The following is a 72,089-nucleotide window of genomic DNA, read 5'->3' as shown; positions in this document are numbered from 1 at the left end:
ATTGCAGAAAGAGGTTAAAAACCTCCTCGAATCTTCCAAATTCAAGGTAATCCAGAATGTTCTGGTATTGTTCACGCCTGCTGAACTATCCTTCTACCAGCAAAATTAAAGCCATCCTTTCATGCTTAGGCTGACATTATAAATTGAATGTATTAAGCCAACAGATTATTCATATGACCGGTTCATCTTTTATCCATTTTTGACATTCAGCTGCTAAAAAAGTAAAAACAAGATGGGTGGACACAGGGATGTATTCTACAAAGCAATACCTGTTGATTCTGTCATGTTCATAAAAAAAGAACCTTGCATGTTATAGTGACTTGACCCTGTTGGGGGAGCATCAAGACCCACCCAACGCGTAATACGTTTCATTCTATTGGCAGCCAGTATAACGATCGCAAGATCTTGGAAAACCCTGGTGCTATCCTTTGACCTCAAAGCACAATATGCCCTGGATTATGTTTGTTAAACAATGAATGACTATGCCGCTCTGCAGGACAGGCTTCCGATTCAAAAAAAAAAACTGGGACCCCCTGGATCGCCTGATGGGGACGGCTTCATTAGATCTGAGGCTAGCTTCATAGTGCCTTGGGAGAGGCTCGTGGCACCCCCCCCCATCCCTCCCCCCTCCCTTTCTTCACCCCTCTTCTCTTACTACCCCTTCGGATAGTTTGGAGAGTTGGGTTGGGTTGCTGGTTGGCCGCCATCGGTCACACTCCCAGTTTGAGGGCTGTGTATACAAAACACAAAGACCAGCTACCGTGATTGGCTCATGGCTGTGACAACCCCTCGTCTATGATGGGGGCGTCATGCAGCCCCTCGGTCATGCAGCTCCGGTTTGGAGGAGGTCGTCTCTGCTCTTAAGAATCCTGGTCATAGCCAAAAAATAGCATATTTCCGGTTCCTTAGCGACCACTGGTATATATTACTAGTGTCATTAGGTACCGATACTTTCTATTTTGTATTGTACAGTTTTTTATATTTATTCGGCTTAAAAAAAAATTGTTAGAAAAGAAGCTGATTGGCTACCATGCAGAGGTGCACTCTCCAATTTTTTATAAAGCAACCCCACATGGTGCATCCATTGTGTTAACAGTCAACACCAATAAGGCGCTGGTAGCTAAATGGTTGACTATTGAAAGTGCTGATATGGACCTTATTGTAATGGCATTTCTTACACTGTGTATACAAGAATTGTATAGAAATCTGTAAATATTTTGTATGGAATTAACTATTTATAGCACAATTATACTTTAATTTGTTCTCAAGGTGCAATATTCTTAACCACTTAACCTCTGGAAGGTTAATGGACCTTCATGACCAGGCCATTTTTTTGCCATTTGTCACTGCGCTACTTTAACTGGCAATCTCGCAGTCATGCAAAAAAAAAAAAAAAAAAATTATTGTACACTAATGAAATTTATATATATATATATATATATATATTTTTTTTTACACACAAAGAGAGCTTTCTTTTTGTGGTATTTGATTACCACGGGGGTTTATTTTTTTATTATATAAACAAAAAAACCAACATTTTTGAAAAAAAAAAAAATTCTACTTTGTTATAAAACATATCCATTAAAAAAAAAATTTAAAAAATGTATTATATATATATATATATATATATATATATATATTTAATATATATATATATATATATATATATATATATATATATATATATATATATATATATATATATATATATATATATATTTATATATATATTTAATATATATTATATATTTATTTTATATATATATATATATATATATATATATATATATATATATATATATATATATATATATATATATATTATATATTATATATATATAATTCAATTCAACATTTTTGAAAAAAAAAATTCTACTTTGTTATAAAACATATCCATTAAAAAAAAAATTAAAAAATGTATTATATATTTAATATATATATATATTATATATTTATTATATATATATATATATATATATATATATATATATATATATATATATATATATATATATATATATATATATTTATTTATTTATTTAATATATATATATATATTATATATATTTATTTAATATATATATATATGTATTATATATATTTATTTAATATATATATATTATATATATTTATTTTATATATCAAAATGCATTCTACTGCATGTCTTTGGTTAAAAAAAAAAAAATCCTAAGTGTTTAACTTGTTTGTGTGAAAGGGATACTTTATTGGTTGAAGTAGATGGACTTTTTTCAACCACACTAACTATGCAACTATGGTATGTATACACTTGAAAATTGATCAATCCTGATGTATTGACGGCCGATCTAATTTCTTGAGGCCCTAAAACGTTGTAATTTGTTGCAATTTTTTCGACAAGGAATTAAAAATGATTTAGGTTTTTTTTTTTTAAATATATTTTTTTAATATACTGTCACCAGTACAGTGTCATTATATGACTGGTGTGGCGGTGATCAGGGATACTAACTAATGACAGTATGGAAAAAAAAAAAAAAAATTTCCATTCAATTTTTAAAAGGTTTTACATACACTAACGGCTCCTAAAGTTGTGTTTAAAAGATTCTGGCATTTATTTATTTTTTTTGCCAAAGCTCCTAAACTCAACTATATAAAACCCTATGTGTCGGTGTACATTAAGACTTTTTTTTTTTTTACACTGTTGTTGCTTATACAGTGGGTTAACCATTCATGATCAGCTTGCTTTTGATTGTGATCTGAAATTGGCTAAGCTAATCACAAGGTACAGGTAGCATGTGATTGCTTTGGGCTAATCACAAAAGCAAGCAAGCTGTTTATGACAGGTTGTTTACATTGTGATAAGCTGGTTATCATAGGAGACACACACACATTATATCTGCAGGAGGGGGTTGGCAAGTGGTTAAAGCTGACATATGGGATAAGCAATTTTCTAAATACAAGTATTCTTGATGCGCTTCCAATGTGAAACTTTGCGTCTGTGCAGGAGCTTCCTGTAATAAAGACCGGTCACTGCTGCTCTGTCTCTTTGCGATGAGTGACTGGTCTTGTCTCCGCCCCTCCCTGTAGTTTTTTTGCAGGCAGCTTGTAGTGGGTGGAGCCTGCTGAATCCATCCCACAGCTCTGCTCTCTGCACAGTGATTTTACAGTGGTACTTTGGTCAGAAAATTAAGTTCTGCTACATCACTGCAGGCTGGCCTCTTTTGCAGGTATAGCCATGTAAAACATTAAAAATAATTGCCTATACTCCAGTATTACATTGTCTGGCCCTGCTGTGCGCATTGCTCCGTTGCCCTCTATTTTTAGGCAGTGAGCCAAAATTTGTAGAGGCATATCTGCTGACAGGCTAAAGATTTGCTGCTGCTCAGGGGCTCTGGGATTCAGCAAAATGGCAGCCTCCAGCAAGAAGAAACAGGAACATTGCTGGAGGCAATTTACAGCACATGCTAATTTTGGTAGCATAATTATTAAAGTGGAATGTTTTTATTAAGTTACAGTGGAACCTCGGATTACGGGCATAATCTGTTCCAGGAGTATGCTCGTAATCCAATGCACTCGCATATCAAAGCGAGTTTTCCCATTGAAGTCAATGGAAACGAAAATAATTTGTTCCGCATTTACTTCAATGGGATGTAATACCCCATGCGGCCAGAGGCGGGGGGGCGGCGCCAGAGAGCCTCGGAAACAGCCGAAAAGGGACTCTGTTCAGGAGCCTTTCCGAGGTTTGCCCAGGTCAGCCGAACTGTCCTTGGGCATTTCCGTGCATTTCCGAACGGCGACTTTTGGCTCTGCTCGGCTCTGGCGCCCCCCACCACAGGCTAAAAGCGGTACTGCACACCGCTTTTGGCCTGAATCCTGCTCGTTTTGCGAGACAACACTCGCAAACCGAGTTAGGAATTTTAGAAATACAGTGCTCGGTTTGAGAAACGCTCGTTAACCGCATTACTCGCGAACCGAGGTTCCACTGTATGTGTAAAGTTTCACTTTAAAGGAGTTGTAAAGTCAGAAGTTTTTTTTTATCTTAATGCATTTAGAGAAAAAACCTTCTGTGTGCGCAACAGCCCCTTTAATAATTACCCGAGCCCCATCTCTGTCCACGAGTGTTTTGGCCGTCCGAGACTCTCTCTCTCCTGATTGGCTGAGACACAGCAGCGGCACCATTGGCTCACGCTGCTTTCAATTAAAGTCAGTCAGCCAATCAGGAGAGAGAGAGAGAGGGATAGGCTGGGCGGTAGCAGGTAAATATAACATGTTTGTTAAGAGACTTTACAATCACTTTAATAACTGTATTTGCAAAGGCATTTGGTGCACATCAAGTGGATTTATATCTTCTCTGGCCATTAAGGACGGTAAATTATATCCTTCTCAAAAAATAATCTATACATATTCAACACTTATTGATCCTGTATTTTGTCATGAAATCCTTACTGTCATGCCAGTGCATTTCTGGTTCTTGCTGTACTGTTACACTTGGTTTGTAAAACCCAATAAAAAAAGTTTTATAACAAAAAAATTAAAACCACTATTGTGTTTTTTCTGCCTCCTTGTGACATCCTCCGAGCTCCAGAACTTCTTCTTTTCTCCCTCACTTCTGTTGGAACAATCAGTGCATGTTCATTGCTCTCTGCACACAACACATCTCAGGAGCGAGCAACACATCCACCCTCAACAGGAAGCAGAAAAAAAAAAGTACATAATACATACTTCAATAGAATTATCTTAAACCAGAGTTTAGTGTCACTTTAAGGAATACATTTAACCATTTGGCTACCGGGCACTTTCACCCCCTTCCTGCCCAGGCCAATTTTTAACTTTTCAGCGCTTTCACTTTGAATGACAACTGCGTGGTCATACAACACTGAACCCATATGACATTTTTATCACTTTGGCCCCTTTCACACTGGGGCTGGCGGTGCGTCGGCGGTAAAGCGCCGCTATTTTTAGCGGCGCTTTACCGTCATTTTAACGGTGGTTCTCGGCCGCTAGCAGGGGGGTGATTTCACACCCCCCGCTAGCGGCCGCGAAAGGGTTAAAAACCACCACAAAGCGCCTCCGGCGGTATAGCCGCGATGCCCCATTGATTTCAATGGGCAGGAGCGGTGAAGGAGCGGTATACACACCTCTCCTTCACCGCTCCAAAGTTGCTGCTAGCAGGACTTTTTTCCCGTCCTGCCAGCGCACCGCTCCAGTGTGTGAGCCCTCGGGGCTTTCACATTGGAGACAAAGCAGTGGCACTTTCTGGGCGCTTTGCAGGCGCTATTTTTAGCGCTGTAGCGCCTGCAAAGCGCCCCAGTGTGAAAGGGGTCTTTGAGACAGATAGAGCTTACTTTTGGTGGTATTTAATTGCTACCGGGGTTTTTATTTTTTGCTAAACAAATGAAAAAAGACAAAAAACAAAAAACAAAACAAACACCTTACATAATTGTAAAAAAAGTATTTTTCCTCATTCACTGATGTGCGCTGATGAGGCTGCACTAATATTCATCACTGATAGATGGCACAGATAGGCAGCAATGATAGATGGCACTGATGAGGAGGCACTGGTGGGCACTTATGGGGCTGCACTGATAATCAGGACACTGATCAGCAGTGCCCTGATTGTCAGTGCAGATGTCCCCTCTGAGGAATGTCACTGTTCTATTATTTTTTTTTTACTATTTTGCTTTATTTTACTATTTTATAAAAAAAATTAGGACCCCTGTTGGGGGGGGGCTTTGGTGAAATATCAGAGGTCTAAACAGACCCCTGATGTCTCACGTTTGAGACAGAGAAAGGGACTGAGAATATATCGGCCACCGAAAATTATCGTCCGAAAACAGGGTTATCTGCGTTTTGCCGATCGAAAAAAAAAAAAAAAAAGCCGATAATGGGCAACAAAAAATGTGCGATTATGCCGCAGATTCAATGGGGAGGTGCGTTTTTGTAACTGACCAAATATGCACCAAAAATGCAGCAATGGGTGCAACATGTCACAGGTCGCAGAAGTGTGAACTGGGCTTTAGGGTGAATTTATCTTTTAACCCTTTCTCTGCAAGGCCTTTTTTTTTCTTCATTTTTGCACACGTAAAAGAAAAAAAAAAAAAAAATTACAAAAGCACATTTTATTCCTTAAGACTACTTAAGCCCCCCTACCCCTCCAAAACCCTGTAGAATAAAATGGTGGCTGTTGCAATTTTTTTATTTTTTTTATTTTTTTTATATCTCACACAATAATTTTGTTACTGTTTATCAAATATATAATTTCAGTAAATAACACACTTAAATTAATTTGAGTCCACACAAAATAGAATACCCATTTTTTTGTAAAAACAAAACAAAAAGGAAGAAGGTTGTGACAAGTAAATAGACTACAAATATGGCAAGTCTCGGAACTGTGCATGTCTGAAATGGTGAAAAGCCACGGTACCCAAAACCGTCCATAAGCCTAGGTTCACACTGACTGCGGGAATGAAATCGTGCGAGTTCAACCCCACATGTCAGTCCCGATTTTGGGGGCAATTTCAGAGACATCTGTGCGGGCTTCTGCACAGATGTCAATGGAAATCGCACCCCGAAAACGCCAAAAGTCGTACAGAAACTACTTTTGGGTATTAGAACGCTGCCATTGCCAGTATTTGTCAAATCGCATGCCAAAATCGCATCAATGTGAACCAGGGCTCAATGACACTTCAAGTCTTTACAGGGCATCAATTTTTTGCTCTTGCGTGAGTGGAGATCCAATGTGTGGCACAATTGTCCTTTCTGGTACACGTTTGCATGCGTTGAGTGCGTTTGAATCCATTTGTGCCTGCCCATGGTGCTCAGGGCAAAGCGCTTCCACAAATTCATTCACAGAGGAGATCAGGGAACAGATATTTGGAATGGAACAGAAATTTCTGGGCATGTATAATGGATCAGGCAGCTTATTACTACAAAGCCAGCAGCAAAAAATTTCCAAACAATGCGATAGCAGCTGGGAGATTATTTACATGTTAGCGCTGCTGCTGGTGCAGTAGTTACATCAGAGGCAGAGTTAATCCAGACATTTGTGACCTCATAAAAATTGCAAAGCCCCACCCCCTCCCGGGCAAGAGGTGGGTTTACACTTGCAGTTATGGGGTATAATTACAGCAGGTTCCCAGAGGATTGCGGGTGAGACTCACTCCTATACTCTCCAGTGACAATGAATACAAAAAAAACTTTCCCTACAATGCCCACAGTCTGACATTACTGACACTTTTATTTTACCTCCAGTAGTTTATTGTTAATAGTAGTGTGGTGATTTCCTATTATACTAAAGATTGGCATATGGCATTAGTAAACGGATTTCAGTTGTGCCCCACCAGGCCCACCCCCTACTCATGGACCATGTGCCTGGCTGCTGAATTCATCTTCCCATCCCTGCACTCAGTGCACTGATTGGCAGCACTGATTGTTACTGATAGGCAACACTAATGGGCACTGATAGGCAGCACCAATTGGCAGCACTAATAGGCACTAATTGGTAGCACTCATGGACACTGACAGGGTAGAGGGGGCGTATCACATGCAGCAGATTGTGAGGCTTGCCAGAGCCGCTCAGCGTGTGAAACTGTCACTTCATGTAATTGCTTGCAGAGAGAAAGAGAAAGACCAGCTAGCAAACATGACCAGCCAATGACTGGGCTGCTTAAGAAAGGGGGTGGAGCCACATACATATATCGGCCAGCCCTGACCCCATCCCATTGGCTGGTGTTTGATAGCTGTTTGGTCCCGCCCACCCCCGGCATCACCGCTGAGCTGTGACAGATGGTCTCTCTCCCTGCAAGCAGTTAATTTACCTGACAGTTTCACACACTGAGCAGCTCTGCCAAGCCTCACGATCTGCTGAATGTGAAACAGATTCACGGGCTACATACTGCTTGGATCCATTTCAGAGCCGATATTGGGAGACAGCACGGGGTGATTAGGGTGTGCCCAGGAGGTGCGTTTTCACCCACAGACAGTTCTTGGACTTGGCGCGTCAGTTTGCAAATTTCATCAACAAATAATCGAGCCTGTGTAGAGTCCATCTTCACAAAATTTTTTTTTTTTTGTTAAAGGCTTGTGATAATGTCACGTCTACCCCAATGCAGGTGGTCAGACACTATAGCTGGCCACTGTGTGCTTCACCTATAGCAGCCCCCCTTTCCCATAAGGCAAGCAGGCCTACTGGTACTTGGTTGCCCCCAGGACTTATACACAATGCTATAGTTCCTGGCCACCACACCAAGGCAGATGCGAACTGAGCAAAGCAAATAGATACTTGCGGTTAGACAGAAAACAGGTTTTTATGACAGACCAGGCAAAAGGCAGGCTGAGTTCAAGGAATAGTCCAATAATCCAGTCCAAATTCATACACAGGGAAATCCAAACTAGCAAAGCAGGACAGACAGGGTGCTTGACCAGGAACAACATACGAATCACAAGCACCCAAATGAGGTTTGAGCTGGTTTATAAGTGGCAGTTCACATTGGGACGACTTGTCAGGCGACTTAGCCGCCTGACAAGTCATGTCCCGTTCTGTACAATAGACTTAGAAAAAGGTTCCTGGGCGACTTGAGGCGACTTGCATTGATTTCTATACAGAAGTTGTTTTGCAAGTCGCCGCTCCTGTCGTGTCCAGGTCGCCTGAGGCAGTCGCGCTGCAAGTCGTGCTGCCTCAGTGAGAAACGACACTAACAGGTTTGTTTTCCACCCAGAGACTGATCACAATAATCAGCCTGCAGGTGGACAGACAGACAAGGAGAGGGCAATAGCCAAAACCCTGGATGTTGGAATGAGGAACGGGAGCAATAAGTGGTCCTGACAGTCAAGCTAGTGCCCCCCCTGGAAGATTTCCCCATTGTTAGTGTTCTGGGGAAGACCCAAAATTTGGTATTTTCTTTTACTTTCAGTTATATTGGTAAACAGGACAAAGAGGGTGAATCTCTAACTAGGACTCTGTCCAAAACTAAAAAAAAAAAAAGTTTTGCCTTTAGTTAATACTTTTAAGGCCCCATTCTGCATATGGTTCTCATCAATCCCAGGTAATCATTCCGTGAGCCATTACATGCGATCAGGAGCGAATTAGCTGTGGGAGCTGTCAGCTTCCAATGGGGCTTCCTAATCGCAGCTAATCACAGGGAACTCACTGGGACTCTCACATCTACTCACAAACCTGCCTCAATGGCAAGTGTGAATGAGGCCTAAAGCCATACCTCCCAATAAGGATGAGCTCAGGCGTGTTCGCAACCCGCACATGCAGAGCCCGCCAGGAAGTCAGCAATGCACAGCGCTAATCGCAGGGAGTGAGACATTTTCCCCATCCATGGCTGCAGAGATCGAGAAATGTCTCACTGCCTGTTAGGGTTGTCCCAATACCACTTTTTTAGGACCGAGTACAAGTACCGATACTTTTTTCAAGTACTCGCCGATACTGATTACCAATACTTTTTTTTAATGTCACGTGACAGTGTTTTTTTTTGGGGAGGGAGTGAACGGTGTGTGTGTGTTTTTTTTTTTTTTTTTTTTCCATTTCCATTTATTATTTTTTACAATTTAATTTTTTTTAATTCTTTATTGCACTATGTGTGTGTTTTTTTTTTTAATCAGCCCTGTTGGGGGGCTTTGGTGAGATATCAGGGGTCTTAACAGACCTCTGATATCTCCCCCTTGAGACAGAGAAAGAGACCGAGGATAGAGATTCCCCAGTCCCTTTCTCTGCAGCCTCAGCTGCACTGAGAATGAATGGAGAGAAGACAGCGGCTCCACTCCATTCATAAACTGACACATCGTAATCACAGGAGATTACAATGTTTCAGTTATGTGAATAGACAGAGTCAGCTGACTGTCCATTCACACAGCGGAGAGACAGCAGAACGGAGGGGACAGAGGAAGAGAGAGGGGGACATCGGAAAGCCGGAACGGATGGGGACAGCGGAGGGGGACAGAGCAAAGAAGGAGGACAGCGGAGGGGGACAGAGGAACGGAGGGGGACTAAGGGGGATGAGGTGACAGTCAGCGGTGATCGCGTGTGGGGGAGTTACAAGCACCGATCACCGCTGTATGTCACTAAAGCAGCTGAAAGCCGCGGGGGGGAAGCTTGTAACTCCCCCACGCGCCGATCACCGCTGACAGTCAAGGTATCGGGGGAAGCATCGGGAGCATTTGCCCGAGTACAAGTACTTGGGCAAATGCTCGGTATCGGTGCCGATACCGATACTAGTATCGGTATCGGGACAACCCTACTGCCTGTGATTAGCGATGTGCAGTGCCGACTTCCTGGCGGGCTCTGCATGTGCGGGTTGCGAACCCGCCTGAGCTCATCCTTATCTCCCAGCTTTTGAACTTTGAGAATGAGGGACATTTTAGAGAGAGTAACCTGCAAAGTGGGTGTGTCCAAACATGATAGTAGGAGGGGCTTGAGGGCAGTGGTTAAACTAAACCCGGGCTTCCTTGTACCTATAAACGTATGCTTTGGTTGCTGTGCCACAAGCTGGAGTCTCAGGGATACGTATAAACCTCAACACAATCATTTAGAAAATTACTTCCAATACATGAGACATGGAAGGAAGGAACGCATGCTATAGGACATGGAAGGAACGCATGCTATGGGACATGGAAGGAAGGAACGCATGCTATGGGACATGGAAGGAAGGAACACATGCTATGGGACATGGTAGGAAGGAACGCACTCTATGGGACATGGAAGGAAGGAACGCATGCTATGGGACATGGTAGGAAGGAACGCACTCTATGGGACATGGAAGGAAGGAACGCATGCTATAGGACATGGAAGGAACGCACGCTATAGGACATGGAAGGAAGGAACGCACGCTATGGGACATGGAAGGAAGGAACACATGCTATGGGACATGGAAGGAACGCACGCTATGGGACATGGAAGGAAGGAACGCACGCTATGGGACTTGGAAGGAAGGAACAAATGCTATGGGACATGGAAGGCTGGAACACTAAGGGACATGGAAGGCAGGAACGCTATGGGACATGGAAGGAAGGAACACTAAGGGACATGGAAGGCAGGAACACTAAGGGACATGGAAGGAAGGAACGCTATGGGACATGAAAGGAAGGAACGCTAAGAGACATGGAAGGCAGGAACGCTAAGAGACATGGTAGACAGGAACGCTAAGAGACATGGAAGGCAGGAACGCTAAGAGACATGGAAGGCAGGAACGCTAAGAGACATGGAAGGCAGGAACGCTAAGGGACATGGAAGGCAGGAACGCTAAGGGACATGGAAGGCAGGGACGCTATGGGAAATGGAAGGCAGGAACACTAAGGGACATGGAAGGCAGGAACACTAAGGGACATGGAAGGCAGGAACGCAATGGGACCTGGAAGGCAGGAACACTAAGGGTCATGGAAGGAAGGAACGCTAAGAGACATGGAAGACAGGAACGCTAAGAGACATGGAAGGCAGGAACGCTAAGAGACATGGAAGGCAGGAACGCTAAGGGACATGGAAGGCAGGAACGCTAAGGGACATGGAAGGCAGGGACGCTATGGGACATGGAAGGCAGGAACACTAAGGGACATGGAAGGCAGGAACACTAAGGGACATGGAAGGCAGGAACGCTATGGGACATGGAAGGCAGGAACGCTAAGAGACATGGAAGGCAGGAACGCTAAGGGACATGGAAGGCAGGGACGCTATGGGACATGGAAGGCAGGAACACTAAGGGACATGGAAGGCAGGAACACTAAGGGACATGGAAGGCAGGAACACTAAGGGACATGGAAGGCAGGAACGCTATGGGACATGGAAGGCAGGAACGCTAAGAGACATGGAAGGCAGGAACGCTAAGGGACATGGAAGGCAGGAACGCTAAGGGACATGGAAGGCAGGAACGCTATGGGACATGGAAGGCGGGAACGCTAAGGGACATGGAAGGAAGAGAGAGTGGGGACAGCTCCTACCCCAGGCTGGCTTCTCCCCAGTCCAGAGACTTAGGCAGACATCAGTCTCGCTGGCTGCTTTAGAATCTCCCGTCCACACAACCCCTTCCCAGCACAAATTGGCTGCACTCTGGGGGTTGTGGGCTAAGGGGCATGGAAGGAAGGAACGCTAAGGGACATGGAAGGAAGGAACGCTAAGGGACATGGAAGGAAGGAACGCTAAGGGACATGGAAGGCAGGAACGCTAAGGGACATGGAAGGCAGGAACGCTAAGGGACATGGAAGGCACAGGGGGACATAGGGAGGAGGTGAAGCTGATCTAACCCACCTCCTCCTCCTTGTACATCCCGTACAGCGGGCGGGGGAGGGACTGTGCTGCTGGGCACAGAGAGATTCTGACTGCAGCAGCACAGAGCGGCCGCTTAGCACGCACCGGACAGGGGGATTAGTGGAGTAAAAGTACAGTAACTTGTTCCGGTACTGGGCTCCGCTGCGGGACTCAGTCTGGATTTGCGGGATGCTGGGATTTGCTTGAAATTCCGGAACGATCCCGGTGTTCTATCGAATAGTGCCCTTCGTCAAAAAATGCCTCCACCGGGCTGCGCATGCGCAATACGGAACGGCACTCCAGCTGATTTCCCGATCAGCTGTTGTGACAGCGCGAAGACGCATGCGCAGATCGCAGAAACAGCGAAGGGAGAATGTAAATGTCAGATTATGCCCCACTGCGGGGCGTGTTTTGTGTGTGTTGCAGGGCGGCTTCAGTGTGTTGAATGGCGGGTTTTGCCTGTTTCTAAGGTCGTATTGCAACACACACACAAAACCTGCCATTCAACATACTGAAGACGCTGTGCAATACACACAAAACACGCCCTGCAGCAGTGGGGCATAATCTGACAATTACATTCTCCCTCTGCTGTTTGCATAGCGTCGGATAATGCCTCCTAGGATCTGCGCATGCGTCTCCACGCCATCACAACAGCTGATCGGGAAATCAGCTGGAGTGCCGTTCCGTACTGCGCATGCACAGCCCGGCGGAGGCATTTGTCGACGGAGGGCACCATTTGATAGAACACTGGCGAATCCGTGACGGTTGGGAGGTATGCTAAAGTTGAACTCCAGGAGATATAAAGACACAAACTATTACAGCTCTATATTAAGAAGGACTATCATACATACATACATTTATTTTTTTAATGCAAGTACCTGAACGTGGCTTGGTATAAGTCTCCTGCAAACCCTGTACTGCAGAACTGGAAAAGGAGACGCAATACAAGGAGCCAATTAGATGTGCTTCAATGCTGATACGCCAACAAGGGGCATAGATGAATAAATAAAAGCAGAGTGACAAGAGCGGTGGGCTTATTCGTTTGCTGCTTCTCCATTCAATGTCCAGTCACAGGCTGGGGGAGGGACAAAACCTGTATGCAGACCTGCAGCAGAGAAAAATCAGGTCTCCTGCCCTGCCAGACAGTGCTGTGTAAATCTCAGGACTGAACGGACAGAAATACAAGTCTTTTGGCACAGCTCCCTTATATCCATTTCAGCTTTGTATTTAGAAGTTTGTTCTGGAGTTCAGTTTTAAAAAACAGATCAAAATAATTACCCCACCCTACACACACTCCTGTGCTGTTTAACTGAGATTGCAGAACGAGACAACAGCACCACCTGGTGGTTACAAGCGTTGCTACCATCTTTTCACATCAGACGTAATGATTTCTTATATGAATGGTTGGACATTAAAAGTAGGCTGGCCAACTTTAGCAGCACCATCAGCTTTTTCTGTTGTCCATGAAGGACTCCTAAGTGGATATAACTTTTATATAGCTTTTCACTTCAAGCTGACAAATATCTTTTAAAAATGTAGTGTAGCACCCTGGAGTTTAGGCAGGGTTGCTCCTCAAAAATGTACTTGCAGGAATAGTCATCTAGGGCTAATTGTTACAGATCAATTGATTTCTCCCTAAGTTTGGCCTTCTTGCACTTTTCCCTTCTACTACTAGGTGGCTGGGTACTCGGTGGTACTATGGTACTAGAAATGAGAAGGGCATTGCAAGGTCAGGTTATGGGTATATGCAGGGCCGTCTTTAAGGCAGGGCAAAAGGGGCACCTGCCCAGGGCCCTGTCAATGCTGTGGGGCCCAAAATTCTAACAATCCATCCCTTTCACATAAGCAGCTGCAGGTAATCAGTAAGCGGCGGTGTCCATTCCTGACAGCAGAGAGACACACTGACGAGCAGTGACAGGGGCCGGAGGAGTGAGGGAGGATCGCTATGAGGAGTCAATGACATAGGCGGCATGGATGAGCAGAAAGCCGGTGGGTGGCAGGAGTTACATCTGAATGAGAACATGTGCTTGGCTTTTCATTGCCCTTCTCTGCCCCTCTGCTTGCTGGTCGGTCGGCTTGGATGAGCGGACAGCTGGTATGTTAGTTGTGTGATTAACAATCCGAATGCCCTGCTGTATAGGACTTTCACTGCTTTAGCCACTAAATTATCACCAATCTCTGCCTCTCTGCCTGCTATGCATATTGACAGTACTGTTTTGAATGTAGTCCTGGTTGGCTTCATTAACCCCATCTTTTCTGCCACATATTAAATTCTGCTGCAAGAGAACACTTTTACACTGGAAAGGGGACTGTTGTGTTTTTGTAGCATAATCTATCTAGCAACCAATCGATCAGTTAGCAGTAATGATGTGCAGTAACCTATAGCAACCAATTAGTTTGCAGTAATGATGTGCAGTAATCTCTAGCAACCAATCAGTGAGCAGTAATAATGTGCAGTAATTTCTAGCAACCAGTTTGCAGTAAAGATGTGAAGTAACCCCTAACAACCAATCAGCGAGCAGTAATAATTAGCAGTAACCTCTAGCAACCAATGGGTGAGTAGTAATGATGTGCTGTAACCTTTAGCAACTAGTCAGTGAGCCTTAATGTGTGCTGTAACCGCTGGCAACCAGTCAGTGAGTGGTAACCTTTGGCAACCAATTGCCATTGCTGCCTTATCTGCTGCAGTAAGCCGATTTTGAGTTTAGTAGGCTATTTAATGTATGTCTCAGGGCAGGTGGAGAGCGAAATTGCATGGTGGGGAGTCAGAGTCGGCCCATGGAGGGAGGGGGCCCAATAAAATGCTTGCCCAGGGTCCAATCAATGTTAAAGACAGGCCTGGGTATATGGGGTATCTCAACCAATGTGCAGGGGTTTTCTTGAATCCCTTGGCCTGCTGGGAGAACCTATATATTCGGGTGGAGTCAGGTGATCTGTGTTCTGTGCCACCTGGACGGCTGTCTGGGTGGACGTGTGTTGTACTGCCCGGGCTGCTAGGCTGGAGATTGGGCCTATCCCGGAGGCATTTGGCTGCTAGGCTGTCTGAGGTCCTATCCAGAATTAAGATGGCAGCACAGGGTTGGGACTGCGGCTTGAAGTCCAACCAAAAGTGACAGTTCTGCCGGCCCGAGAACCTGTCCTGGTCGGAGGTAGAAGGGAAGTTGTAGCCACTAAGGGACCAATCACATTTACAAGGGACCACAGTGAGTAACTGAAGCAAGTACCGGAGCAACATTCTCACCAACCGGGAATGGTAAAGAATCGGGAAACTTCAGTGGGTGTCAAGCCAGGGACCCAGCCAGCGGAGGTGACGCTTGCAGAGCAGCCTTGTGAGTCAAGCCAGGGACTGAGCAGGCCAGTGGGGTGAAGCTTGAGAGGTATCTTGAGTGCCAAGCTAGGGACCCAGCAGAGAAGCCGGGGTGACGCTTAAGGAAGATACCACTGTGTAGATTGGAAATGCTCAAGGGATTCGGTGTCAGTGAATCATCTAGTCTAGTGAGAGACTGGGAGCTCAGTGGGCTGAAGAACTACAAGAAGTGATTGTAGTGGAAGTAAAGAACGGTTACGCTTTGTGTTAGGAACTGTTAAAGACTGTTGCCATAGGAGACAGCATTCCTACACATGCAGATGTGGCGTCTTGCTGGAAGCTTTTCCCTGCATGGCTGTCCTCCTGTTGAAGTCTCGGAGTCTGCTAATTAAACTTGCAACTACCTGGCCCGGGAGGTTCTCATTAGACCAAAGGAGGCCTGGCTGGGACCTTGCTACATTAGCAATAGCCCAGCATGCACTGCAAACTGTTTGTTCTATGAAGTCCATCCTCTATACCAAAATGCTGCTGAAAAGATAAAACTGTGGGGTGGAGTAAAAATACTTACCACGGCTTCTGTTCTGCACGGGCTGACCTCAACATCCTTCCATCAAGATCCCAGGAACTCTGAGTAGTCCAAATCTCACAAGAGAATGCTCCCGCATTGTGCTGGCAGGGTCATATCATGAGATTTGGGCTACTCTTCCACTTCGCATACGCACCATGGCCAGAAATCAGTGGTAAGGTAAGTCTACTGTATGTACTAACATTTTGCCCCAACAAGGCCCGCCTTAATTACTATACCAAAGCAAGAGTCTCACACCCCAGCACAAAGGATCATTTTTTTTAGCGCTGTGGTAGTTCATTGATTCTTCCTGTCAGAGTGTATGGGCTTACTCGTACAAGGAAGCCGATACACTGACAGGTAGGGATGGGCTGTCTGTTCGGGTCGAACATGAGTTTGACACGAACATTGGCTGTTCGCCCGTTCGCCGAATAGCGAACAATTTGGGGTGTTCGCGGCAAATACGAAAGCCGCGGAACACCCTTTAAAAGTCTATGGGAGAAATCAAAAGTGCTAATTTTAAAGTTAATATGGAAGTTATTGTCAGAAAAAGTGTTTGGGGACCTGGGTCCTGCCCCAGGGGACATGTATCAATGCAAAAAAAAGTTTTAAAAACACAGTTTTTTCGGAAACAGTGATTTTAATAATGCTTAAAGTGAAACAATAAAAGTGAAATATTCCTTTAAATTTCGTACCTGGGGGGTGTCTATAGTATGCCTGTAAAGTGGCGCATGTTTCCCGTGTTTACAACAGTCCGAGAGCAAAATGACATTTCTAAAGGACCAGAAAGTCATTTAAAAGTACAAGCGGTAGCGCTGGCAGCTATAATAAATTGCCAGGTCTCTGCAATACTCATAAAAGTAATTGAAAAATACGGCCTGGGATTCCCCCACAGTGCATTACCAGGCCCTTTGGGTCTGGTATGAATATTAAGGGGAACCCAAACCAAAATAAAAAAAAAATTCCATACTAGGCCCTTCAGGTCTGGTATGGATGACCCTGCCCCCCTCTGACACCACGGGGAAAGCCACAGGGAAGTCCCCGTGCGTCAGAGGGGGGCAGGGTCACTGGGTGGCCCCGCCCTCAGTTATATAAGAACTGTCAGAAGAACAGAAGCGTCACACAGCGGGAACCTCCCATGGATGCGGATCGTCCAAAGAACGAAGCGGGGAAGAAGAAGCCGGAGGAAGATGCGGACGAGAAGATCGAAGGAAGAAGCAGAGGATCGGAGGAAGAAGAGGAAGAAGCGGAGGAACTACAAGATGGAGGAAGAAAACTGAATGAAGACAAGAAGAAGATGGAAGAAGAAACGGGGAAAGAAGAAGACATTAATAAAGGAATTGTCGAAAACCGTCTCTTGTCTTTTTTAACATTTTTGACACTTTTTTTGTGAAATGGCAGGGGTACATTTGTACCCCATTACCATTTTACACAGGGGGGGGGCGGGATCTGGGGGTCCTCTTGTTAAAGGGGGCTTCCAGATTCCGATAAGCCCCCTGCCCGCATACCCCCACAACCACCGGGAAGGGGTTGTGGAGATGAGGCCCTTGTCCTCATCAACATGGGGACATCCTCCCCATGTTGAGGGCATGTGGCCTGGTACAGTTCAAGAGGGGGGGCCGCTCTCGTCCCCCCTCTTTTCCTGCAGCCTGCCAGGTTGCGTGCTCAGATAAGGGTCTGGTATGAATTTTTAGGGGGACCCCCACGCCATTTTTTAAAAAAATTTTGGAGCGGGGTTCCCCTTAATATCCATACCAGACCTGAAGGGCCTGGTATGGAAATTGGGGGGACCCCCACGCATTTTTTAAATTTTGGTTCGGGGTTCCCCTTAATATTCATACCAGACCCAAAGGGCGTGGTAATGCACTGTGGGGGAGCCCCAGGCCATTTTTTTCAATGACTTTTATGAGTATTGCAGAGACCCAACAATTCATTATAGCTGCCGGTGCTACCGCTAGTACTTTAGTATGCCTGTAAAGTGGCCCATGTTTCACGTGTTTACGACAGTCCGAGAGCAAAATGACATTTCTAAAGGAAAAAAAAGTCATTTAAAAGTACTAGCGGTAGCACTGGCAGCTATAATGAATTGTCGGGTCTCTGCAATACTCATAAAAGTCATTGAAAAAAACGTGGAAGTCAGAAAAAAGTCGCGCTGAAAACTAAAGTGACGAAAGGCAAATGCCTGAAAAGTGATGTGAATGTGGAGATTGAATGTGGGTCATTAAGTGAAAGTGTCAAACACTATGAAAGAAATTAAAAATGCTATTTAAGTGAATAAAATATAAATGAGAATAATTGTGTATATGACAAAAAAAACAGATATTGCATATCACAATCAGTAAACAATATGTACCTCTAGTGTCAATATGTACATTAATACAGCTTAACTGTAACCACAGAGCTAAACCATAATAGTGTAACAACATAAGAAACTGAAAAACTAAAGAAAGTCCGTGATTCAAAAAAGCAGTATTAAATAAAGTCCATCCATATTACATTGACATGCATAAGTTAAAACTGATCTCCAGGTGCTCTGTGAGGTAATGTAACAGGATCTCGCTGTGATAGGATATAAGGTGCGTAGATAAACCTCCACCTCCAAGAAAAATTGCTGCCTCTTACCAGATGGAAATGGTCTCTAAATTACAGGAGACCCAGGAGGCAGATGGCTGTACCCCAGCCAGGGATCCTTAAGCAGGCACTCAGCGTACGGGACCTAGGACTCACTCCACATAGCCTCAGCATTTATGGAAATATTGCCATGTAAAAGATAAATTGCTCCACATAGTGTAAAATCCAGCGATTTATTGTATAAAAAATATAAAGGTTGCACTTGATGCGTTTAAAGAATATTGAAAAAAACGGCCTGGGGTTCCCCCACAGTCCATTACTAGGCCCTTTGGGTCTGGTATGAATATTAAGGGGAACCACGAACCAAAATTTAAAAAAAAAAAAGCGTGGGGGTCCCCCCAATTCCATGCCAGGCCCTTCAAGTCTGGTATGGACATTAAGGGGAACCCCGCGCCAATTTTTTTTTAAAAAATGGCGTGGGGGTCCCCCTAAAAATCCATACCAGAACCTTATCCGAGCACGCAACCTGGCAGTCCGCAGGAAAAGAGGGGGGACGAGAGAGTGGCCCCCCTCCTAAACTGTACCAGGCCACATGCCCTCAACATGGGGAGGATGTCCCCATGTTGATGGGGACAACGGCCTCATCCCCACAACCCTTGCCCGGTGGTTGTGGGGGTATGCGGGCGGGGGGCTTATCGGAATCTGGAAGCCCCTTTTAACAAGGGGTCCCCCAGATCCCGCCCCCCGTGTAAAATGGTAATGGGGTACATACCCCTACCATTTCACAAAAAAAGTGTCAAAAATGTTAAAAAAGACAAGAGACGGTTTTTGACAATTCCTTTATTAATGTCCTCTTCTTTCCCCGCTTCTTCTTCCATCCTTTTCTGGTTTTCATTCGGTTTTCTTCCTCCATCTTGTTCTTCCCCCTCTTCTTCCTCTGATCCTCTTCTTCTTCCTTCGGTCTTCTCGTCCGCATCTTCCTCCGGCTTCTTCTTTCCCGCTTCGTTCTTCGGACGATCCGCATCCATGGGAGATCCCCACTGTGTGACGCTTCTGTTCTTTTGACAGTTCTTATACAACTGATGCACGGGGACTTCACGGGGACTTTCCTATGGTTTTCCCCGTGGTGTTAGAGGGGGTGGGGTCACCGGGTGGCCCCGCCCTCAGTTATATAAGAACTGTCAGAAGAACAGAAGCGTCACACAGCGGGAACCTCCCATGGATGCGGATCGTCCGGAGAACGAAGCAGGGAAGAAGACACCGGAGGAAGATGCGGACGAGAAGACCGAAGGAAGAAGCAGAGGATCAGAGGATGAGGAAGAAGCGGGGGAAGAACAAGATGGAGGAAGAAAACCGAATGAAGACCAGAGGAAGTTTGAAGAAGAAGACATTAATAAAGGAATTGTCAAAAACCGTACTTTTAAATGACTTTTTTTTCCTTTAGAAATGTAATTTTGCTCTCGGACTGTTGTAAACACGGGAAACATGGGCCACTTTACAGGCATATTAAAGTACTAGCGGTAGCGCCGGCAGCTATAATGAATTGTCGGGTCTCTGCAATACTCATAAAAGTCATTGAAAAAAACGGCCTGGGGCTCCCCCATAGTGCATTACCAGGCCCTTTGGGTCTGGTATGAATATTAAGGGGAACCCCGAACCAAAATTAAAAAAAAAAAATGCGTGGGGGTCCCCCCAATTTCTATACCAGGCCCTTTTCCTTTACAAATGTCATTTTGCTCTCGGACTGCTGTAAACACGGGAAACATGCGCCACTTTACAGGCATACTATAGACACCCCCCAGGTATGAAATTTAAAGGAAAATTTCACTTTTATTGTTTCACTTTAAGCATTATTAAAATCACTGCTCCCGAAAAAACTGCAGTTTTTGAAACTTTTTTGTGCATTGATACATGTCCCCTGGGGCAGGACCCGGGTCCCCAAATACTTTTTATGACAATAACTTGCATATCAACCCTTAAAATTAGCACTTTTGATTTTTCACGTTCGTGTCCCATAGACGTTAACAGTGTTCGCGTGTTCGAACAAATTTTTTGCCTGTTCGCATGTTCTGCTGCGAACTGAACAGGGGGGTGTTCGGCCCATCCCTACTGACAGGTCTGCAGGAGTCCTGCATTGGATCAGCGATCTGCTGATCGCTGGTGCAATGCTTTACAGGCTCCTACAACAAAAAATAATAATAAATGCACATTTTTTTACCTGCAAAAAAATAGATATGCGTACTCGGCTTTCGGGGGTTATACCGGGAGGCAGCTGCAGGCATCATCCCGGTACCGTTGTTTAGAGCCGGCGATTAGCTATCTGTGTATAACAACCAATGCGGCTAAAAGCCGCTCGGCTGTTATACCGGAGCAGCGGGAGGGGACGTCCCCCCCTCCCGCCGCCTCCCGCCGCTCTTACCGGGCCTCCCGGTCGATCTGGAGGCTCAGTGACCAATCCGAAGCCTCCGGCGGCTGGGGGCGGGCTGGAACGAAGCTGTGGGCGGCTTCGTTCCAGCCTTCAAATTGTAAACGCAGAAGCGACGTCATGACGTCACTTCCCGTTTACTTGGTTGCCAATGGCGCCGGTTTTTAAAAAGTACACAGTATTCAGAATCGCCATTTTCGGCGATCTGAATGCTTTGAAGTGTAAAGGAGGGATGGGGGGTCTTTTAGACCCCCCATCTCTCCTTAAAGAGTACCTGTCACCACCTATTACTGTCACAAGGGATGTTTACATTCCTTGTGACAGCAATAAAAGTCATCAAAACATTTTTTTTTTTAAACACAATTTATGAATTTAAAAATAAATAAAATAAATAAGAAAAAAAAAAATCTTTTTAAAGCGCCCCCGTCCCCGCGAGCAAAGAAAACGCATACGGAAGTCGCGCGCGCATATGTAAACGGTGTTCAAATCACACATGCGAGGTATCGCCGCGATCGTCAGAGTGAGAGCAATAATTCTAGCACTAGACCTCCTCTGTAACTCTAACCTGGTAACCGTAAAAAAAATTTAAAGCGTCGCATATGGAAATTCTTAGGTACCGTAGTTTGTCGCCATTCCACGAGTGCGTGCAATTATAAAGCGTGACATGTTTGGTATCTATTTACTCGGCGTAACATCATCTTTCACATTATACAAAAAAATTGGGGTAACTTTACTGTTTGGATTTTTTAAAATTCATGAAAGCGTCCCTTTTCCAAAAATTTGCGTTTAAAACACCGCTGCACAAATACCGTGTGATATAAAATATTGCAATGATCTCCATTTTATTCTCTAGATTCTCTGCTAAAAAAATATACATAATGTTTGAGGGCTCTAAGTAATTTTCTAGCAAAAAATAAGGATTTTAACTTGTAAACACCAAATTTCAAAAATAGGCTTAGTCATGAAAGGGTTAAAATACAGATAGAGTACTATTACTTTACTTAACCACTTGCCACCAGGGCCAATTCTGACATTTCTCTCATAAATGTTAAAATCTTCATTTTTTTGCTAGAAAATTACAAAGCAGAGGCCCTAGAAAGTAAAATGGTGGTTGTTGCAATTTTTTACGTGGCACAATATTTGCACAGCCATTTTTAACCACTTGCCACCCGCTGTCGGCAAAGTGTTTGCGATATCCTGACCGGACGTCATATGACGCTGTCAGGATATCAAACTGCTGCGCGCCCCCAGGGGCGCGTATGGCGGCGATTGTTGTTGCGGCGTGTCCGTCTGACACACTGCAACTCCGATCTACGAAAAGAGTCTGACGGAGACTCTTTACCACGTGATCAGCCGTGTCCAATCATGGCTGATCACAGTGTAAACAGGAAGAGCCGTTTGATCAGCTTTTCCTCACCCGCATCTGACAGACGCGGGTAGAGGAGAGCCGATCGGCTGCTCTCCTGACACGGGGGGTCTGTGCTGATTGTTTATCAGCGCAGCCCCCCTCTGATGCCCACCCAGGACCACCAGGATGCCACCAGGGATGGCCATCACACTGGACCACCAGGTATGCCAACCTATACCACCAGGGAAATGCCAATCAGTGCCCAGGCAGCTGCCAATCAGTGCCAAAGAAAAATGCCTGCCAGTGCCACCAGTGATACCTATCAGTGAAATCTATCAGTGCTGCCTTTCAGTGCCCATCAGTGCCGCCTATCAATGTCCATCAGTGCTGCATATCAGTGCGACCTATCAGTGCCACCTCATTGGTGCCGCCTCATCAGTGCAGCTTATCAGTGCCCATCAGTGAAGGAGAAAAACTTACTTATTTACAACATTTTATAACAAAAACAAAGAAAAATATTTTTTTTTCAAAATTTTCTGTCTTTTTTTTAAAAAACCCCAGAGGTGATCAAATACCACCAAAAGAAAGCTCTGTTAGTGGGAGCACAGTTTGGGTATAGTGTAGCATGACCGCGCAATTGTCATTTAAAAAGTGACAGCGCTGGAAGCTGAAAATTGGCCTGGGCAGGAAGGTGCGAAAGTGCCCGGTATTGAAGTAGTTGAAATGCAAATTTTCAGGAAAAAATACAGTTTAATGAATTTTAGTGCAAACAACAATATAATACTCGATTTTTTCGGTAATATACAAAAGACGATGTTACGGCAAGCAAATAGATACCTAACACGTTGTGCTTTAAAATTGCACGTGCCAGTGGAATTATGACAAACGTACATGAAAGTGGAGCTCCACCCAAAAGGGGAAGCTCTGCTCATCTGCCCCCCCCCCCCCCCAGCTGACACATTTGGCACCTTTTGGGATGGGGGGGGGAAGTGAGCTGGAAGTCCGACCCCCCCCCCCGCAGCTGGCCCATTCACAAAACGCAGCTTGCTCTCACTCTGATGTTCAGCACTATACCTCACATGCGTGGTGCGATCACTGTTTACATATGCATTTGTGCATGAGCATGGGGGGGGGGGGATGTGGTGCTTTAAGGTTTTTTTTTTGTTTTTAATTCGTTTTTTTATTTGTATTTTTTTTTTTTTTAATTCGTTATTTTATTTACATTTATTTTTTTTTTTTTACAATGTCTCTTACATTTTTTGGGGATCAACTTTATTGCTATCACAAGGTATGAACAACAGCATTTTTTGTTTTTTATTCCCATTAAAAATCAAGGAAATAAAAATAAATATAATTCCAAATGTTTCACCAAATTCAACCCAAAAAAGCAAGTCGATTAGGAATGCTTAAAGGTATAATGCGCGGAAACCAAGACATCCCAAAAAAAACAAAACAAGACAAAAAAAAACTTCAAGGGACTCACGGGGGTTGAGTGAGAAAAAGTCCCGGCACTCAATCGGTTAACCTTTTTCCGGTATGAGTTCATTGTGTAAGGGGTGGGGGGTGGTGATTCTACACATTTACACATTTTACACTTGATAATATTCCTCTTTTCCACCCCAGAAAGTCCTCTGTACTTTATGTATGTAACAAAGAACTTTGCCCATTCTGAGCAGTCAGTCATTTTGTAGCAGAGCGGCCCATATGCTGGAAGGACAGCTGCTGGGAGAAAACACATAGTGACTATAGTCTGCGGACTTCCCAAAATGGGAGGAGTCACAGGCAGAGTATATTACCTCATGCAGGCGCCATTTTGAGATTATAATACGCCAGTTGCAGCGTACCTCTAATACGCAGGAGCTCTGTCTCCAGCAACCTTGGAACAGCGCACATATGTGTGCTACATCTCACGGCAGGTATGCACTTATGTATATAATGGGGTTATCCTGTATTATTTAGGGATCCCTGCTATTATTCTGCTGTCCGGTGTTGTGCCGAGAATGGCTTCCCCGTCGAAATCTGTTCCCCCTGTCTCTCGGCGGAGATCGGAACTCCGCCTCTCCAGCCCTCTGCACTGCCGCTCCTCCTACTCTTCCCCGAATGCTAAACATCCTTCTACCGTCCCCGCCCCCGTGCGCGTCCCTGTACAATGTTATTAGTCCATCCACACAAATATATATGTATATATTATCACTCCTATATATGTATATATTATCACTCCTTATAAAATATATATGTAGTACAATATTATTACTCCATATATATATATATATGTGTGTATGTATGTATGTATATCTATATACATATACATACACACACATATAGATTATTTATATAGAGAGAGATATTTATCTATATATATATATATATATATATATATATATATATATATATATATATATATATATATATATAAACTATACACACGTCATCATTATTATCCCTTCATATTAATGGGTCTAATTTATTCTTACCCCTCCTACGTCTTCATTATTATCCCGCCTATTATTTACTATTATTTATTGAACACTGGAAATTCTCCCCACAGTCCCTATTATTATTATTATTACTACCACCTATTATATATCTATCAGTATACACGTCATCATTATCATCTCTTCCTATTATTTTATCAAATTTTTTATTGCCCCTCCTATTATTTTATTTATTATTACACCTCCTATTATTTTATATTCATTGTTAATCTTTCTATTATTTTATATTATTGTTACACCTCCTATTCATTTTATCTAATTTATTCTTACCCCCTCCCAGTGGCAGATGGTGCTGAAAATTTTTGGGGGGGGCGCAAACAAACTGAAAAAATCTGAAAAAAAAAAAATCTTTAAACGCAGCCACTGTGTACATCTGTTTTTCTGACTGCTCTACTCTTTGTATCGATCATCCTCACTCTTCCTTCTTACCCCAGACCCTTTCTGTCCAGGGGAAGCGGATTTTGATAGCAAGCTGACTATTGCTATCGAATCTGGTTCCCCCTCCCAATATAGCTTCCACAGCATTTCAAGGGTTAAAAACACTTGTATATGGCTTCTCTGACTGCTCTACTCTTTGTATAAATCATCCTTACTCTTCCTTCTTACCCCAGGCCCTTTCTGTCCAGGGGAAGCGGATTTTGATAGCGAGTTGACTCTTGCTATTGGATCTGGTTCCCCCTCCCAAAACAGCTTGCACGGCATTTCAGGGGTTAAAAACACTTGTATATGGCTTCTCTGACTGCTCTACTCTTTGTATAAATCATCCTCACTCTTCTTTCTTACCCCAGACCCTTTCTATCCAGGGGGAACGGATTCTGGTAGCAAGCTGACTGTGTGTTAAATTTGGTGTTATCACTCTCACTCTCTCATACTGGTCACTGGAAGTTCAACATGGCACCTCATGGGAAACAACTCTCTGAGGGAGGATCTGAAAAAAAGAATTGTTGCTCTACATAAAGATGGCCTAGGCTATAAGAAGATTGTCAAGACCCTGAAACTGAGCTGCAGCATGGTGGCCAAGACCATACAGCGGTTTAACAGGACAGGTTCCACTCAGAACAGGCTTCGCCATGGTCAACCAAAGAGGTCGAGTACACGTGATCAGCGTCATATCCAGAGGTTGTTTTTTGGAAATAGACGTATAAGTGCTGCCAGCATTGCTGCAGAGGTTAAAGGGGTCAGCCTGTAAGTGTAATGCCGCGTACACACGGGCGGACTTTACGGCGGACTTTGCCCGGCGGACTGGATTTCGTCGGACAATTCGATCGTGTGTGGGCTCCAGCGGACTTTGTTTTCTCAAAAGTTGGACGGACTTAGATTTGAAACTTGTTTAAAATTTATCCGTTGAAATCGAGTCCGGTCGAAAAGTCCGCCATCTGTATGCTAGTTCGACGGACAAAAAGCCACGCTAGGGCAGCTATTGGCTACTGGCTATGAACTTCCTTGTTTTAGTCCGGTCGTACGTCATCACGTACGAATTCGACGGACTTTGGTGGATTGTGTGTAGGCAAGTCCGTTCATTCACAAAGTCCGTCGGAAAGTACGTCGAAAAGTCCGCCGGGCAAAGTCCGCCGTAAAGTCCGCTCGTGTGTACGCGGCATAAGTGTCGCACACTGCATCAAATTGGTCTGCATGGCTGTCATCCCAGAAGGAAGCCTCTTCTAAAGATGATGCACAAGAAAACCCGCAAACAGTTTGCTGAAGACAAGCAGACTAAGGACATGGATTACTGGAACCATGTCCTGTGGTCTGATGAGACCAAGATGAACTTATTTGGTTCAGATGGTGACAAGCGTGTGTGGGGGCAACCAGGTGAGGAGCACAAAGACAAGTGTGTCTTGCCTACAGTCAAGCATGGTGGTGGGAGTGTCATGGTCTGAGGCTGCCGGTGTGCTAAAATAAAACCTTGACTCGTGCAGAAGTTCGACCGCATCACTTCCGGTGCGGCTACATCACAAAACAGCTGATCGCGGGGCTCCACTGCGCATGCGCTGCTTCACCATGCCTATACCGCGCATGTGCAGACGCTCATTTTTAGTTGAGAAAAATTATAGACTCGAGTGGGTAGGCGGAGGCGGCGCGAGTTGCTTAATTACATAATCGGCAGCACCTCCTCCAGCCCCGCCCCTAGCCTGCTCTGGAGAAGGGGGGCGGGCCCCCTTGCAACTTAGCACTGTGTATATCAACGGGACCAAGGTCGAGAGAAAATATTAAGCTGCACCGCCTCCAGCTCTGCCCTCGCCCCTAGCCCGCTCTGCTGAAGGGGGGCGGGCCCAATGCATGATAGCACTGTGTATATCAATGGCAGGTCCAGGAAAAATATAGAGCTGTGCCTGTGGGAGAGGCCAAGGCTTTGTATAGAAGACATTCCTCATCAATATGATCATCCACACTGCATGATGTACATAATGTGAAGGGCTGTTCAATCTGTTCAGGAACGAAAACAGCAGCCTGACACATGGAGCCTCCGCTTACACAAATCTGTCTGTACAAAGCCCTGCAAAATACATAAAAGGGAGGTCAAGGAAAATTATAGAGCAGTGTCTGTGACAGTGGCGGTTGGTGCTCAAAAATTTTGGGGGGGCGCAAACAAACTGAAAAATACTGAAACCACCCCAGCCCCCCCCCTCCCAATCAATTGCAGCCTATCAAATGCAGCAATTTGTGCCCGTCATACGCAGCCACTTGTGCCCCTCATACGCAGCCACTTGTGCCCCTCATACGCAGCCACTTGTGCCCCTCATACGCAGCCACTTGTGCCCCTCATACGCAGCCACTTGTGCCCCTCATACGCAGCCACTTGTGCCCATCATACGCAGCTACTTGTGCCCAGTATATGCAGCCATTTGTGCCCATCAAATGCAGCCAGGCGCGTCCCCCAACTCGGCTGTTACTTCACTAACCAATCCCACTTACCGAGTGACGGGCTTCCTCCTCTTCTGTAGTGGCCGCTGTGGCCCCTGTGTCCGCTCGGCTCCTCAGGCTTCTATAGTATGTGTCTATAGTATGCCTGTAAAGGGGGGCAAGTTTCCGGTAATTAGAACAGTCTGACAGCAAAATGACATTTCTAAAGGAAAAAAGTCATGTAAAATTACTATCGCTAGCGCCAGCTATAATGAATTGTCGGTCCGGCAATACACATAAAAGTTCATTGATAAAAACGGCATGGAGTTTCCCCACAAGGGAACCCCGAACCAAAATTAAAAAAAAAAACTGTGTGGGGGTCCCCCTAAATTCCATACCAGGCCCTTCAGGTCTGGTATGGATATTAAGGGGAACCCCGCGCCAAAAAAAAAAAAAAAACGGCGTGGGGTCCCCCCATAAATCCATACCAGACCATTATCCGAGCACGCAACCTGGCAGGCCGCAGGAAAAGAGGGGGGAACGAGAGAGCGCCCCCCCTCCTTAACCATACCAGGCCACATGCCCTCAACATTGGGAGGGTGCTTTTGGGAGAAGGACCTCATCCCCACAAGCCTTGCCCGGTGGTTGTGGGGGTCTGCGGGCGGGGGGCTTAGCGGAATCTGGAAGCACCCTTTAACAAGGGGACCCCCAGATCTCACCCCCCTGTGTGAATTGGTAATGGGGTAAAAATGTACCACTACCATTTCACAAAAAAAGTGTCAAAAAGGTTAAACGCATGAGACGGTTTTTGACAAGTCCTTTATTAGTTTCTTCTTCTTTCCGCTTCTTCTTCCATCTTCTTTCTTCTGGTTTTCCTTCGGTGTTCATTTTCTTCTTCCTCCATCTTATTCTTCTCCATCTTCTTCTTCTCCATCTTCTTCTTCCTCCGCTCTTCTCATCCTGCATCTTCCTGCGGCTTCTTCTCCGCTCTGTCCGCATGATCCGCCTCAGTGGGAGTCTTCCGCCGCGTGACGCTTCGGTTCTTCTGACACTTCTTACATAGCGAAGGGCGGGGCCACCCGGTGACGCACAGGGACTTCCTGGGACTTTCCTATGGCTTTCCCCGTGTTGTCAGAGGGGGCGGGGACACGCCCCGCCCTCCGTTATATAAGAAGTGTCAGAAGAACCGAAGCGTCACACAGCGGAAGACTCCCACTGAGGCGGATCGTGCGGACGGAGCGGAGGAGAAGCCGGAGAAAGATGCGGGACGAGAAGAGCAGAGGAAGAAGAAGAAGATGGAGGCAGTAGAAGAACACCGAAGGAAGACCAGAAGAAAGAAGATGGAAGAAGAAGCGGAAAGAAGAAGAAATTAATAAAGGACTTGTCAAAAACTGTTTTGTGTTTTTTAACCTTTTGGACACTTTTTTTGTGAAATGGTAGGGGTACATTTGTACCCCATTACCAATTCACACGGGGGGCGGGATCTGGGGGTCCCCTTGTTAAGGGGGGCTTCCAGATTCCGATAAGCCCCCCGCCCGCAGACCCCCAAAACCATCAGGCAAGGGTTGTGGGGATGAGGCCCTTCTCCCCATCAACATGGGGACAAGGTGCTTTGGGGGGCTACCCCAAAGCACCCTCCCAATGTTGAGGGCATGTGGCCTGGTATGGTTCAGAAGGGGGGGCGCTCTCTCGTCCCCCCTCTTTTGCTGCGGCCTGCCAGTTTGCGTGCTCGGATAAGGGTCTGGAATGGATTTTTGGGGGGACCCCACACCATTTTTTTTTACATTTTGGTTCGGGGTTCCCCTGTGGGGAAATTCCATGCCGTTTTTAGCAATAAACTTTTATGTGTATTGCCGGACCGACAATTCATTATAGCCGGCGCTAGCGATAGTAGTTTTACATGACTTTTTTTCCTTTAGAAATGTCATTTTGCTGTCAGACTGTTCTAAACACGGGAAACATGCGCCACTTTAAAGGCATACTATAGACACCCCCCAGGTACGAAATTTAAAGGAATATTACACTTTTATTGTTTCACTTTAAGCATTAGTAAAATCACTGCTCCTGAAAAACATCAGTTTTTAAAACTTTTTGTTGCATTGATACATGTCCCCAGTGGCAGGACCCAGGTCCCCAAACACTTCTTATGACAATAACTTACATATAAGCCTTTAAAATTAGCACTTTTGATTATTCATGTTCGTGTCCCATAGACTTTAACGGTGTTCGCACTAATTTTTTGCCTGTTCGCATGTTCTGGATGCGAACAAAACCGGGGGGGTGTTCGGCTCATCCCTAGCCATGGGGTGCCATGTTGAACTTCCAGTGACCAGAATGAGAAAGTAAGAGCGATAACACCAAATTTAACACACAGTCAGCTTGCTATCTTAATCCGTTTCACCTGGACAGAAAGGGTCTGGGGTAAGAAGGAAGAGTAAGGATGATTTATACAAAGAGTAGAGCAGTCAGATAAGCCATATACAAGTGTTTTTAACCCTTGAAATGCTCTGGAAGCTATATTGGGAGGGGGAACCAGATTCGATAGCAATAGTCAGCTTGCTATCAGAATCCATTTCACCTGGACAGAAAGGGCCTGGGGTAAGAAGGAAGAGTAAGGATGATTTATACAAAGAGTAGAGCAGTCAGATAAGCCATATACAAGTGTTTTTAACCCTTGAAATGCTCTGGAAGCTATATTGGGAGGGGGAACCAGATTCGATAGCAATAGTCAGCTTGCTATCAAAATCCGCTTCCCCTGGACAGAAAGGGTCTGGGGTAAGAAGGAAGAGTGAGGATGATCGATACAAAGAGTAGAGCAGTCAGAAAAACAGATGTACACAGTGGCTGCGTTTAAAGATTTTTTTTTTTTTCAGATTTTTTCAGTTTGTTTGCGCCCCTCCCAAAAATTTTCAGCACCATCTGCCACTGGGAGGGGGTAATAATAAATTAGATAAAATGAATAGGAGGTGTAACAATAATATAAAATAATAGAAAGATTAACAATGAATATAAAATAATAGGAGGTGTAATAATAAATAAAATAATAGGAGGGGCAATAAAAAATTAGATAAAATAATAGGAAGAGATGATAATGATGACGTGTATACTGATAGATATATAATAGGTGGTAGTAATAATAATAATAATAGGGACTGTGGGGAGAATTTCCAGTGTTCAATAAATAATAGTAAATAATAGGCGGGATAATAATGAAGACGTAGGAGGGGTAAGAATAAATTAGACCCATTAATATGAAGGGATAATAATGATGACGTGTGTATAGTTTATATAGATAGATAGATATCTCTCTCTCTCTCTCTCTATATAAATAATCTATATGTGTGTGTATGTATATGTATATATAGATATACATACATACACACATATAGATATAATATATATATATATATATATATATATATATATATATATATATATATATATATATATATATATATATATATATTATAAGGAGTAATAATATTGTACTACATATATATTTTATAAGGAGTGATAATATATACATATATAGGAGTGATAATATATACATATATATTTGTGTGGATGGACTAATAACATTGTACAGGGACGCGCACGGGGGCGGGGACGGTAGAAGGATGTTTAGCATTCGGGGAAGAGTAGGAGGAGCGGCAGTGCAGAGGGCTGGAGAGGCGGAGTTCCGATCTCCGCCGAGAGACAGGGGGAACAGATTTCGACGGGGAAGCCATTCTCGGCACAACACCGGTAAGTAAGAATTTCATTATCTTGATTTAGCAGTCAGTGGGCTAAGCAGGCTGAGGACTAAGTATAAGAGCAGATCATAGACGTGTGTGTGTGTGTGTGTGTGTGTGTGCGTATGTATATCTATCTATATGTGTGTGTGTGTGTGTGTGTGTGTGTGTGTGTGTGTATGTGTGTGTGTATGTATGTATGTATGTATGTATGTATGTGTGTGTGTGTGTGTGTGTGTGTATGTATATGTATATATATATATATATATATATATATATATATATATATATATATATATATATATATATATATATATATATATATATATATATATATATATATATATATATATATATATATATATATATATATATCATCTTTCACATTATACAAAAAAATTGGGCTAACTTTTTATTTAAATTCATGAAAGTGTCCCTTTTTTTTTTTTAACTACTTTTCGTAAAAAAAAAAAAAAAATTCTAGTGGATAATCAAGGAGCTGACGCACACTGTTGCTGGCAACACGTTTTGCATGTCTTGTGTGTCCTTCGCTGCTGAGCCCGAGCCACTTCCTTCTCTGTCTATGTGACACATGGCATGAGATGGTCACCCAAGGCTCCTGCTGCAAACTGGGGATTTGAACCAGTGAAGCCACCAAAATTTTTACTGTAAATCTGGGATTAATTAGCTTTTTTTTTTTTTTTTTTTTTCTCATTTCCAAAATCTACTTTTAGTTATGTCTGCTCCTATTCAGTTGTGGCAGTCTTCTTCTCAAAAGAATTGTGTGTGCTGCCAGGTTGAATCGCATTGCTGGCTTCTAACCTTGTCGCATCATAACCCTATACGATATCTTTGTATTAATCCCCCCCCTCCTGCATTTGGGTCCTGGGTGAGCTCTGAGCAGTGTTGCCAACCAACAGATTGAAATTTACTGACACAACAGCCAAGTTTTTACTGGCATTTCCAAAAGTTACAAAATTACACTTTTATGTGCAAATGAGAGTACAGTAAAACCTTGGCTTGCGAACATAATTAGTTCCAGAAACATGCTTGTAATTCAAAGCTCTTGTATATCGATGCATTTTATTTATTTTTTTTTAGAGTATAAGACCTCTTTCACGCTGGGGCGGTTTGCAGGCGTTATTGCGCTGAAAATATCGCCTGCAAACCGACCCAAAACAGCCGCTGCTGTTTGCTCAGTGTGAAAGCCCGAGGGCTTTCACACTGAAGCGGTGCGCTGGCAGGAGAAGAAAAAATCTGCAAGCTGCATCCTTGGAGCGGTGTATTCACCGCTCCTAAACCGCTCATGCCCTTTGAAATCAATGGGACAGCGCGGCTATACCGCGGCCATACACGGCTATAGCCGCGCTATACGAGTGGTTTTAACCTTTTTTCGGCCGCCAGCGGGGGGTTAAAAACCGCACCGCTAGCGGCCGAATACCGCGGTAAAACAGCACTAAAAATAGTGCTGTTTTACCGCCGACGCCCCCTACCGCCCCAGTGTGAAAGCAGCCTATAAGTGAAGAGAGGCGCCTCTAAGTGTAGCAATAAGTTGCTAAATGTTGTACCTTCATTAAATGTAACCATATTGCTACACTTAGAGGCTCCTCTCTTCTTTTTTTATACTCTGTTGTGACATGACACTACTCTTAGATCAAGACATCGCTTGTATATCAAGGCAAAATTTATTAAAACATTTTGCTTGTCTTGCAAAACGCTCTCAAACCAAGTTACTCTCAAACCAAGGTTTTACTGTATTTAGGCTACAAACAAGTACAATATGCAATTAGCAATATGATTTAAAAACATTCTTTTTTTTATTTTTGATATAGTAAGTAGCTCAGGGACAGGACTTAGGAGGACAAGAAATTAGAATGGGCGGCCACACACATAAAATTGACTCTCACAGTGACACTGACAGCAGATGATGATGACACCTCACTGACACAACACGTCCCCTCCTGAGTCACAGTGACAATCTCTCTCCAAGCCAAGCGCTCCCTCCAGTCTAAACAGCACTGACGGTCCCGGTCCCAGCTTGCCTTGCTCCCGTCCCACAGACCCGCACACGAGGCTCTGGCCGCTCTACTTGGCTCCATTGCACCATGACATCACACGCTCCGCCAGAGCCGCCCGATCACACTGTAGCAGGCACTGGGATGGTCTGGTATTTGATCACCTCTGTGTTTTTTTTAATTTTTTTATTTTTTGCGCTACAAATAAAAAAAGACAATGAACAAAGAAAGGAAGACCAACTTGTTTAGGAGGAAAGCCGTGCCACATCCAGTAGTACATAAACACAAGAAAAGGTTCCCCTAGGTGGACTTTCCCGGCATGTGCATAACAGAGAAAAATTAGAAGTAGAAACTATAATACAGGATAAAAGAATATATATTTTATTCAATTGGAAAATACAAATGTTAAAAACAAAGTGGATATCATAGGTAACAAAGCAGTACTACTTAGTAAACACAGTAGACAATCAAGCAATAGGCAATGATGAAAAGAAACCAGAAAACTCTTTTCAAGCCCGACGCGTTTCGGGGTGTTTAATGTTTCTAGGGTCCTTCTTCAGGGGCATAGTCGAAAAGAGGGGTTCATCTAAGTTAATTGAAAAAAATATAAGAGAATAAGAGTGTGTAGACAAAAGTCAAATAATGCAAAGGTTGTCAGTAGATATCCAGTAGGGGGTTTGAATGATCCATTGATCACCTACCTGGAAAAGTTCCATTAACTGCTTGTGGGAAGTTTAAAACGAAAAACCACTGAGAAAGAGCAGGGTGTAGAAGTGGGCAGTTAAGATGTAGTAGGTATAAGTGCTGTTCTTAGATGGTATAAGCTGCAGGAAGGTAAGCAGCAATCTCCATAGAGGAGTATGACACTATGTCCATCCCGCCCGACCCGGGCATGCGCAAGCCAGAGCGATATGCTGAGGTCACAGGAAGGCGCCCCTAAAAATGAAAGAATTAAGGTACCTTAACAGGAATTCAATGTATGTAAGTGAATGCAAAAATGACGGACCAAATAGGTATGCAACAAATATATATATATATATATTTTATATTAAGGTGCCTGCTGTCAAGTTTACATATATAGGTAACAAAATAGTTGAGGCAATGCAGCAGGAGAGGGACTGAATGTAAGTTACAGAATGATATGCCATATAGAAAACTGGGGTAATAAAAGTATGTATGTATATATATATATATATATGATTATTAAAACGGATTTATGCATTATAGAGAAATTTCATAAATAGAGATATATATTGAAAATATATGCCCAAATGAATACATGCCTCGTAAGAGATATTTTTTTTTTTTTTTTTTTTTATGGTTAAACTGGAGTACTGTGGACAGAATTGGCATAATGGTGTGTAGTCCATATGTCAAAAACAAATGTGGAGCTAAGAAAGCCATATGTATAGATTCCCCATAGCCTGCAGGAAATAGAATAGAGCCATAGCAGGATTAGGAGGTGGTGAACGGGCAAAAACACTACAGCCGTATAACTAAAGATGAATGAATACTAAGAAGGGAAGTATACTGCATTTATAATAATGGTCTTTGAGAAGGAGAATGGGAAAAAAGTAAATAGACATACCTATAGAGGATAGAAATGTAGACACGGCCAACCACGCAGTCCTGCATCCGGCATATAGAGCGCTTTGGCAGGGGGTGAGTGGGGCCGGTTTAAGTATAGGACGGGCTCCAATCAGCTGGCGTCAAAGAGACGCACAGCTGTGTAGTGGAGGCCGTCAGCTGGGACGCCTAATTAAAACCTCCCGAGGTGAGGGTGCGCGGCGCCGCCCCTACCGCGCATGCGCGAAGGCGCACTGACGTTGGAGCGACGTCGCGCACACCCGCCCCACCGACACGGAAGTGCCCATCCGACGAACTGGGCATGCTCGCCGGAGTGGCAACATGGAGGTGGTGGGCATAAGGTGGAACAACGCCCAACAACCTCCCTGAGCGCCGCCCCAGGGAAACCATTCTGGGGTGGTTTTCCGTGCCGGGCAGCCGCTCTGGCTGCGCGCGCCTCGGGGGGGGGGGGGGGGCGGGGAGTGGGAAAATTGGCCATAAAAAGAAAAAAAGAAAAACATCTGGGAATATATACCTCCTAGGTGAGGTAGGAAAAACCAAAAAAGGAGTGTGGGAAAGTAAAAAATGATAAATTATAAAAATTCAAGACAACCTAAGACGGTAATCAATTAGAAATTAGTATATAGGATTTGAACGTTAGCCCTGCTAGATCTCAGTGGCTTCAATGAAAGTATATGGAGAAAGGACTGGGACAAGTCACAGAGCATCAACTCTTTTACAAGAAAGGGCAAACAGAATTGAATGTTAAACAGTATAATAATGGGGTAAGCAAAAGGATTGATGGCATAACAGGCAGAATGATCTCTTTATACAAGACATTATAATAGGCAGAGACACTAACAGAAACATCCAATAGAGAATCTGGCATTGGACGACAGAGGACCTAACCAGCAGGTTTAGGGTACATTAATGCTGACACAAAATAAAGACCAGACAAATGATATATTAACAGAAAAAGGGGGGTTCCTGAAGGGGAACCAACCAAGCTGATTGTTTGGATCTGATACATGGTTCCCTGAAAAATGCCGATTAATAAAATAGGGTACACAGTTTGGAATGGAAATTAGGGTAAAGAAAAAAAAAAAAAAAAATATATGGGAGGTATGTATGAGGCCCAACAATCAGCTTGGTGTACAAAGTTAAATGGGATAACACAAAGGAAAACACAGCAGATATTAGGACCCGTGATTTATGGAGGGGAGAAGGGAGGGGAGGGAAGAGGAAGGGAGGGAACTGGGAGAAGATGAGAAGGGGGAAACAAGGAATTATTTTTCCATTCCCCCGGAATTGAAGCCTTCTAAAAAGGGTTTAAAACAGACAGCCTCATTGAGGCCCGGGGGTACAGTGGCCTTTAATAAATGAATCCATTTTAGTTCTCTCTGGAGTAAAATTTTATTCCAGTCTCCCCCTCTGGGGTTAGGATGTATACGATCCAAGATTAAGAATTTGATAGCAGGAAACTTGCCTCCATGTACCAGAGCCACATGCCGACCCAGAGGGAGATCAGGGTCAGCTGTTTTCATAGACAGAATATGCCTGTATGCTCTTCGCCAAAACTCAAGTTTAGTCTTTCCTATGTAAAAGCAACCGCAGTTACACTGGAGTAGATAAACCACTCCAGTGGTCCTGCAGTTAGCAAAATGTTTCGGAAAAAAGGTTTTCCCATTAGGGAGAGTGGGATTTCTCTGGGTCAGCATGTAGCCACAGTAGTGGCAAGTACCGCAGGCAAATGTTCCCCTGTATTTACAATGAGTTGTCGTTGATCTAAATTCACTGTTGGTGATTTTGTCGCCAATAGAAGTTGCTCTCCTAAATGTAAAAGCGGGTTTTTCTGGTACTAGATGGCCCAGACTAGGGTCGAGAACCAATAAGTGCCAGTATCTTTCAATTATTCTTTTGATTTGCTGGTGTTGATTATAAGTTGTAATGATACTAAGGTGACGTGTATCTCTTTGTTGTTTGGTAGAATGGAGGAGCGTTTGTCTGGGTTTGTCAGTTGCTTTTTTAAAAGCCCTTTTTAGGGATTTGTGAGAGTATCCGCGTATTAGTAGTCTGTCGCGAAGGGCAGCAGCTTCTTTAAGGAAGGTTTCATTATCTGTGCAGTTGCGCTTAATCCTGATGTATTGCGAGTAGGGTATGGAATCAATTAGAGGTTTGGGGTGGAAGCTAGCAGCATGCAATATGGTGTTGCCAGCAGTGCTTTTTCTAAAGAGCTTAGTAGAAAGCTTACCCTGTTCATCTTTGAAGATTTCAATGTCTAAAAAAGTTACATGAGTGTTGTTAAAGGACATTGTGAATGTCAAATTGAAGTCATTCTTATTCATCCTGGATATGAACTGCTCGATTACATCCGAGGGGCCCTCCCAGACGATAAAAATGTCGTCTATGTATCGGTACCACCCCTGAATGTGGTTTGTATATTGAGTGATGTTGCCATCTAAAAGGAGGGTTTTCTCCCACTCCCCCAGGTACAGGTTGTCATACGATGGGGCACAACAGGTCCTCATCGCTGCCCCCTGCATCTGGAGGTAGTGGGAGCCGAGGAAGGTGAAAACATTGTGAGTGAGGATGTACTCGAGCAGTTCAATGATGAATTCATTATAAATGGGATCGGAATCCAATTTTTGTTGAAGTATATGTCTGATTGCTGCCAAACCTAGTCCATATGTCAAAAACAAATGTGGAGCTAAGAAAGCCATATGTATAGATTCCCCATAGCCTGCAGGAAATAGAATAGAGCCATAGCAGGATTAGGAGGTGGTGAACGGGCAAAAACACTACAGCCGTATAACTAAAGATGAATGAATACTAAGAAGGGAAGTATACTGCATTTATAATAATGGTCTTTAAGAAGGAGAATGGGGAAAAAAGTAAATAGACATACCTATAGAGGATAGAAATGTAGACACGGCCAACCACGCAGTCCTGCATCCGGCATATAGAGCGCTTTGGCAGGGGATGAGTGGGGCCGGTTTAAGTATAGGACGGGCTCCAATCAGCTGGCGTCAAAGAGACGCACAGCTGTGTAGTGGAGGCCGTCAGCTGGGACGCCTAATTAAAAAACTGCAGCTGCAGGCATCATCTCGGTATTGTGTAAACCCCCCCCCCCCACCACCACCACCTTCTCACTGGGAGATCAGAGTGATCAACCAGCGGTTAAATAGAACTGAACAGAGACTGGAAGGGCTCCGCTCTTCTCTATGGTATAGGAAACTATGGAGCATTTAATCACTTCCGGTTCTGTGATTGTAAACGAACCCTGATGGGTTTCAAAAAAAAAAATCTGATCATACTGATCTTGGTATGCTTTTAAGGGCAGAGGAGGAATCTGGGATCTAGTAGACCCCAGATCTCTAAAAAAAAAAAGTACCTATCATTGCCTATTGCTATTACAGGGTATATTTGTATTCCCAGTGATAAAAATAAAAGTGATAAATAAAAAAAAAAAAAAAGTAAAGATAAACTATTAAAAAAATGTTTTTAAGTGCCCCCGTCCCCATATAGTCGCATGCAAAGGCGAATGCACACGTCGGTTCCGCACATGCTCAGACCGCGATCACCCCACACATGAGGTTTCAGATAGAGGGAAGTAATTCTAGGTCCAGACCTCCTGTGTAAACTGTAAAGGCTTTTAAAGCGTCGCCTATAGATAAGCAAACTTACACCGTTTGTCGCTGCTGCACAGGCATGCACAATTTTAAACCGTGACATGTTTGGTATCTATTTACTCGCTGTAACATCAGCTTTTATAATTTCCGAAACAATTGGGTATTATATTTTTGTGCATTTAAAATTTTAAAAAAGTGTATTTTCCCCAAAAATTGCGTTTGACAAAATACACTGTGCAAATATCAAAATTGCAGCACCCATTTTATTCTATAGGGCCCATTTTTTTAGGTTAAACCCCCCCCCCCCCCCCCCCCCTCCCTTCGGCTTGTACTCGAGTGAGCTGTACAGCAGCCGTACCTTTGATTACTAAAACAGCGTGTGTCTCCCGCTGTGTTATGTAGTCGGCTGTCCATTGTAACAAAGCCCCGCCTCCTCCTCGTCTGTGAAGGAAGGAACACCGATATACTGGGAAACTGTATCAGCGTTCCGTCTATCACAGATGAGGAGGAGGCGGGGCTTTGTTACAGTGGACGGCCGAACAGACTGCATAACACAGCGGGAGACACGTGCGGTTTTAGTAATCAAAGGTACGGCTGCAGATGGGCACAATGAAGCTGCAAGTGGGCACAGTGAGGCTGCAGATGGGCGTTGTTTACCCAGTAGCTGCTGCATTTTCCCACCCTAGGCTTATACTCGAGTCAATAAGTTTTCCCAGTTCTTTTGTGGTAAAATTAGGTCCCTCTGCTTATATTCGGGTCGGCCTATACTCGAGTATATACCGTACCTAGCAAAAAATACAGATTTTTACATGTACACAGAAAAATGCCTGGTGTTAAAGTGGTTAATTTCCCCTAATTGTGTGTGTTGTTTTGTTTTGCACAGACCATGATTGCTTTATTTCCCAGAAAGAATTCCCACACTGAAATGCCACCCTCCTTCATACCACATACACAAAGGTGAGTGTACCTAACTCCACATTACTGCTGATCTACTGTATTTGTATACCTTTTTATTTATTTTTAGCTTTTGATCCTGCCAATAACACACTTCCTGTTCTACAAAAAATTGGAGAAAGTGGCAGATATGTCCAAGTTAGATAAGGCACCTCATCCCAATGATTAATTAGAAAAGAAGTAGAGGGGATTGGGATTATTGCGGTGCCAAAACGATTCAGTTAAAAAAAATATAAATTTTATTACATGGTATCAAAAAAACAAATATACATAAACAGATATTCAAATAGGAATTAAAAATAAAGGAGCACTTCTAGTTTACAATTGGCCAGAGTGGTATAGGCCTTTGTATTGTTTTATAGGTCAGGTCTTCCCTACATGTTTCGCCAAGACATTAGCTTCCTCAGGGGAATAAGGCGTGACCGATATTTATTTAAGAGATAGCTCTATGAAAAGAAAAAAGAAGAGATAAGGGACATGGCATAAATTTGGTACTGCATAGATACAAAAAAGAGACATGCTGCGTGACTTGGGAATGAAAACGACCTGGCATTGAGATCCAACCCTCCCACAGGTAGAAAATCAACAACCCAATACCTACCCCAGTATGCCCGCCGCCACGGGGTCCGTCCCGAGGGTGGCAACCCTACACCACCGTAGTGTGGCTGCAGGGGGCAAGAAGTGACCAATAAAACTATAATGGCAAAAAAGAAAAATAGAAGATTTAAAGAGGAGCTCCACCTTAAACAAAAAAATATTAAAAGCCAGCATCTACAAATACTGCAGCTGCTGACTTTTAATAAATGGACACTTACCTGTCCCAGGGTCCAGTGATGTCGGAAGCCGATCGAACGCTTGTCTCTCGGCTGCCCCCACCGCCATCCTTGGTCAGGGAATCGGGAACTGAAGCGTTGCAGCTTCACTGCCCGGTTCCCTACTGTGCATGCGCATCTACACTGGTCCCTGTTGTGTTGTGGGAACTGTGTGTTTCCCAGAACACAATGGGGGGGGGCATCAGGCATTTGCAGCTATTCCCGGAAGTGGGTGCAGATACCTGTATTATACAGGTATCTGCACCCCCCCTCCCCCCTGAAAGGTGCCAATTGAGGCACTGGGGGGGGGGGGGGAATCCGATGAGCAGAAGTTCCAATTTAGGGTGGAACTCCCCTTTTTAAAGAGCTGAATGGCATAATGAAAATAGGACGTGTGGGCAGTAAGCCCTTAGCCGTTATACTAAGCTTCTAGAGACACGAGGGCAAAAGCAGCGCCCCTGAAGAACCAGCAATAGACCGCTGGCTCAGTCTGCTTTTATATCCCCTCACCCGGTCGACCCTGGAGCGGACGAGAAGCGGCCATCGCGCCTGCGCAATATCCACATTCAAGGCCTACAATGCCTGGCGTGACGTCAATCGCGTCACATGACCCCAAAAGGCGTGTCCAGTGTCAAAGAACAAAAGGCCCTTGGGTGTCCATACAGCCACGGGTAGTGCTAAAGATACCTACCCCACAAGAGCGGGCCCCACGCGCTGCAGAGACAGCGGGAGAACAAGAAGAGGATGGGGAAATGTGGGGAAAGGGAAGGGGCGGACAGGTGGGGGGAATGGATCAGTGGGACAAAGGAATGCAATGCAGAGCTCCAATGCAGGCATAAATCCATCCCACATCTACCAAAGCGCATCCCCAAATCAAGCAGCATGTATGAAACATAAAGAGAATGCATAGAACATACAATATGAAATAAAGAAAATGATGATACAATATCACAGGGACAAAAATATTTACATTAGAAAACACATTACATCAAAAAAACAATTGATTTGGTAATGAATACATATGTGAAGACAAAAATTTAGAATAATAACAAATACAGGCAATTGACCTGAGAATTGTATAGGTGGCCCCAGGGTGGTCAAGGAGTCCAAAGCAAAAAACGGTGAATAGCCAGATCATGAAGAGGGGAGGGAATCGGCTAATGCGATTGCATAGTGGCCAGGGGCCCTCAAACAAAGACCAAATAATAGCGAGCGAAGACACATTAAATCAATGGATTTTTGAAATATAAAATTACTGAAGGAATATAATAATTTGTGCAAACGCTGCCATGACTAAAGAAAAGACTTGAAACTGATATATTAGTTTTAAACCAGGATTTTTAATGGCATCTAGGGTATGTATCCACTTAGTTTCTAACTGCAACAGAGTTGTGTCAATTCCTCCGCCCCGTACATGTGCGGTACATGTTTAAGTGTGGCGAAACGGACAGTGCTGGAGTCAAAATCATGTTGACAACCAATGTGTCTGTTTTAAACCAGTGGTTCTCAACCTTTCTATTGCCGTGACCCCTTGATAAAATTTCCAGAGTTGTGGGGACCCCTAACAGTAAAATTATTTTAGTAACGTGGTTTGTCAGCACCCAAGGCAAGATAAGTAACTTGCGCCCCTAACCCACGGACATATAGTGCCCTCCGAGTCCTCTCCACTTGTACAGTATTAAAACCCATGGTACATTTTAGGATGTACCACCTCTTTCTATGTTCTCCTTTCTTTCCCTTTTATCTCTCTCTATCCTAATTTCTTGTGTTTTTTTTTTTTTTTTTTTTTCCCCATCCCTCTCTCTAGCCTTCTTTCTTGTTCTTTCTCTTATTCTTTCTCTCCCTTTTTTTTTTTTTTTTTTTTTTTTTTTGTTTTTTTTTGTTCCTCCCCCTCTTTTCCTCTCCCTTCCACTTATTCTCAATTTTTATTCCTTCTCTTACTTCTCTTACTCCTTCCTGGGGGGGTGGGGGGAATGGGATGAGTGGCAGTGCTGGGGGGAGTTCTGATCAGCCAACATAGGTGCTCTTGATCAATGCTGATCTGAGAACTGTAGTGGGGACTTTTAATGGTAACTATAATCACAGGTAGTGTTACTCACTGAGTCTCCGGCTTCACTATGTCTCTGACTTTGTGTTGTCTCGTAGCAGTGACACCTATGCCAAAATCAGGAGATAGGGTCTTCTCCAGCCCCTCCCACTTCACATTCCTCACCAGTCAGCTGACCTCTAGTCTCTGCCTCCCAGCCATGCGGTGGGCGGCTGCGGGCTCTAGGAACAGCCCTGCTGGGCGACTGCAAAAAGGCTGGAGAGTGGTGGGGGCTTCAGGAAAAGCCCAGGATTCGGTGACCCCTGGCAAATCATCATTCGACCCCCAGGTTGAGAACCACTGGTTTAAACAGAGGCATAATGTGATCTTGAATTCGCTTGAAAAAAGGGCGTTTCGTCTTACCGACGTAAAAACATCCGCACTGGCAAAGCCAGGTAGATGACTCCTACAGTTTTACAAGTGACTGTGTTTAACTGTGTAAACGTGACTGTTGGGTAGAGTGACATCTCTAGATTTGGATATAAAAGAACAAATGTCACATCTCCCACATGGAAATGTACCTCGAGATGTAGAATTGTTGAAATTTCTAGGCATGTAGTGACTAGTTATAAGGCGGTCCCTGAGGGATGGAGACCGTCGGTACGTAATCAAGGGGTAAGGTTTAATATATTTCTTGATAGTGCTATCTGCAGTGAGTAATGGCCAGTATTTTGTTAAAATACCTTTCATCTGAGTACGCTGTTGAGAAAATTGAGTAATGATGGGGACCGATATAGAAATGCTACTTGTTATGAAAAAATGAATGTACCTTCGTCCTATTACTAATTAGAAATTTGGACAGTTGTGGAGGCAACATGGACTCCCATGGTACAGTATAAACTTACAACAGTCAGTTTACAAAAATATATATAAATTTATTGTGCACAAACACATAATAAAAAGCCTTCAATAGTAGATACATTGCATTGGATGCTACTAATCATGGAGTATCCACTTGCCTGACACAAATTGGAAGAACTTAGATAGATAGATCTATATCTATTTATATTGATCCCATGCTGTTACACGCAGAGATTTGTTCTTCCAGTTGCGGACCGATTGGTCAGTGGATGAGGATCTCTTCGGATGGATAAGATCCTTTCTATTTAGTTTGACTACTTTTATTGAATGCTTTTTTCAGAAGAGATCTACTGTATCCTCTTTGATGTAATCTAGAATATAGATCATTAGCTGCATGGTGGAAATCTGCATCTAAAGTACAGTTCCTTCTAAGTTGTAGAAACTGACTATAGGGAATGCTGTCCAGCAGTGGCCGTGGGTGTGCACTGCTGGCATGCAAAATTGTATTGCCAGCAGAAGGCTTACGATAAAATGAAAAGTGAAGGATTCTCTCAACATCAGCATGGATTTGTAGATCAAGGAATTTAATCCTTGATTGACTACACTCCATTGTAAATTTCAAATTATAGTTATTAATGGCCAGTAATTTCACCAGCCATGAGAGTTCATCCCTCGTTCTGGTCCAAAAGATTAAAATGTCATCTATATAACGATGCCAAGCTAGAACATGCTGTAGTAATTCCGATAGATGATCATTGGCAAAAAGTTCCCTCTCCAACCCCCCCCCCCCCAGGTACAGGTTGGCATAGGAGGGGGCACACTTGGTCCCCATAGCCACCCCCTGTACCTGGAGGAAGGGGGAGGAGCCAAACAAATACATTACGTGTCAAGATGAACTCCAACAGCTGGAGGACGAACTGGCTATGGAAGTCAAACGTAGGTCCCCATTCTTTAAGTTGGGTATGGTTAACCTCAATTCCCTTTTTTGTGTGGAATGGAATTATAAAGACTCAACATCAAGGGCTACCAGCCATGTATTTGGAGGAAGTTGTTTACCATCCAGATTTCGGAGCAAATCAATTGTATCTTTGACGTATGAAAATAAAAAAAATCCCGTGAGGGTATAGATATTTGTCCACTAAGGCTCTTGCATTTTCAGTTAGCCCCTGGCAACCTGACACAATGGGTCGACCAGGGGGATGATCTAATGATTTGTGTACTCCTGGGTAAGGAATAAAATGTGGGTGTCCTAGGATCTTTTACATTCAGGTAACTACAAGTGTTTAAATCCAATAATACCCTGTTGATAAGCCTTTAAAATTAAGCCATAATATTCACGAGTGAAGTTCTCAACAATGGTCTTAGAAATGGGGCGATACCATTGTCTGTTGCCAAGGATGTCCAGACACATGTCCTCATATGCCCGGACATCCATGACAACGACATTGCCCCCTTTATCAGCCGGCTTGATGACCAATCCTGGATGACATTGGAGGTCCTTAAGAGCCTTGCGATGCTTAAAAGATAAATTGTGCAACTGTTGGTCATTCAAGTCCAGATTTTTTATCTCGGAAGGGATCTGTTCTACAAACGCCCAAATATTTGGGTTTGCATGCAGTAAAGGAAATGCTCTAGATTTGGGTTTAAGCTATGTGGGAGGGGGGGAAGGAAACACCGGGGACAACGACACCAGGCAAGGTGAGCACAGGTGACTCCTCGTCATTAATGTGTCCCTCCTCCTGAAGCGACATCAGGTCATCCATGGCCTGAAGTTCCATCTGAGAGAATTGACCTGACCTCTAACAATACACAGGCCTATACCACCCTGGCCAATTGTAAACTAGAAGTGCTCCTTTATCTTGAATTTCTATTTGTTTAGAATTTTGATAGATCTATCTCTCTATCTCTATCTCTATCTCTCTATCTCTCTATCGTTTTGGCACCGCAATAATCCCCGTCCCCCTCTACTTCCCTTTTCTAACACTTCCTGTTTTAGGGTGACAATGCTCACTGCATCTATAGAGGAGCAGTATTGTCATCCTAGAACGGGAAATGTGTTACAATTATAGAAAACTGTCTTCTGTCTGTGGGGTGGTTTTTTTTTTTTTTTTTTTTTTTTTTTTCTCTCTCCTCCCCCCCATCCCCCCCCCAACAGATATAACAAGATGTTTTCAATGGTATATTTACCATGAAAGCAGATAAGAGAAGTTCATTGTTGGAGTCTATGTACACGTTTTAAAGGGATATATTTTTTTTTTTGCTAAATTTATATTTGGTATCTGACCCTTCTGTATACATACGCGCACACAGTAGTCACAGGCCCTTAGCAATGCACATTCTTAATTTCACTAGATTTCAAACTTCAGATTTCTACAGGTGAAACCTGGTACTCCAGCCTGACCAAAGGTTTTGGAAAATTAGAGAAAAAGCAGGTGACACTTGCTTGGCTAATGAGGGCAGCTGTCAGCAGATTCACTTTTGCTGAAGATTTCATCAGTCAGCCTACATGGTTGAGATTTTTTCTTTTACAAAAGGTCATTTAATCACTTGCCACCCATAGGACGCCATATGATGTCCTTGAGTTTCAGTGCTTATACCAAGATGATGGGAGAGCCCGGGACCACTCCGACTGGTGGCATCTGATGCACTGAATAGAGAGAGAGAAACTGATGTTGTTCGTCCTTTGTGTGATCAGAAACCAGAAGCGACAAGGATTTTGGCGGTTACTGGCTTGTACAAGCATCTGATAAATCCGCTCTCACAAAGTAGTACTCACAAGGACAGGCACAAAGCATTAAAGTATAACTAAAGACAAAACTCTTTTCTTTTTTTTTTTTTTTCTTTTTTTTTTTGTTAGTGGAGAGGGATTAGAACCCCTGTCAGGTTTTTATTGCTTTCTGTTTCCCCCTCTCTATTTGTCCTGTTTACCATTGTAATTGAAAGTGAAAGCCCTCCTGTACCTTTTTTGTATTGTACTGTAATTGTGTTGTCCCCCCTACACATTGTAAAGCCCTGCGTAAACTGTTGGCGATATATAAATCGCTAATAATAATATTATTATTATTATTATTATTATTATGTAAAAGTTCAAGTGCGAAAAAAAAACAACAAACCCAAACAGAGTAAAAGGGAACTCAAATCCTGACAGTACAACCAACAAAATAAAAAATAGAAACGCACATAAAAAATAAAGTAGAATGCAAAAAAAATTTATAAAAATTGACATCTCCCCTAAATAAAGAGCTGAAAACCTTTTTAATCATTCAAGCAGTTCGGTTCAATTACCGTATTTATCGGCGTATAACACGCGCCGGCGTAGAACACGCACCCCAAGTTTAGGAGGGAATTTTAAGGAAAAAAAACGTACATTTAAATGCCCATCAATTCAGCGTTATCGTTTCCATCTGCAGCCTTGTCCGTGCAGCCTTGCCCCAGTGTCCAGTGCAGCCTTGGCCCAGTGCAGAATTGTCAGTGCAGCTTTGCCCCAGTGCAGCCTTGTCCCCAGTGTACATTACATGATCGCCGCCGACATACACAAGTTTAGTGTGTAGTTTTAAATATGGCGCCGCGGAGCTGAACGACTGGGCGGAGCCGAGATACACATAGCCGAGGGTTCTCGGCGCCGTTCAGTCACGCCCAGTCCCGCCATTGGACCGGTGTTATGTCCATCATAGGGACTGGGCATGACTGTGAACGGCGCCAAGAACCATCGACTGTGTGCATCTCGGCTCCGCCCAGTCACTGTGTTCTCGGCGGCGCTCGTTCAGCGCCGCCGAGTCCCTCCGAACTCCGCGGCGCCATATTTAAAACTACACGCTATGTGAATGTCGGCGGCGATCGCTCCGATAAATCACAAAATAGCGGGGATCAGCGTATAACACGCACCCACGATTTTCCCCTGATTTTAAGGGGAAAAAAGTGCGTGTTATACGCCGATAAATACGGTAATTTCCCCGGTGGCTATTGGCCATTACCTATGGCTCACTTCTAAGGCTGCAAAAGAAATGTCTTTTTAATATGTAGATCAGAGGCCGATTATCAGGATCTACAGATCTCACAAGATACCCTGGGATTATGAGGGCTACAAAAGTCATCCACCGATGTCTCCTCTGTTCCCTATCCCACCCCTAGAAAAATTATAAAGCAAATCACACATTAAGCCCGTTTCTGATCTCCTGAGGGGTCTTGAAGTCCCCTTCGGGGCTGTTGTTGGCATATTTGGGGATGGCTCCGCTGTCCTAGCCTATTCAAGGGGCCCAAACGACCCCCCCCCCTTATATGGGATAAGTGAGAGCCAATTGATGATCTGAATAAGGGGCCACATCCAAAAAGGTGAATAGTCTTGGAAGGTCTGCTGGTGTATGGATAGTAAATGAAGATGATTCCCTGCGAAACTTCACCACTACTGGGTACCCCCACCTATATGTACATCCCTGGTCTTTGGCTAAGTCCAGGACAGGGCGCAGGCAGGCTCTACGCTGGAGAGTAGCCCGGGATAGGTCTGGTAGAATCTTAATAAGAGCCCCAATAAAATCAATATCCCCTGCTTCCCATGCTGCTCTAAGTATCAACTCCTTCTGTGGGTAACGTTGAATACAACAAACAACGTTCCTAGGTCTCTCTGGATCATTTGGTCTAGGGCCCAGGGCTCTATGAACCCTGTCCAGTTCTACTGTCCTCTGAGGGGACTTCAAGACCCCGTGCAAGTGAATAACAATGGATTTAAGCTGGTGACAGGGTTTCTTTGAAACCATTGTCCTACTATGTGTCTCCATTATGAATCTGACTGCAGATTGACAATCAAAGTTGATATATTTTTTAAAATTGTGGTATATGTGTTGGGATTGAGTTACTAAAGGCCAATAGACTGTGCACTTTGCAAGAGCAGTTGCTCCAGAACTTGGTAAATGAGATGAAGCTTCACTTTGCAAATAAAACGGGGAGGCGGGGGGGCTTTTTTTTTTTTTTTTCCCTCTTCCTTGCACATGATTTGAAGTCAGCGGAACTTCCCCTCCTCCTTTACTAAGCTCTCGAGCACCTACACAAAATGTACAGTCTAATTGCCTTTAGTAAATCAACCCCAAATGATTTGTGTTGCACTGTTTCCCCCGCATCCAATTTGCATGTCAGGAGATGTGAACCAGCTCCATTGAGAACCCGTCACAATCTCCGGGGAGAATTGCACAGGAGTCCTGTGCGTCTTCTGTCCAGTTTAGGTCCAAATTCAGCCAAAAATTTGGACCGAAATTTGACCTGAAACGGTGAATGAGGACGCACCGGACCTCTGCTGTGAGCCGCTCTATAGGGCAGTGTGAACCCAGCCTTGAAGCAGAACCAAATACTCCAATACTCACCTCTCCTCCAGCAGCGTGATGTCTGTGAGCTCCCCCACCAGTGCTGACATCTTTTTCCCGGCTTCTTCAGATTTGGGGACCTCCGCAATCTTGATAGGCTGGGATGATGTAACTCCTGTGCATGTTTATGGGAGTTTATCCATCCCGGCAATGTACACTGAGCTGTGAATGGGCAGCCCAGTGTACATCTATCAGGGGTCTCAAACTGGTGGCCCTCCAGCTGTTGCAAAACTACAAGTCCCACGAGGCATTGCAAGGCTGACGGTTACAAGCCTGACTCCCACAGGCAGAGGCATGATGGGACTTGTAGTTTCGCAACAGCAGGAGGGCCGCCAGTTTGCAACTCCCTGATTAATCTAAAGCCTGGATCTCCAAACTACAGCCCTCCAGCTGTTTCAGAACTACACGTCCCATGAGGCATTGTAAAACTGACATTCACAGACATGACTAGGCATGATGGGAATTGTAATTCCTGAACAACTAGAGGGCCAGAGTTTGGAGACCCTTGTTCTAAAGCATCCTGCGAGGAGGAAGGTAAGAAGCCTTTTCTGCAGAGGAGCCCTAGTATGTCTCTTCTGCAATAAAAAAAAAAAGTTTTGCAATTGAGGGCTAGGTTCAGCTTTAACCATTGGGCCATCACTGTGCTGGGGTTTAAAGTGGTGTTCCGGCCGAAATTATACTTTTTAAATAAAAATACCCCTATAATACACAAGCTTAATGTATTCTAGTAAAGTTAGTCTGTAAACTAAGGTCTATTATGTTAGTTTATAGCAGTAGTTTGTTATTTTATAAACTTACAGCAGGCCGTGGCCATCTTAAGTGTGGGCATCGGAAGCCAGACTGTATTTCTTCCTGGATCTCATCCTTGCAGATCTCGCACATGCTCAGTGCAGCACAAGCAGTGTAATAGGTTTCAGGTCAGGTTTCCATAGCAGTTTCAGAGGAAGTTGCCGCCCCTTCCCAGAAGGCATTGCAAACAGGAAATGATGCGATGGGCTGCGGCCAGGGAGGAGGAAGTGAAAAATGAATACAGAAGATATACAGTAGGCGCTGAGAAAAAAAAAAAAATATCCAATTTGTTTACAGTGCACAGTTTAGTGAGGGATGCTGAAGAGTTGTAAAAGTGGGTGGAACTCCACTTTAATTGGGGGAAAACAATAAATGTATTAATGTCTTGTTTTGTGCAAACAGGAAAAATGGATATACCAAGCAAACCGAAACAACAGAAAGAAAGACACAAGACTCTCCCCTGAAGAATACTACCACGGATAAGGCAATCGGGGAAGCCCTTGAACTCAGTAACAATCTGGAAAAAAAGCGTAAGTCAAGGTGGTGGGAGCATGCTTCCATCCTCCTCCTTGTTTGTGTGGATGAAGGAATCCTCTGGCTGAACGAAAAAAAAAATGTTCGATCTATAGCCAGCTTAAGACCTTTTGAATTTGCTGCAATGTGCAGGAGGAGCTGGGAACTCAAGTGCAGGGATGACATTCCCCCAAGAGCTGGTCTATATGGTGGGCCCCCTCCAAGTTGTTGAATTCAGGTGTTTCCAGTGAAGGATACTGTTAATACTACAGTGTTTCTCAACTCCAGTCCATAAGGTGCTCCAACAGGTCATATTTTCAGGATTTCCCTCAGATGAAACGGCTGTGGGGAGGCTGAAAACGTGACCTGTTGGGGCGCCTTGAGGACTGGAGTTGAGAAACACTGCAGTATAGCATACAAAGATATTTTGGACAACCTTCCAAGCCATTGCTGATTGTGTCTCTGTGCCTGGTTTTATTTAGAGTCAGTAATGTGTCACAGATCTGGAACAAGCATGCAATTTACAAAGTCAGTGAAGTCAGAATTCGTGATACTAATATTTGTTCCAGGTCATAGACTCAGGTTACTGAGCCATTAGATCAGAATGGCAGCCCACATATTTCTCTCATGGCAGATTTGCTTTAGGCTGCAATCACACCTGAGAGTAGTGTGGGGTTTTTTTTGTTTTTTTTGGGTAGTGTTTTTACATTTTTTGAGCTTTGGTGTTTTATGAAGGTGGTACACGCTGGCTTCCTAAACGGTGACTCATCCCTACCGTCACACGCCAGATTCTTGACATTCATGAGTCATCCCTGCTGTTGGCAAACACTCCCCACTCACAGCTAAATATAAACAAAGGAGCCAGCATTGTGGAAAAAAAAAACTGTGTGGGGTCCCCTCAATTCATACCAGGACCTTCCGGTCTTGTATAGATTTTAAGGGGGTCCCCATTCCAAAAAAAATGCATGGGCGTCCCCCCCCCCCCCCCTCCCCAAAATCCATACCAGGCCATTATCCAAGCATACAGCCTAGCAGGCCAGGATGGGGGAGGGAGAGCTAGCCCCCCCACCCCACCCCCCTCCCCCTTCCTCCTGAACCATACCAGGCCACATGCCCTCAACATATATGGGAGGCACTTCTTCATGCTGATGAAGACAAAGGCCTTTTCCCCCATAACACTGGCCCGGTGGTTGTAGGGAATAAAGGGGTAGCTTAACAGAACCTGGAAGCCCCCTCTAAGAGGGGGGGGAGGCAGATTTTGCACCCCCTTTTCCCCATGTGAATGAGTATGGAATGCACCTACTCATTCACCAAAAAATATCAAAAATAAATAAATAAAAAAAACTGCTTTTGATGAATCCTTTATTCCCCTGGTGCATTCCATTGTGATTCTAAATACACTTATGCCACGTACACACGATCGGAATTCTCGTTGGAAAAAAGATATGACGGTTTTTCCTACGGAATTCCACTCAAGTTTGCCTTGCATACACACGGTCATGCAAAAGTTCGCTGAACTTTCGACTATCGGGAACGCGGTAACGTACAACACTACAACGAGCCAAGAAAATTAAGTTCAATGCTTCTCAGCATGCGTCAAATTGTTTCTGAGCATGCGTAGGAATTTTACGCGTCGGAATTGCCACAGACTATCGCGTTTTCGGATAGGAACTTTTCCCGACCGAAAAATTGAGAGCATCCTCTCAATCTTTTGCTGGCTGAAATTCCGATGAAGCATACACACGGTCTCATTTTCCGACGAAAAACTCTCGTTCTTTTGTGGGCCGACATTCCGATCGTGTGTTCGCGGCAATTACTGCTCAAATTCTGAGGCTCTTCCTCCAAAACACATTGTGATATGAACTTTTGTACTAGGTGCTCCTTAGTACCCATCCAAGTGTTTCTACTTAGATGAAAGGACTGAATAACAGTTTTAATAAACAGTATACCAAAGATGAGTTATCGCTTGACCATTCAGGAGAGGTTGTTCCATGATTCAGTATTGCCAAATGAAAAAAGCCTACTTACAAAACCTTTCCATAATGAACATAACAGATGAGAACTTAACGCATCAGTTATTCCAAAGGTGTAACTTTTAGCAGTTGTAAGATGTATTTGTGACTTTGGGACACCAGCTCCAGATGGATCCTTGGAAAAACCTTCTCTGATCTGATGGTGAGAAGTGAGCAAACAGACTGATCTACCAGCCAGAAGTCCTGATGGTTTTACTCTTATTATTTCAAGCCTGTTGTCCTGAGTCTTAAAACTTGAAGGTTCCATGGGTTCTGCTATAATTTCATGCCCACTATGGTCTTTTATCTTGAATTGCATCTTTCCATTCAGTGGCTGTGATTTGACGAAAGCCTCTTGGGGAAGCAAAGATACTGCACTTCTGAGGATTATATTAAATTTTGGGATCTTAACATTAGAGGTCGACCAACCGATATGGGTTTTTCTCATGCCAATATTTAGAAATCGCGGTGGCCAATATGTGATGCCAATTTTTTTTTTTTTTTGGGCTGATATGTTAAGCCTATTTTTTTTTATTTTATTTTTTTTCTCCCCCCAGTGTGAAAGCCTCGGGGCTTTCACACTGGAAACACAGCAGCGGCTCTTTCAGGGCGCTTTGCGGGCACTATTTTTAGCGATGTAGCGCCTGCAAAGCGCCCCAGTGTGAAAGGTGTCTTTTTTGCGTTTTTTCAGGCACTTTTGGGCTAAAAATAGCACCTATAAAGTGCCTGCAAAACGGCTCCACCTGCAGTATCAGTGTGAAAGCCCGAGTGCTTTCACACTGAGGCGATGTGCTGGCAGGATGTAAAAAAAAAAAGTCTTGCAAGCAGTATCTTTGGAGCGGTGTAAAGTGCTTTGGCAGCGGCACTATATGGGCGCGTTTAACGCCTTCATCGGCCGCTAGCTGGGTAATAAGCGCCCCGCTAGCAGCCGAATATCGCCGCTAAAATGACGGTAAAGCGCCGCTAAAACTAGCAGCGTTTTACCGTCAACACCTGCACCCTCCAGTGTGAAAGTAGCCCTAAGTAATAAGTGATACAGAAAATTGAGAACTCCTACACATGGAGTTCAGTCCATTGATAAGTAGAAACATTGTATCTCTTTGGTTCTTTTCTCAGACTTGGCAGGCTGCCCAGATAGGAGTTGCTCCACGGAAAGACTTCAGGCAACATGCATTGACTTATTTTAGGGCCCTTTCACACTGGGGCGGTTTGCAGGCGCTATTGCTCTAATAGCGCCTGCAAACCGACCCCAAAGTGCCGCTGCTTTGTATCCAGTGTGAAAGCCCCGAGGGCTTTCACACTGGAGCTGTGCGCTGGCAGGACGGAAAAAGTCGTGCCAGCAGCATCTTTGGAGCGGGGAAGGAGCGGTGTATTCACCGCTCCTTCCCAGCTCCTACCCATTGAAATGAATGGGACAGCGCAGCTATACCGCCGGCAAAGTACCTCTGCAGAGGCGCTTTGCAGTGGTTTTTAAGCCTTTCTCAGCCGCTGGAGGGGGGTAAAACTGCCCTGCTAGCGGCTGAATACCGAAGGTAAAGCACCGCTAACAATAGCCCTGCCCCAGTGTGAAAGGGGCCTTACAGAAGTCATTTGCAAGTTGCAATGAAGTTTGAAATCTGCCATTTCTTTTTTTTTTTCTGCACAGTCGGCTGATGCTGATTAAAAAATGACAAATATCGGTCGACCTCTACTTAACATTAACATTAAGCCTCGTGTTTAAGTTCTGCTTCTTTGTGCACACCTGCTCCCATAGCAATTCCAGGAGGGCAGATTGAGTTGCGGTGTCTGTTGTGTTCTGAGAAACTGAACAAGCGAGAAACAGAGACTAACTCTAAAACAAGTGACATGTCGATCAATTCATCTATATTTCTTCAGTCACATTAACAGCTGGACATCCAGCACTTTGCTCAACCTAGCCTCATAGTAATGCAATGAAGATGTAAGCTTGGACATGACTGGAGTTGACCTTTAGTTTTCAGGCTCACAAATATGCTACAATCTTCGTCCTTGAAAGAACCAAGTTCATATTCTGCGTGTCCTACGATTCTCCACAACTGCATCATGTCTACCATTCAATGAAAATTTCCCTTAAAGAGCAGCTCCACTAAGATGGATTTTGGGTGGGTAGAAGCAGGGACCTATCCCTGCCAGGTTTTACTGCTGTTCAGGACCTCCCAGAGTTCTCTGCCCACCCCTGCTTTAGATGATCTACTGTTGTCACCAGTTTAAAAAAAGTTCAAATCCACTAGTGGACAGATGATGTAGCATGTATGGCCTGGGCACCTTCTAGTGCATGTGTAACCAAATCTGGTGACCGTAGGAGCTTGGCCTGTCACAGATTTGGCAAGAAGGAATAGCAGTAAAGACCTGGCTGAAGGTCAAACCCTGACTCACCCCACCAAAAACAAACACATTTGGGTCTTAACTGTTTCACGGGACCTGTCAGTAAAATATCGGTTATGTAGTGGTAATTCAAACCATCACAGAAGTCTGATATTTTAAGATATATTCTTGGGCAGTTTAGGGCTTATTCATCTGTAAGCTATTTAGCTCATTTAGCTATCTTAATAGCTTTAGCTGTTTAGCTTCAGCTGCAGCCATGATCCTGGTACGGTTTTTCAAATCCAGCGATCGTCTTTCTTGGCTGTAGAGCTGTAAATCAGCTCTACATCCACCCGATCACTAATGGGTCTTGCGAGGGCTCTCCTGTCCCACCAGGGAGCCCAGATTGCTATGGTTGGGCCAACTGCCCACAGAAGAGATGGAGGAACATCTGTTCCCCCATCTCCTATGTGACGAGTGAAGCTGGAAGGGAAGAGGGTTTCATCCCTTCTGGTTTCAGTGCTGTTTTCATAGCCAGCACAACCAGAGAAGCAGCTGATTAAACAGATTTGCTTAATCTGCTGCCTTGGAGGCCAGTGGAGGGATCACGTCATAAAAAATAACGGTCACTGCCCAAAGCTAGCACAGAGCTGTTGTTCACCTGTTGTAATAGTAATATAGTTAAATGAGTGTTTTTTACACTTAAAAAAAAAAAAATACATTTAAATAAAATCACCAAGATGTCTGAGCTCTGGTGCTAGAAATATTGTTCTTCCTCACTTTTTTTAACTCTAAACTGTTAACCTGTAAAGGCTTTTAAAGTGTTACCTATGGATAATTTGAGGTACTGTAGTTTGTTGCCATTTCACAAGCGTGCACAATTTTAAATCTTGGCATGTTTGGTATCTATTTACGTGACACAATATATTTTACCGAAAACTTAAAGTTCACTTAAAGTGGAGCTCTGCTCAAAAGGGGAAGCTCTGCTTGTTCTCGCTCTTCTCCACTCCACTGTCACATTTGGCACGGGGGTGGTGGTGGGGGGGAATCTGGTACCTGGTTTTGACCAGTTCCCACTTCCTGGTAAGATCTCCGCATGGTGATCTCCATGATTTCCAGCCCCTCCTTCCCGCAAAGGTCCCAGAAAACGGTGGGACCATTCAGAAATCTCATGCGCAGTAGGCACAGGCAGTGAAACTGCAAGGCTTTACTTCCTGTTTCCCGACATTGCGGGATCCCTGGACAGGTGAGTGTCCTTATTTTAAAAATCAGCAGCTACAGTATTTGAGCTGCTGACTTTTTTTTTTTTTTTTTTTTCTACGGGGCCTTTGCTTTCAGGGGAAAAAAATCACGTTTGGAGGTTCTAAGTAATTTTTTTTTTTTTATCAAACACACTGATTTTAACATGTATGTGAGAAATGTCAAAATTGCCCAGGACAGCAAATGGTTAAACAAGGTGTTCAAAGAAAAGTGCAAAACATTGTCCCAGGTAGAGTATAAAAGAATAGAGGCTAGGGGGTAAAGGGCCCCTTGCAAATGTACAAGAATCACGTTGCACTGTTACTGTACTAAAGACACTGACAGGGAAGGGGATCATTGCATTGAGGTGAAAACCCTTCTTTAGTGCAGCACCCCCAGAGCCCCCCTTTTTACTCACCTGAGCCCAATAGTTCCAGCGAGGGATGAGCACAGCAGCTCCAGCCGCTGTCTTGGGTCCTCATTGGATAGATTGGTAGCAGCAGGAGCCATTGGCTCCTACTGCTGTCAATCAAATACAGTGACACGAGAGCCAGGGGAGCGGGGCCGAGTGTGTCAATAGACGCAGCAGCAGGACTCGGGAGTGCCCCCCATGGAATGCAGCTCTTCAGTCCACCGCTGGGGGACCCCAGAAGAGGAGGATCGGGGCCACTCTGTGCAAAACCCTTGCACAGAGGAGGCAAGTATAACATAACATGTTTGTATTTAATTTTTTTTTTTTTTAAACAAACCTTTACAACCCCTTTTAACATCAGGGGCGATCAAAGGGTTAGGTGTGTTCCTAGGGGGTGCTTTCTAACTGTGGGGGGGGGGGATGTGCTTTGACTAAAGGTAAACAGAGATCCGTGCTTCTGCTTGGCAGAAACACAAGATCTCCATTTTCCCCTCTGGCAGAACGGCGATCTGCCTTGTTTACATAGGCAGACCACCGTTCTGCCTCACCTCAAAATATCCGCTGGTTGGCTCCCGCTGTGTCCAATCACCGTGGGAGCGGGGATCCAGCATCGTTTGCCCCGGAGCCAAAGGAAAAATCACGTACAGGTACGTGATTTTGTGCTTAAGGGCCGCCCTGCCACAGTAGATGTACGTGGGGCGGTCCTTAGGCGGTTAAAGGCCTTCACAGGTTACCGACTTAGTGTGAACAATAAATGATGGCCCTAGAAATTTCTCTCATTTGGGCATTTGCCACGATAGCCAACATGTTATAACACTTTTTGAGTAATCAGCGCTCTTATGGAGACATCAGCAGTCATTTAGAGCCCTGATACCTCCGCTGCACTCAGGCAACTCCTGATTAACCTCCCTGACGGTATTCCTGAGTGTGGCTCGGGGTTAAATTTCAGTCCCATTAGCGGTAACCCTGAGCCACACTCGGGATTACATCGCAGGATCCTGGTGCGGTGTTACTTACCTTGTCCCCAGAATCCTGCGATGTCCCCCGCTGTGTCTGCGGGCTCTGTCTCCTCCAAAGCCTCTCCGTGCCAGGCTCCGTTCCCTGCGAGCGTCGCGACGTACGGGGGCGGAGCCTGGCGGCAAATTCAAAAAAATGTACAAATGATAACACATACAGTACTGTATGAAATTATTTCACATCCCTTTTGTCCTCAATGCTTTGCCCCATGCCCTGCATGCAGTTTTATGTTATATATATGTTATATATGCTATATAAATCTTGTAAAATAATTTTATATATATATATATATATATATATATATATATATATATATATATATATATATATATATATATATATATATATATATATATATATATAATGTGTAAGGCTGACTGCAGGTCAGCCTGTTATTGTAGGAGGAGTCAGGCTGCATAAAGCCTGCCCTCCTCCTTCTCCTTCCTATGGTCATAGGATCTCGTGTTGACAGGTCACTTCCGGGTTAGGGCAGGTCACAGCAGATCACTTCCTGTTTGTGGCTTGCAGGGCGGCAGCATGGTCGGCTGCAAGGTTTTCTGTTTTGGATCTCTCTCCCGGTGGTCGTGGCAGGTCTCAGCAGCGTTACCATGAGGCAGGGTCTTGTGTGCTGCGGGCGCAGGGATAGGGGTAGTATTCTTCCATCCGTTTTCACTTTATTCCGGTCAGCTTGGGGTTCAGATAGCACCATGTGTTGGGGTTGCAGGTTGGGGGGAGTGTGTTTGGGGGTTTTCAGGAGATGATGGCAGAGTCTCATATGTCACAATGTCCCGCCTCTGTCATTAGCACTGCATAGCACGTTTGTATTCCTGGAATACAGGTAAGCAATCCAATGAAACATCTTTTTTCTAGCAGGGATCCATGTTTGTCCAAGTTGTAATAGTGTAGGTCATTGCATTTAGTCTTTGGTATTTGGGTCTGCTGTCACCACTATTAGGTTACAGCATAGGTATGTATGGGCAGGGTCTCCTCTCTCCCTAGCCTCATGGTGATTCCCCCCCCCCCCCCCCTCAGCTTCGTGTGATGGGTTCCCCCCCCTCCTGAGCGCCACATAGTGGGTCGTGTCCCTCCCCGAGCTCCACGTGGTCTATAGTGTGGGTTTTCAGGGGTAAATTCAGGCTGTGGGGTTGTCATGACACTTGCTCATTGCCGGTCATCTCATGATATTCTGTGGGGGTCCTTTGGGGGCATGCAAATTTCCATTTCTCATGTAATTTTCGGTTTTTCCATGTATGTTACGATTTTATGCGATTTACGGTTTCTCATGGAATGCTGGTTCTCATGTATTTTACGGTTTGCATGCGATCTACGATTTCTCATTCTTTTTACGATTTTTATTTTCATGCAATTTACGTTTCTCATGCATTTTACGAATGTCATGCGATTTATGATTTCTCATTTATTTTAAGTTTTTTTTCATGTAATTCACGGTTTCGCATGCATTTTACGGTTTTCATGCAATTTGCGATTTCTTATTCATTTTACTTTTTTTTTTTTTTTTCATGCAATTTACGGTTGCTTATGCATATTAGTTTCGTATGCAATTTACAGTTGTCCATGCTTGTTACGGTTCTCATGCTTTTTTACAGTTTCTCCTATGATTACGGTTTTTTATGCATTTTACGGTTGCCCGTGCATTTTACGGTTTCTCATGCAATTTTTACAGTTTCTCATGCTATTATGTTTTCATGCGATTTACAGTGTTCTCATGCAATTTTACAGTGTTCTCATGCATTTACGGTTGTCATATGATTTCTCATTTACGGTTTCGCATGCATTTTACGTTTTTTCATGCAATTTACGGTTGCTCATGCATATTAGTTTCGTATGCAATTTACGGTTTTTCATGCTTGTTACGGTTTCTCGTGCTTCTCAGTTTCTCATGTGATTACAGTTTTTCATGCATTTTACGGTTGCCCGTGCAAATTTTTACAGTTTCTCATACTATTACGTTTTTCATGCGATTTACAGTGTTCTCATGCAACTTTACAGTGTTCTCATGCAACCTTACAGTGTTCTCATGCGATTTATGATTTCTCATTTATTTTACGGTTTTTCATGCAACTTATGGTTTCGCATGCATTTTACGGTTTTTCATGCAATTTACGGTTGCTCATGCATATTAGTTTCGTATGCAATTTACGGTTTTTCATGCTTTTTTACAGTTTCTCATGTGATTATGGTTTTTATGCATTTTACAGTTGCCCGTGCAATTTACAGTTTTTTCTTATGCAATTACGTTTCATGCATTTTACAGTGTTCTCATGCAAATTTTACAGTGTTCTCATGCAAATTTTACAGTGTTCTCATGCAATTTTACAGTGTTCTCATGCAATTTGTCACTTCTTATGCCTATTCATGTTTTTTCCTATTTTCTTTGTTTCATATATTCCTCATGTTTTCCCATGCTTCTCTCGTTTTCCCATGCTTCTCTCGTTTTCCCATGCTTCTCTCGTTTTCCCATGCTTCTCTCGTTTTCCCATGCTTCTCTCGTTTTCCCATGCTTCTCTCGTTTTCCCATGCTTCTCTCGTTTTCCCATGCTTCTCTCGTTTTCCCATGCTTCTCTCGTTTTCCCATGCTTCTCTCGTTTTCCCATGCTTCTCTCGTTTTCCCATGCTTCTCTCGTTTTCCCATGCTTCTCTCGTTTTCCCATGCTTCTCTCGTTTTCCCATGCTTCTCTCGTTTTCCCATGCTTCTCTCGTTTTCCCATGCTTCTCTCGTTTTCCCATGCTTCTCTCGTTTCCCCATGCTTCTCTCGTTTCCCCATGTCTCTTACGTTCATGTCATATGTTTTATGTCACAGCCTTTCGTTCGCTGCATTACCGTTAGCTAGTGCTCACATTCAGGGTCTGTCAGGTTTACAGATCCGTACAGGCTGAGGTTTCGTTTTTAATTGATTGTTGTCCCACAATCTTCTCGCCTGTTTTCCATACGTCATACGTGCACGTTCACCATTACACCTTTACTACTACCCACCACGGTCTGTGGGTACTTTAGCCCTGAGTGTTCGTTTTTAATTTTCCTGTCTTGGCGTGGCAGGTTGCTCGGGCTCGCTCACTGCATACAGTAGGGGGGTGTCGTCATTAGGTTCATTTTTTACGCTCTTGGTCCTGTCATTTCTGCACTCACATCTTCATATTTGTCAGGTATTAGGGGTGTTATGTTTTGGGCTGGTTGTTTGTAATGTTATCTGATTGCTTTCATACAGCTGAATTGTTTCATGTTCTACCACTGCAGATTACCCGTCACGTCTATGGGTTTAACAGATTGAGGTGATCGTTTTTAATTGGCTTGTTCGGTGGCAAGTCTTCTCATCTGTTCTTACGTTGCTTATGTATTTCGTACAAAACGTTTCTCATGCAGTTCACGTTTCTTATGCAAATTACGTTTCTCATGTAATTTACGTGTTCTCATGTTATTTACGTTCCTCATGTTATTTACATTTTCATGCTATTTACGTTCCTCATGCAATTTTATGTTTTTCATATAATTTTATGCTTCTCATGCAATTTGTTGTTTCTATGTTAAACTCACTTTTATGTTTCTCTCGTGTTTTTTCCAGGTTTCTCATGTTTTCCCAAGGTTACTCTCGTTCTCATGTTCATCACACGTTCATTAATTCATGTTCTCATGCTACTGGTATTTCGCAAGTAGTTTGCGGTTTCTGGCAGCCTGTGTTTTTAGGCTGCTCACATTTCGTAAGCTCGCGCTATACATGGGTTTCGTTCCTTCACGTAGCTTTCGTTCCTGGTGCAGGTTTTCTCAGTATGCTCATGTTTCTCTCGTAGTTCATGTTGCTGTCCCAGTGGTGTGTCACTTACACAAAAATAGGTTACCCAGCGGACTGTGGTTCCTCCTTATCCATGCACACGACCTTTTTATTGACTAGCTACTCTTGGCTAGGGTTGGCAAAGCATGGAACTATTGGTTAGTCAGCCATGGCAGCTCCAGCAGCCTTTACGGGCTCAGGGGTTTTTGTGGGTTCTGAATTTTCTCAGTCCCTAGGCCAGTATCAGCAGGCTTCCTACTTGGTTCGGTTTTTGCCTCTTTTAACTCATATCGGCACAGCAGTGTCAGGGCGTATCTGATTGGGACTCAGCGTTTCATGTCGTTAGTAGACCCGGACAGGTTTTCTTTATTTGCTGTGCATTCTATTAAAGCCATCTTCAGGGTTACTGAAAGTAGCCCTCCTGCTGTGATAAGCAGACTTCTCATCATGGGTCATATTTTCCGTATCGTATCTATCACATTCCCATGGTCTCCTTCGTGTTGGGTACTAGCTCGGTGCTCAAGGCAGGCCTATACCCGGGTTTGGGTCACAAGAGACAGGAGCAGTTCTGCATATTTGTGCCTGGGACTTCAGCCGTATTGGGTAAGTGCAGGTCGTCTTGTTCTCTGGGTTGGCCCTCAGCCACTTTAGAGATACCACAAGCGGTTGGTATTTGGTAGATTATACGTAATTTCAGTGGGCTATAATTTGGCTTCATATTCATCCTACTGGTCATTTTTGCCCCCTTTTAGGCATACTGACCATTTGACCAGGGCACAACTCAGGTCTATGTTCTTTGTTGCTTTTTGTTCCTTTGTACACTATCCACAGATTGACTCCGAGTGTGTGTGTATATGTATATATATATATATATATATATATATATATATATATATATATATATATATATATATATATATATATATATATATATATATATGTGTATATATATATAATATATATATTATTATACACACACTTCTTTCTGCCTGGAAACTGGAGATTGTCCATAGCAACTAAAAAGTGTCCCTTTATGTCAAAAGTGGCTTTAGACCAGCTAGAAAACAGCTATAGTAAATTGGAACACTTGCAGAATTGAGCGATAGTGAATCGTGGGGAAATTTATTTATTTTTATTATTTATTTTTTTTTTTTTATTCATTATATTATAATTTTGTGTTTCAAACTTCATCATACCCGGGATATCTACTAGACTCTTGTTTGGACAGATTTAAGTATGTTATTGTTAAGAATTACAGACCTACAATATAAAACGCCAAATTTCCATGCAAAATAATTGTACTGCTTTCAGCACCTAAAATCCGAAATAATCATACCGCCAGGGAGGTTAAGAAAATGACATTCTCAGTTACCTGCTTCATCAGGCCTTCCTTGTCAGGAACTAATGGTTTTGAACCCTGAAGTGCTCAGAGCAGAGCACATCTAGGCTCACACTTCACAAGAGAGATGGAGTGGTGGATATTCCGCCTTCCCTCTCAATTAGCCACCTAGTTTTTTGTTTTTTCCCAGTCCTAGGCTCTCAAGATAAGCAGGGGAGTCCGGAGAGCATAGAAGCGATCAGGCAGCTGTAAAGCCACTGGTTCGCTTCTACAATATGGTCCGCAATTCACTCTTGAAAAGTTAACAAGCTGTTATAGGGGACATGAGTTTGTTTACATGGCACTACCACCATGAAATAGCAGTTTATCCATATGTAAAATGGTTTTATACCCATGTTGTACTAGGAATTTGTATACTAATCATAATATTCATGTATTTCTTTTGTCCACCTGCAGCTGGCAGCCTTATCCTGGTATCTGACTTTGTAAAGAAAAACCGAGAAACTAAAATACGTCTACCAGATAACGAAGTTATGAAGGATATAAAAATGCGTATCTGTGAACTGGATGGCACAATGTACTCGGGTCAGCAGTATATGCTTGAGAGGTGGCAAGTGCTTTACCTTCCAGAACCAACTGAAATGGAAGTCCTTGGCGTCCTGGAGAGCTCAGAAGGCATGGCTCCATTCTTCCCACAATGGATCGTTCTTATGGGAAAAGATGGACATGTCTATGGCTATGAAGATGAAGTGCTTTATCAATTTGCCCACAGTCTAAAAGAGCTGCTTCAAGATGGCATTAAAATTGACAAACCCTATGACTACCAAGATGACATCAGCGATGAGGTATAGTATAACACATTCATACTGTCTGCTGCTCTCTAGATTCTATAACCTGACCACAGATTTGTTTTTGAATATTTAATTATTCTTAATAAGCAGTAAATGAGCTTTACAGTTTACCCTCACTGACCCCTATAGCTGCAGTTACTGTGGAATATTTCATCCTCAAATTTCACAGCAGAAACACTTAAGTTATTAAGTGTATATAGTGCCAAGAATCTAAAGTGCAATGTGCATGAAAGTATATAGAAACAGTGGAAAATGTATAAAACAGCACTAGCAGACTATATCAAGCAATATACATCCTAATACACAGTGCCTAATGTATCAATATTAAGAGAAAACAAAAACCTAAAATCTAAAAGTGCTTCAGTGAAAAGTGCAACGGTGCGCCAAAACTTTTGAATCATTGAAGCGGCTCCTTTTGGTGTCCCCATTCACCAAAATGATTGGATCCTCAGCTTCGCAGTCTGGGATCAAAAAAGGCATTGATCAAATGATCTGGGGATTTGCTGGATGGTTCCTCAGTAAAATCTTGCAGGGAGAAGTGGTGAAGTAACGTTCGCAGCTGAATGGAGTGCATTTCATGGAGATGGAAATTTGCGTCAATGGTTAATAAGAACTGGAAGTATGTTGACGCGTCTCACCCCTCCTCCAGGGCGTCCTCAAGGACATTGTGTAACTGTGAAACAGTGTATTATCAAAATTAATGTGACCCCCCCCCCCCCCCCAGCTGCTGTAACATTCAGTGATTAACCACATCAATTGACCAATTATTTCCTTATAGTGTACATCGCTGTATGACATTTTACATCATATAAAAAAAAAATTTATTTTTAAAAACATGATAATCTACTCTTTTATATTCTGAATGATTGATATCTCAGTGAAACCAGTCCATATGTATATAACATAGTTCATTCATCACAGTGTATAAAACAATCCACTGCTGTGCTCATCCGTCCTGACTGAGATCAATGCTTGTGTAAACCTTCACCAGCCAAATTGCCTGCTCACATCAGATGAGTAAAAAACTCATATAATAGTCACCCCTTTCCTCTCCTCCCCGCCACAACAGCTGATCCTCCTACGCTCTCCAAACAGTGTGCTCACGCTGACGGCTTCACACATTAAATCAAGGCAGTTTTCCCTTTCCTAACCGCTTGCAGCTCAGCTTCTTTCTCAAATCGATCGTTCACATGTAATAACAAACATAAACCCCATAGTGCTCTCTGCTTGTTACTTTATTAGAAAATAGCCCCAAAATTAGGCACATTTACAAGATCCAAGGATAAAAACAGCATAAGTATATACGTCCACTCGTTCACCGCTACCATGGACTCACGGTGACTGTGTGACGTCACGGGCTCGGCCCCTCCCCTCTATACGCGTGTCGCCCTCTGATTGGGCTTCATCACTGATGCCCAATCAGAGGGCGACACGTGTATAGAGGGGAGGAGCCGAGCCCGTGACGTCAGATTCATTCAGACTATATAAAAGTGGATTATCATGGGTTTTTTTTTTTTTTTTTTTTTTTTTTTTTTTTTTTTTAATTTTTATATAATGACTTAAGTTATTAAGGTTGACTTTCTTAGCAGTTCAGCTCTTTTTGTTCTCCCTTCCTTCCCCGAGCACAAATTCTGTGTACACTGCTGGAAGGGAAAGCTGTGTCATCGCTGGGAGGGAGAAGCAGGAGTTGAGCTGCTGGGAAAGGTAAGCTGAGCTACTGAGTCACTGCTAGGAGGGGGAACTGAGCTGCTAGGCCACTGCTGGGGGAGGGGGGGTATCGGGGTGAGCTGAGCTGCCGAATCACAGCTGGGGGGGGGGGGGGGGGGGGGGGGCTGAGATGCTGGGTCTTTGCTGGGGAGCAGGTACTAGGGGAAGCTGAACTGCCAGGAGGAGGAGCTGAGCTACTGAACTGCAATGAGCTAAACTGCTGAGTCACAGTTGCGAGGAGGGTACAGAGCTGTTGGGTCAATACTGGGATAGAAGCTAAGTTGCGGAAAAAAATGACTTGAATCACTTCAGTGTTTCTGCTGTGAACTGTGAGGATAAATTGCTCCATCGTGCCTGCTGCTACAGAGGTCAGTGAGGGCCTGTTTGAAAGCTTGTTAAGAATATGTGAATAGTTAAATGTTCAGAGCCAGGCTACAAGCTCCCTTTAAGATCAGTCATAGAGGTTCCATAGAAACGTTTTAACTGTCTGGGAAGAAGAGTGGCTGCCAGGAAATTTGCATTTTATAAATGAGTGCAGAGTTGGTGTAAACAATTTGTGGCTTTTTATGCATCCCCCTCAATGTTCACTTGGCCATAACAGTATTGCTTTGTCAGCCTTAAAACACTGTTCCTAAAGTGGTTGTAAAGGCAGAAGGGGCATTCTATGCATTAAGGTAAAAAAAACCTGTGTGTAGCTCCCCCCTCAGCCCCCCTAATACTTACCTGAGCCTCATCTTTATCAAGTGATGTGTACGACTGCCTTGGCTGACTCCTGGTTGGCTGAGACACAACAGCGGCGCCATTGGCTCCTGCTGCTGTCAGTCAGCCAATCAGGAGAGAGGGCAAGGCCAAACTGCAGCTCTGTGATTGAATGGACACAGGGAGCTGTAGCTCGGTTCAGGTGCTCCATAGCAAGCTGCTTGCTGTGGGGCAAAGGGAGGGAGGGACCAGGAGCGCTGGCAAGGGACCCAAGAAGAGAATCTGGGCTGCTCCGTGCAAAACCATTACACAGAGCAGGTAAGTATAACTAGTTAGTTATTTTTAAAGGGGGGGAAAAAAAAAAAAAGAGGCTTTACAATCACTTTAAGATACATTTACCTGACAAATTTACCACCAAGCATCCCTGTCCCCCTTTTTTAGATCATGTTCTAGCATTTATTTAATTTTCTTTCACCTTGGTTCCTGTCGCGAGAAACTGTTTTTAATACTTCCTGTGACATCATCAAAGACCATTACCTACGTGAGAACAGGCTGTTGGGAGTCAAGGCAACATTGTTTTTGCTAGAAAGAAAATCAATGTAGTTCTGAAGTCCAGCTGATGTCGGTCAACAGGAAAGTAGCACATTGGATTTTTAGCAGGACCATCGGGTATTTTACAATATTTACAGATTTTAGTGGGATGAAAAAACAGGAAATGTGCATGTAGTGTAAAGATGTGTGTTTTTTTGTTTTTTTTTTTTTTACTGTGCCCACGCATACACTTTAAACTGACAGATCAGCTGCATTATGTCCCCTTACAGGAAGAGGAAGTCCTTCAGAAAACTGAAAAGATTCAGAAACTAAGAGAAGCGACCAAAAAGTTCATTGATGATGATGCAGAAGAATTTAACGAATTCATGAATTTTTATTTTAATGTATAGCGGGTAACCAGACAAGAATGCAAAGCACTTTAATAGCAGTACACAAAACATTTTGGTTGATCAATTCAACTGATTACTACCGTCCTGTACTACAGGGTCATCTTATCCAGCCCACCTTTTTACAGGCTTACTGACTAAAATCTGTAGAGTTGAGTAATCAAAATCTTGCCGTTTAGTATCTTTTAAAGATACAGTGGGTATAGAAAATGTACCCCCCCCCCCCCCCTTTAAAATCACATTTTGTTGCTTTGCAGCTTGAAATGAAGATTTGTTTTATTCAGCTGTATTTATTAGTGCAAATTATAACATCCAAGTGAAAGATATACCACCAATATGTAAAAAACAGAATTGCTGACTTGGAAAAAGAAACACCCCTTATGTCAGTATTTTGTTGAACCACCTTTTGCTTTAATTCCAGCCTTTAGTCTGTTGGGATTTGTCTCTATTAACTTTACACATCTAGACTCTGTAATATTTGCCCGCTCTTTGCAGAACTGCTCAGGTTCGGTTAAATTTGATGGTGACTGTTTGTGGACTGCAGTCTTCAAGTTATTCCACAGTTTTTCAATGTGGTTAAAGTGATTGTAAAGGCTCGTGTTTGTTACTTTTTTTTTTTTTTTTTTAAATATCATACTTACTTCCACTGTGAAGCTCATTTTGGACAGAGTGGCCTCGAACATCCTCTTCTGGGGTCCCCCGGCGGCTCCTCCCCCGCATCAGATAACCCCCTAGGAAAAGCGCTTATCCGAGTGGGTTACCTTGCGGGCGTACTCCCGAGTCCAGCATTTGTGTCCATAGATACGAATGCCGGACTCGGCCCTGGCGCTCGCATCATTGGATTTGATTGACAGCAGCAGGAGCCAATGGCTGTGCTGCTATCAATCTATCCAATCAAGAGCAGAAAACCCAGGGCAGAGGAAGAGCGCGTCTCCACCAGGTGAAATTCCAGGGCTCAGGTAAGTAAAACACGAGGGTTTATAATCCCTTTAAGTCTGGTTCAACAAAATACTGACACAAGGGGGGTGAAGCCCTGGTTCACATTGATGCCACTCTGAAATCATGCTACTTCACTTGAAGTAGCGCGATTTCAGGTGCTTCTTGATATCTGTGTGGATTTATCCACAGATGTCTCTTGAAATCGCACCTGAAAGCGGCAAAAGTAGTGCAGGAACTACTTTTGCAAATCGGTGTCGCACCGATTGGTACAGTGTCATTGCTGCTAATAGGCTGGACTTGATCTCTCAAATCGCTCCAATGGGAACCTAGGCTTAAGGCCTTCACTCTGATTCTTCTTATTTTCCTTTATGAGTTTTTTTTTTTTTTTTTTTTTCTTTTTTTTTTTTCTTTCCTTTTTTATAAGAATTTACTCACCCCTGATGTCCAGATATGACTGTGCGACATACAACATATGTTTTTGATAATGTGACTCTGTATTTATTTATTTTTTTTTATTATTCTCGTAGATTGTTAGGATCATAAATGCTGGAATATGCTTGCAAAATGTGGTTAAGTATATCGTATATAATATAATATAATAGATTTTCCAGGATATGTATTAGGGCCCTTTCACACGGGTGGACTGTTAAGATCCGCCTGTCAGTTTTTTAAGGCAATGAGCCAAAATTTGTAGAGGCATATCTGCTGACAGGCTAAAGATTTGTTGCTGCTCAGGGGCTCTGGGATTCAGCAAAATGGCAGCCTCCAGCAAGAAGAAACAGGAACATTGCTGGAGGCAATTTACAGCACATGCTAATTTTGGTAGCATAATTATTAATGTGGAATGTTTTTATTAAGTTAGTGGAACCTCGGATTACGGGCATAATCCGTTCCAGGAGAATGCTCGTAATCCAATTTACTTGCATATCAAAGCGAGTTTTCCCATTGAAGTCAATGGAAACGAAAATAATTTGTTCCGCATTGACTTCAATGGGTTGTAATACCGAATGCGGCCAGAGGCGGGGGGGGGGGGGGGCACCGGAGAGCCTCGGAAACAGCCGAAAAGGGACTCCATTCAGGAGCCTTTCCGAGGTCAGCCGAACTGTCCTTGGGCCTTTCTGTGCATTTCCGAACGGCGACTTTTGGCTCTGCTCGGCTCTGGCGCCCCCCCCCACCTTAGGCCAAAAGAGGTACTGCACACCACTTACGGCCTGAATCCTGCTCGTTTTGCCAGACAACACTCGCAAACCGAGTTAGGAATTTTAGAAATACAGTGCTCGGTTTGAGAAACGCTCGTTAACCGCATTACTCGCGAACTGAGGTCCCACTGTATGTGTAAAGTTTCACTTTAAAGGAGTTATAAAGTCAGAAGTTTTTTTTTATCTTAATGCATTTAGAGAAAAAAACCTTCTGTGTGCGCAACAGCCCCTTTAATAATTACCCGAGCCCCATCTCTGTCCACGAGTGTTTTGGCCGTCCGAGACTCTCTCTCCTGATTGGCTGAGACACAGCAGCGGCACCATTGGCTCACGCTGCTTTCAATTAAAGTCAGTCAGCCAATCAGGAGAGAGAGAGAGAGAGAGAGAGAGGGATAGGCTGGGCGGTAGCAGGTAAATATAACATGTTTGTTAAGAGACTTTACAATCACTTTAATAACTGTATTTGCAAAGGCATTTGGTGCACATCAAGTGGATTTATATCTTCTATGGCCATTAAGGACGGTAAATTTTATCATTCTCAAAAAATAATCTATACATATTCAACACTTATTGATCCTGTATTTTGTCATGAAATCCTTACTGTCATGTCAGTGCATTTCTGGTTCTTGCTGTACTGTTACACTTGGTTTGTAAAACCCAATAAAAAAAGTTTTATAACAAAAAAATTAAAACCACTATTGTGTTTTTTCTGCCTCCTTGTAACATCCTCCGAGCTCCAGAACTTCTTCTTTTCTCCCTCACTTCTGTTGGAACAATCAGTGCATGTTCATTGCTCTCTGCACACAACACATCTCAGGAGCGAGCAACATATCCACCCTCAACAGGAAGCAGAAAAAAAAAGTACATAATACATACTTCAATAGAATTATCTTAAACCAGAGTTTAGTGTCACTTTAAGGAATACATTTAACCATTTGGCTACCGGGCACTTTCACCCCCTTCCTGCCCAGGCCAATTTTTAACTTTTCAGCGCTGTCACTTTGAATGACAACTGCGTGGTCATACAACACTGAACCCATATGACCTTTTTATGTTTTATGTTATGTTTTATATTTTTAGCGGCGCTTTACCGTCATTTTAACGGTGGTTCTCGGCCGCTAGCAGGGGGGTGATTTCACACCCCCCGCTAGCGGCCGCGAAAGGGTTAAAAACCACCACAAAGCGCCTCCGGCGGTATAGCCGCGATGCCCCATTGATTTCAATGGGCAGGAGCGGTGAAGGAGCGGTATACACACCTCTCCTTCACCGCTCCAAAGTTGCTGCTAGCAGGACTTTTTTTCCCGTCCTGCCAGCGCACCGCTCCAGTGTGTGAGCCCTCGGGGCTTTCACATTGGAGACAAAGCAGTGGCACTTTCTGGGCGCTTTGCAGGCGATATTTTTAGCGCTGTAGCGCCTGCAAAGCGCCCCAGTGTGAAAGGGGTCTTTGAGACAGATAGAGCTTTCTTTTAGTGGTATTTAATCGCTACCGGGGTTTTTCTTTTTTGCTAAACAAATGAAAAAAAAGACAAAAAAACAAAACAAACACCTTACATAATTGTAAAAAAAGTATTTTTTCTCATTCACTGATGAGGCTGCACTAATATTCATCACTGATAGATGGCACTGATGAGGAGGCACTTATGGGGCTGCACTGATGAGCAGGACACTGATCAGCAGTGCCCTGATTGTCAGTTCAGATGTCCCCGCTGAGGAATGTCACTGTTCTATTATTTTTTTTTTTACTATTTTGCTTTATTTTACTATTTTATAAAAAAAATTAGAACCCCTGTTAGGGGGGGGGGGGGCTTTGGTGAAATATCAGAGGTCTAAACAGACCCCTGATGTCTCACGTTTGAGACAGAGAAAGGGACTGAGGATATATCGGCCACCGAAAATTATCGGCATGAAAACAGGGTTATCTGTGTTTTGCCGATCAAAAAAAGAAAAAAAAAGCCGATAAAGGGCAACAAAAAATGTGCGATTTTGCCGCAGATTCAATGGGGAGGTGCATTTTTGTAACTGACCAAATATGCACCAAAAATGCAGCAATGGGTGCAACATGTCACAGGTCGCAGAAGTGTGAACTGGGCTTTAGGGTGAATTTATCTTTTAACCCTTTCTCTGCCAGGCCTTTTTTTTTTTCCTTCATTTTTGCACACGTAAAAAAAAATTACAAAAGCACATTTTAGGCCTGAAGACCCTCTACCCCTCCAAAACCCTGTAGAATAAAATGGTGGCAGTTGCAATTTTTTTTTTTTTTTTTAATATCTCACATGATAATTTTGTTACTGTTTATCAAATATATAATTTCAGTAAATAACACACTTAAATTAATTTGAGTCCACACAAAATAGAATACCCATTTTTCGTAAAAACAAAAAAAAAAAACAAACAAAAAAAAAAAAGAAAACAAAAAAGGAAGAAGGTTGTCACAAGTAAATAGCCTACAAATATGGCAAGTCTTGGAACTGTGCATGTCCGAAATAGTGAAAAGCCACGGTACCCAAAACCGTCCATAAGCCTAGGTTCACACTGACTGCGGGAATGAAATCGTGCGAGTTCAGCCCCGCATGTCAGTCCCGATTTCGGGGGCAATTTCAGAGACATCTGTACGGGCTTCTGCGCAGATGTCAATGGAAATCGCACCCCGAAATCGCCAAAAGTCGTACAGAAACTACTTTTGGGGATTAGAACGCTGCCATTGCCGCCGATTTGACATATCAAATCGCATGCCAAAATCGCATCAATGTGAACCAGGGCTCAATGACACTTAAAGTCTTTACAGGGCATCAATTTTTTGCTCTTGCATGAGTGGAGATCCAATGTGTGGCACAATTGTCCTTTCTGGTACACGTTTGCATGCGTTGAGTGCGTTTGAATCCATTTGTGCCTGCCCATGGTGCTCAGGGCAAAGCGCTTCCACAAATTCATTCACAGAGGAGATCAGGGAACAGATATTTGGAATGGAACAGAAATTTCTGGGCATGTATAATGGATCAGGCAGCTTATTACTACAAAGCCAGCAGCAAAAAATGTCCAAAAAATTTGATAGGAGCTGGGAGATTATTTACATGTTAGCGCTGCTGCTGGTGCAGTAGTTACATCAAAGGCAGTTAATCCAGACATTTGTGACCTCATAAAAAAATGCAAAGACCCCCCCCCCCCCTCCCGGGCAAGAGGGGCTGGGTTTACACTTGCAGTTAGGGAGAAAAAAGAAAAAAGGCAGAACTCTGCTTTAATTCATGTAATTCCAAAGTACAGCGGATTCCCAGAGGGTTGCAGGTGAGACTCCTACACTCTTCAGTGACAATGAATACAAAAATACATTAAGCTATGTGCACCTCTCAAGGGCTGATCCCTCACCCTGCTGCTCCAAACCTCTAGACCAGTGATGGCGAACCTTGGCACCCCAGATGTTTTGGAACTACATTTCCCATGATGCTCAACTACACTGCAGAGTGCATGAGCATCATGGGAAATGTAGTTCCAAAACATCTGGGGTGCCAAGGTTCGCCATCACTACTCTATCCCATGTGATGGGTGCGGTCCTTCCTGCAAAACAGGAATTCAAATACAGAGAAGGACTTGACAGCCGCACTCCT

General features: G+C 43.7%; 2 protein-coding genes across 3 annotated transcripts in view; both read left to right on the top strand.

Moving 5' to 3' along the window:
- Positions 1-1,497, top strand: part of LOC141113562 (uncharacterized) — a 10,816-nt gene extending 9,319 nt beyond the window's left edge. For both annotated transcript variants that reach the window (XM_073606744.1, XM_073606743.1), the window contains exon 6: positions 1-1,497. This exon is cut by the window's left edge and continues 608 nt beyond it. In XM_073606744.1, coding sequence (XP_073462845.1) covers positions 1-109 — 109 coding nt within the window. In that variant the 3' untranslated portion in view covers positions 110-1,497.
- A 22,774-nt stretch (positions 1,498-24,271) lies between these two features.
- Positions 24,272-66,873, top strand: LOC141113560 (uncharacterized). Its single transcript, XM_073606741.1, has 5 exons — positions 24,272-24,352; positions 39,600-39,673; positions 49,915-50,042; positions 62,611-62,999; positions 66,233-66,873. Exons 2-5 carry the CDS (start codon positions 39,603-39,605, stop codon positions 66,350-66,352), a joined length of 708 nt encoding a protein of 235 aa, XP_073462842.1. The 5' UTR covers positions 24,272-24,352; positions 39,600-39,602; the 3' UTR covers positions 66,353-66,873.
- Positions 66,874-72,089: the final 5,216 nt, after the last annotated feature.

This window comes from Aquarana catesbeiana, linkage group LG12 (genome assembly GCF_042186555.1).
Source record: "Aquarana catesbeiana isolate 2022-GZ linkage group LG12, ASM4218655v1, whole genome shotgun sequence".
Taxonomy (NCBI): Eukaryota; Metazoa; Chordata; class Amphibia; order Anura; family Ranidae; genus Aquarana; species Aquarana catesbeiana.
Note: the sequence above shows the minus strand (reverse complement) of the source record. Positions and strands in the feature narration are given on the sequence as shown.

Coding starts and splice junctions, on each gene's coding strand:
- LOC141113560 (XM_073606741.1), top strand. CDS start 39,603: ATGATTGCTTTATTTCCCAGAAAGAATTCCCACACTGAAATGCCACCC. Junction 39,674..49,914: donor TTCATACCACATACACAAAG/GTGAGTGTACCT, acceptor TTGTGCAAACAG/GAAAAATGGATATACCAAGC. Junction 50,043..62,610: donor TAACAATCTGGAAAAAAAGC/GTAAGTCAAGGT, acceptor GTCCACCTGCAG/CTGGCAGCCTTATCCTGGTA.